Raw genomic sequence first — 72,089 nt, 5'->3', positions numbered from 1 at the left:
ATGTAGCAAGGTACAACCCCTCTATGCAATAAGGTGCCGCCTCTCACCTTGTACATGTTGGTTTGAACAAAACAACTCTATCCATCATATTACCCTTTTGGCCCTGTCATTGGGATGGGTCAGCCTGTTCCTTGTTATTTGTGTGGAATGTACAAGTATGTGAATGTTCTGATATCTAGTGTTCAGTACCTTTTAGGTACATATCTTCTTGCAGCATCAGCCCTTTCCTTGCCAGCTTCTGTGAGCAGGGCCTGCCTCTGGCTCACAGCTTAACTTTGCTTTATGTTAGCAAAGTCTTGACAATTACTTTAGTTCAGGCCTTAGGCCTCATACTGGGCCTCTGATAAGTGTTTATGTTTCAGGGCCTCATCTTACTACAACAACCATCTTCAAACCCTAGTTTTCCTTTGAAATAATTTAAACAAAAACTGTCTGAATATTCCAGATTGGAAACTTTGATTTCAACCAGGTTGGGAATATTAACATTATTAGTAAAATTTGAAGCCAGTCACTCTATTGCAACGATTTATATTTCTGTTTCAAATGGGCACTTGTTGAATGGCAAAACTGAGTAAGCAGCAAAGTTGATAGCCCACAGTACATTTATTAAGCATACTAGTGCCTTAGATGGAGAACAGAGAATTGAAGCCCTCCCATCAAAGCCTGTCTCTCTTATCCCAGCCAAGGACATAGAGGAGGTGAATGGTATTAGAACCTAGATCTCCTGCTCTAGTGCTGCATCCTCTATCCCACACTGCTGCTGGCTAAACAAAAATGCTGTAAATGGTGGCACCAAACATACACATAACAAGATGCAGCCCATCCCATACAGAGCTCACAGTCCTAGCAGACAAGGCAGAGAATGGGATGGAGGGGAAACAGAGGCACAGGGAGGGGAATTGACTGGGCCAAGGTCACACAGCAGGTCAGTGGCAGAGCCAAGAATAGAACCCAAGTCTCCTGGTGGTCACTGATCCGCACAGACATAAAGTGACAGATGTAAATGACACAGCAGAGAGGCAGCTGAGTGATGCTATTAGCCCATTGCTACACAGAGATGGAAGTGGGATCTTGTGTCATAAATCAATACGTAAGCAGGCAGCAGGCCATCTATGTGGTGTTGCAGTGGAATCACTACAGACGAGCTCTCATGCAGGATACTGAGTGAGTCTATGTCATATTTCCCTGGAAAGTGGATATCAGGCAGTGTTGTCATTTTAGCATTTTAGTTTCATGCCCAAGCTTAGAGCCTGCTGTTCGTAGCAAAAGAGGATACAGCTTGGAAAGAATGTTGCACTGCGATAGTACTTTGCTCCATCCTCCACACGGCATTTTATTCAGCCACATCCTGGGTCAGATCTTTAAATGGTGCAAACTGATGCACCTCCATTGACTTTAAGAGATCCATGCCAATTTGCACGTGTGTGATAACCACTAGTTAATAGCAGCGATGAACGCAGGGCATTGTTCACACTCACATCATGAGATATTGCTGCATGGAATCAGGGCCATTCCGTCTGTCACTGTAATCCCCACCACTATCTTTGTCATTCTCTCCACAGCCATCACAAAGTGAACTGAGAAAGAAAATGTCCAACCGAACTACCCTGACCGACTTCCTTCTCCTGGGATTCTTTGATGTTCGGGAGCTGCAGATTTTGCACTTTGTGATGTTTGTAGTGTTTTACCTGGCAGGCCTGATGGGGAATCTTCTCATCATCGCAGCCGTAGCCCTCAACCACCATCTTCACACCCCCATGTATTTCTTCCTGGTGAATCTGTCGATCCTAGACCTCAGCTCCATCTCTGTCACCATCCCCAAATCCATGGCCAATTCCCTCATGAATACCAGGTCTATTTCTTACCCTGGATGTGTCACTCAACTCTTTCTCTTTTTCCCCTTCACTGCAGCTGATCTTGCCTTACTCACCATTATGGCGTACGACCGACACATTGCCATCTGCCAACCACTGCACTACGAGAGAGTGATGAACAGTAGAGCTTGTGTCCAAATGGCAGCCAGTGCCTGCATTACTGGTACTCTGCCCTGCACACTGGGAACACCTTCAGGTTACCCTTCTGCCAGTCCAATGTCATCAACCAGTTCTTCTGTGAAATCCCCCAGCTGTTCAAGCTCGCCTGCTCTGACTCATACCTCAGTGAAGTTGGGCTTCTTGCCTTTAGTGTGTTTTTAAGTTTAAACTGCTTTGTTTTTATAATTGTGTCTTATGTTCAGATCTTCAAAACCATGCTGAGAATCCCCTCTGAGCAGGGCCGGCTAAAGCCTTCTCCACCTGCCTGCCTCATCTCACAGTGGTCTCTTTGTTTCTTTGCACTAGCTTCTTTGCCTACTTGAAACCCATCTCCAGCTCAGCATCAGGTCTCGATCTCATGATGGGTGTTCTCTATTCCCTGGTGCCTCCAGTGATGAATCCGATCATTTACAGCATGAGGATCAAGGAGACCAAAGCTGCATTAAAGAAACTGTTTGTATGGAGGTTATTCACCAAGAATTAAAATGTCCATCATTAGTACTTGATTGAGATTTCTTTCAGAGCTTCTTCTTGGATATATAAAAGCAGCAAAGAGTCCTGTGGCATCTCATAGACTAACAGATGTATTGGAGCATGAGCTTTCATGAGTGACATGACATGCATCCGACGAAGTGGGTATTCACCCACGAAAGCTCATGCTCCAATACGTCTGTTAGTCTGTAAGGTGCCACAGGACTCTTTGCTGCTTTTACAGATCCAGACTAACACGGCTACCCCTCTGATTCTTGTATATAATCAACTGATGACAAAACTGTCTCCTTGAGAACATAGGGTGCAATCTGTTTATGAATTCATAAAATCCGGAGTAACTCCACTGAAGTAAAATGAGGCCTGGTCTACACTACGAGTTTATATTGAATTTAGCAGCGTTAAACCGCATTAACCCTGCACCTGTCCACACAACGAAGCCCTTTATATAGATATAAAGGGCTCTTAATACCAGTATCTGTAATCCTCCCCGACGAGGGGAGTAGTGCTGAAATCGGTATTGCCATTTTGAAATAGAGTTAATGTGGCTGCAATTCAACGGTATTGGCCTCTGGGAACTATCCCACAGTGCACTATTGTGACCACTCTGGACAGCAATCTGAACTCAGATGCACTGGCCAGATAGACAGGAAAAGCCCCGTGAACTTTTGAATTTCATTTCCTATTTGCCCAGCGTGGAGCGCCGATTCTGGACCATGCAATCCCAGAATCAAAAAAGAGCTCCAGCATAGACCGTACGGGAGATACTGGATCTGATCTCTGTATGGGGAGATGAATCTGTTCTATCAGAACTCCGTTCCAATAGACGAAATGCCAAAGCATTTGAAAAAATCTCCAGGCTATGATAGAGAGAGGCCACAGCAGGGACTCAGCACAGTGCTGCGTGACAAGCATAACGGAAAGCCAAAGAATCAAATGGACGCTCATGGAGGGAGGGAGTGGGGATTGAGGACTCGAGCTATCCCACAGTTCCCAAAGTCTCCGAAAACCATTTGCATTCTTGGCTGAGCTCCCAATGCCTGAAGGGTCAAAAACATTGTCGGGGGTGGTTCAGGGTATATGTCATCAATCTCCCCCCTCCACCCCCATGAAAGAAAAGGGAAAAAAATGTTTCTCACCTTTTTTCAATGTCACCTTATGTCTACTGGATGCTGCTGGTAGACACGTTGCTGCAGCGCTGAACAGCAGCATTCCCTCCTCTCCCCTTCCTGATGGCAGACGGTGCAATAGGCCTGATAGCTGTTGTCATCATCCCGTGAGTGCTTCTGGCTGGCCTCGGTGAGGTCTGCCGGGGTGCCTGGGCAAAAATGGGAATGACTCCCGGTCATTCCCTTCTTTAAGCTTTGTCTCCTGGAGATTAAGTCCTGCCTGGAATATCATAGCAGATGGAGGCTGCCTTCCCCCTCCCCCTCCCCCGTTTTATCTCAATAAAGTCAGTGTTTCTTATTCATGCATTCTTTATTGCTTCATCACACAAATGTGGGGATAACTGCCACGGTAGCCCAAAAGGGTGGGGGAGGAGGGAAGCAACAGGTTGGGGTAGTTGCAGGGGCACCCCCTAGAATGGCATGCAGCTCATCATTTCTGTGGGATGTCTGGGGCTCTGACCCAGAATGGCTGTCCTCTCTGGTTCTTTAGTAGGCTTACCCAATATTCTAGGCAGGACTGACTCTACCTTTAGACAAAACATAAAGAAGGGAATGACCTGGGAAGTCATTCCCATTTTTATCCATGTGCCCCCAGCCAACCTCAATGAGGCCAGCCAGGAGCACCCATGACAGCAGCAGATGGTACAGAATGACTGGTAACCATCATTGCCAATTTCCGAAGCAGCAGATTGTACAATATGACTGGTAACTGTCTCTGCTAACTTGCAAAGGCAACTGAATGCTGCTGTGTAGCGCTGCAGTACTGCGTCTGTCAGCAGCATCCAGTAGACATACGGTGACAGTGAAAAAAGGCTAAACAGGCTCCATGGTTGCCATGCTATGGCGTCTGCCAGGGCAATCCAGGGAAAAAGGCGCAAAATGATTGTCTGCCGTTGCTTTCACGGAGGGAGGATTGACTGACGAAATTTACCCAGAATCACCCGTGACACTGTTTTTGCCCCATCATTCATTGGGATCTCAACCCAGAATTCCAATAGGCGGGGGAGACTGCGGGAACTATGGGATAGCTATGGGATAGCTACTCACAGTGCAATGCTCCGGAAATCGATGCTAGCGATGAAATCGATGAATCAGAATAATCCCTTAGCATAGACATACCCTGAATTAATTTCAAACTACACCGGGGATTTTGCCGCCACAAGCAGACAAAAAAAAATCGGGGATTGCGATCTGTGGCAATTCAGGGGGAGGTCCTTCGCTCCGAGCGGGAGTGAGGGACCCTCTGCTGAACTGCTGCCGAATAGCTGGGCGTGCCGCCCCTCTCCGGAGTGACCGCCCCAAGCACCTGCTTGCTAAGCTTTTGCCTGGAGCCAGCCCTGACACCAGTGTAAATAAGATCAGAATCTAAATACCTATGCATAAATGTATAGACACACCTGTCTATCTGTCTTATACTGCCAACATCATCTTGCTATCTGACCACATAGCTCAGAATATCAATAGCCATAGCTAAGTCACTAATAGACTTCATGAACTTTCTGGTGCTTCTCCTTTTTCGGGATAAAAATTGTGGTTGAGCTATGAGAAGTTTGGCTTATTTGTTTGCTTGATTGTCTCTTTTTCATGTTGTTTCATTTTATTGATTCAATGGTTGACCTGTTACTTTGTTCCAGGTGACTTTTGGGGGGTTAGGAATTTGCAGTGTCGGAAATGTTTGATTAAATGGGGGTATACATTTATTTTTTTTTCATTTATTTAAGTTGACAATGTCATAATATCTTTGAAAGGGTTTTCTGGGTGACTTAGAGTTTTCCTTTCCCCAGTGATGAAGAATTAAAAATAGTTTCTGTAGGTGTGTGAATAGCTGAGTTTTGGGCTGTATAAGTCAGGGCATTGCCAGCATATTGAAGGACATGATCATTCCCTTCTGTTTGACATTGGTGAGGCGTCATCTGGAGTACTGTGTCCAGTTTTGGGCCCCACACTACAAGAAGGATGGGGGGAAAATGGAAAGAGTCCAGCAGAGGGCACACAAAATGATTAGAGGGCTGGAGCACATGACTTATGAGGAGAGGCTGAGGGAACTGAGGTTGTTTAGTCTGCAGAAGAGAAGAGTGAGGGGGGGATTTGATAGCTGTTTTCAAGTACCTGGAGAGCGGATTCCAAAGAGGATGGATCTAAACTGTTCTCAGTGGTAGCAGATGATAGAACAAGGAGTAATGGGGAAGGTTTATGTTGTATATTATGTAGCTGTCGCGCAACTGTACCAGGAGGCACTCTAGACAGCTGCAGTCCAGAGGGCCCTGGGCTGGAACCCGGAGTAGAGTGCGGGACCGGGTTCCCCCCAAACTTCCCAACTCCTGATTAAACACAGGAGGGATTGACCTGGACTGTGGCTTCTACCAGAGAGGAAGGTCTCTGGGCTGTCTCCTGACCCACTGGGTAAATCTGTGAGGTGAGCAAATCTGCTAATAAGTGCAGGACCCACCAAGGTAGAGGAGAAACTTTTTCACAATTAGGAAAAACTTTTTCACTAGGAGGCTGATGAAGCACTGGAATGGGTTACCTAGGGAGGTAGTGGAATCTCCTTCCTTAGAGGTTTTTAAGGTCAGGCTTGACCAAGCTCTGTCTGGGATGATTTAGTTGGGAATTGGTCCTGCTTTGAGTAGGGGGTTAGCCTAGATGACCTCCTGAGGTCCCTTCCAACTGTAATATTCTATGATTCTATGACCATCTCACTTCAAGATGAGAACAAGAATCCGGTCTCACGTTGATAAAGGATGAAAGGTTGTTCTGTTTCATGGATATCTGACAGTCAATCCTAGCTGGACACATTTGAAAATGAGGTCCCTTTGAAAATTCCAACTGAGCACCTTGTAAATTGGGAACATACCCAGCCTCAGAATTTACAAATGAGCCCCCTCTTTATCTTGGCCAAAGAAAACTGCCAGAAACATCATCCCGGGGCGTGGCAGTGCTCAACATTGAGCCTCACGTTCACCTCTGAGTGCCTAAGAACCGTTCCCCCTCTAGGCCACTCATGGAAACATTCCCAGACACATCAAAGCTCCCTGAATACAACCTGATGGATTCATGGTGACTTGCCTGAAATGCACTGGAGAGTTTTGTCTAGTTTCCAGAGAACAAGTGTGCCCATCACACCTTCATCCACAATATTGGCAATAATATTCCCCCTTCTGGTCTGTTACCGTGAAAAGGTCCACGGGCATGAAGAAGGGAATCATCAGTCAGACATTATTTAAATCTGGATATCCAGACAACTTGTTTCCAAGATTTTTAAAAAAGTTGTCTGCAGAGCTCACTGGATCATTAATGTTTCATTGTAGTGAGTCTTGGAACACAGGAGAAGTTCCAGAACACTGGAAATAATAAGTTGGGTTGATAAAGAGATGGATGTTGATGTAATATATTTAGACAGTAGGAAGGCATTTGAGGTGGTACTGTGTGACATTTTGCAAGGATTGGTTCCTGGCCCAACACAACATTTTTATCAGCGACCTGGAGAAAGCATAAATTATAACTCATAAAGTTTGCAGGTAACACAAAAATTGGGGGATTGGTAAATAATGAAAGGGATGGGCAACTGATACAGAGTTACCTGGGTCAGTTACTAAATAGGACATGCAAACAATAAAAATATAAGCATATAAGAAAGGGAATGAACATAAGAGGGAATGAACAGAACAGGTAATCATCAAATGATCCATCCCATGTCGCTCATTCCCAGCTTCTGGCAAACAGAAGCTAGGGATACCATTCCTGCCCATGCTGGCTAATAGCCATTGATGGCACTATCATCCATGAATTTATCTGGTTCTTTTTTTAACCCTGTTATGGTCTTGGCCTTCACAACATCCTCTGGCAAGGAATTCCACAGGTTGACTATGTGTTGTGTGAAGAAATGCTTCCATTTGTTTGTTCTAAACCTGCTGCCTATTAATTTCATTTGGTGACCCCTAGTTCTTGTGTTATGATTAGTAGTAAACAACATTTTCTTATCTATTTTCTCCATACCAGTCATGATTTTATAGGTCTCGATCATATCTCCCCTTAGCCCTGTCTTTTACAAGCTGAAACGTCCCAGTATTATTAATCTCTCCTCATACGGAAGATGTTCCATACCCCTAATAATTTTTGTTGCCCTTTTTGGAACCTTTTCCAACTCCAATATATCTGTTTTTGAGATGGGACGACCATATCTGCACACAGTATTCAAGATGTGGGCATACCATTGATTTATAGAGAGGCAATATGATATTTTCTGTCCTATTATCTATCTCTTTCTTAATTATTCCCAGCATTCTGATTGCTTTTCTGACTGCCGCTGCACAGTGAGTGCATGTTTTCAGAAAACTATCCACAATGAGTCCAAGATCTCTTTCTTGAGTGGTAACAGCTAATTTAGACCACATCGTTTTATATTTATAATTGGGATTATATTTTCCAATGTGCATTACTTTACATTTATCAACATTACATTTCCTCTGCCATTTTGTTGTCCGGTCACCCAGTTTTGAGAGATCCTTTTGAGTCTGCCTGGGTCTTAACTATCTATAGTAATTTGTATCATCTGAAAATTTTGCCACATCACTGTTTATTCCTTTTTCCAGATCATTGATGAATATGTTGAATAGGACTGGTCCCACAACAGACCCCCGGGGGACACCACTATTTACCTCTCTCCATTCTGAAAACTGACCATTTATAGCTACCCTTTGTTTCCTATCTTTTAACCAGTTACCAATCCATGAAAGCACCTTCCCTCTTATCCCATGGCAGATTACTTTGCGTAAGAGCCTTTGGTGAGGGACCTTGTCAAAGGCTTTTTGAAAATATAAGTACACTATATCCACTGGATCCCCTTAGTCCACATGCTTGTTGACCCCCTCAAAAAATTCTGGTAGATTGGTGATGCATGATTTTCCTTGCTAAAACATGTTGACTCTTCCTCAACAAATTATGTTCATTTATATGTCTGATAATATTATTCTTTATTATAGTTTCAATCAATTTGCCCAGTACTGAAGTCAGGCTTACAGGCCTGTAATTCCTCAGATCACCTCTGGAGCCCTTTTAAAAAGTTGGCATCATATTAGCTCTCCTCCAATCATCTGGTACAGAAGCTGATTTAAATGATAGGTTACAGACTACAGTTAGTCGTTCTGCAATTTCATATTTGAGTTCCTTCAGAACTCTTTGGTGAATATCATCTGGTCCTGGTGACTTATTGCTGTTTAATGTATCAATTTGTTCCAAAACCTCCTTTAATGACACCTCAGTCTGGGACAGTTCCTCAGATACATAATCTGAAAAGAATGGCTCAGGTTTGGAAATCTCCCTCACATCCTCAGCCATGAAAACTGATGCTAAGAATTCATCTCGTTTCTCTGCAATGGCCTTATCATCCTTGAGTGCTACTTTAGCACCTCGATCGTCCAGTGTCCCACTGGTTGTTGAGCAGCTTCCTGCTTCTGATGTACTTTAAAAAATTGCTATTACTTTTTGAGTCTTTGGCTAACTGATCCGCAAATTCTTTTTTGGTCTTTCTAATTGGAATTTTACACTTCATTTGCCAGTGTTTCTGCTCCTTTCTATTTTCCTCATTAGGATTTAACTTTTTAAAGAATGCTTTTTTGCCTCTCACTGCTTCTTTTACTTTGTTGTTTAGCCACCATGGCTCTTTTTTGGTTCTTTTATTATGGTTTTTTTTTTAATTTGGGATATACATTTAAGTTGAGTCTTTATTATCGTGTCTTCTAAAAGTTTCCATGCAGCTTGCAGAGATTTCACATTTGGCACTGTACCCTTTAATTTCTGTTTAACTAACCTCATTTTTGTGTAGTTCCCCTTTCTGAAATTAAATGCTACAGAGTTGGTCCACTGTGGTGTTTTTCCTGCCACAGGGATGTTAAATTTAATTATATTATGGTCACTATTACCAAGTGGTCCAGCTATATTCATCTTATTGCACCAGATCCTGTGCCTCACTTAGGACTAAATCAAGAATTGTCTCTCCTGTGGTGGGTTCCAGGACCCATTTAAGGTGTCAAGAAACTTTATTTCTATATTCCTTCCTGAGGTGGTATATACCCAATCAATATAGGGATAAGTGAAATCCCCCATTATTATTATTGAGGGTTTTTTTATTTTAATAGCCTCTCTAATCTCTCTGAGCATTTCACAGTCAATATTGCCATCCTGGTCAGGTGTTCGGTAGTATATCCCCAATGCTATGTTTTTATTATTCAAGCATGGAATTACTATCCATAGAGATTCTATGGTACAGGTTGGTTCATTTAAGACTTTTACTTCATTTGATTCTAAGTTTTCTTTCACATATAATGCTACTCCCCCACCAGCACGACCTGTTCTGTCCTTCTGATATATTTTGTACTGAGGTATTACTCTATCCCATTGATTATCCTCATTCTACTGAGTTTCTGTGATGCCTATTATATCAATATCCAATATTATATAGGATATTATATCAATATTAATTTTGATATGGCTAAATGTAAATGTTTAAGAACATCTAGAAACAAAGAATTAGGCCATAATTACAGAATGGGGAACTCTATCCTTTGATTTGGGGGTTGTGGAGATACTCAGCTGAACATGAACTTCCAATACAATAGACGTGAATGCAATCCTTTGATGTGGAAATAAGGAACTCTCAATTAGGAGTAGAGATGTTGTTTTACCTGTATATTTGGCAGCGGTGCTACTGCTGCTGGAATACTCTTCTCCTCTCCACAGTTCAAGAAGCTGTACATAAACTGGTGAGGGTTCAGAGAAGAGACATGAGACTGATTAAAGGATTGGAAAAATGCCATCTATTGGTAGACTCAAGGAGCTCAATCTATTAAGTTTAACAAAGGTAAAGTTAAGGGGTGACGGTCAGAAAAGTTTCATTTTGTTTTGCTTTGTTTTGTTTTTCCTCCTAAAAACTCTCTTCAGCTAAAGAGAAAGAGGCTAGGGAATGCTGTTAGAATAAAAGTGTTACTTAATATTCTAAATTTCAAATGCTTTAAGGAGCTGAATTTCCATTTTCAAAAGTGCCCCAATAATTTCCTAGCGGCACCTAAATATCTTTAAAATTTTGGCCTTAGTAACTTGGGAGTCTAAGGACTTCTTTACGCCTTTAGCACTACCGCAGTATAGCTGCAGCCTAGACCATGTCTTTTTAGAGAACCTTCAGCGTTAGCATTTGCCATCTTGTTAATATTAAGACAATATCTGCAATAATTACTTTGAAGCCTATTTTCAAATGTTTTTTTTTATCCCAATCCTGAAAAGTGACCCATCTCGACAGATTTATCTGTCTTGAAGTTCTCAGACTATTTTTTAAAGCCCATGGACTGTGCAACTGTAGAGAGATTGTGTTGTGGAAGGTTCCTCTCTCATTTGTGATCCTCTTCCTCTCCATGCAGATAAAATTATGGGGACTACCCACCTTGCCCATTCACATCACATAACATCCCAGAACAAGCTACAGAAATTATTCATATGGAAATGTGACATTAGGATACTGTAGCAGGGTGCTTACCCTGCTCCTGCACTGAAGGGTTAAAAACAGCCCTGGGAGGGGGCTGTGGCTCGGCTGATTGGGAGAAGTGGCTGCAGCTGGGGCCATGCCCCAAACAGACTCAGCTGGCCCTATAAAGGCAGAGAAGTCAAGGGGAGACAGGAGTCTCTCTAGCTATAGAGGGAGATGGGCCTGGCTGCAGGAAGCTGGGCATAAGGTACCTGAGGGGAGCGGGGCTGGGGACAGGCAGAGGAGCTGGGGAGCTCTACCCTGGAAAGCCCCAGGCTGCGGCCTAGCATTGGGCTAACAGGTACTGGGGTTTGCAGAGGGCAGCCCAGGGGTAGGCCAAGGCAGCAGGTCCAAACCCAACCTTGCCAGTGATGAGGGGCTGATACTGCAGTCTGCCCCAGGGCGCAGGGCTAGACAATGACTGGCAGTAGCCATATACTGAGGCAAGGTGGGGATAGAGGGTGGGAGTTCCCCGGGGAGGGGAGTCCCTAAGACTGAGGGTTTACCAGGGGGCAGCACCCCATGTAACAGGGCACTGGGGTCCAGGGAGGGACAAGGGGGCCAGAGGACAGGTGGATCACCAGCCTGCAGAGTGCACTCCAGAGCTGAATAGAGCTAATTCCCAAAAGGAGGAGGTGCCGCGGGGTGAGTCCACTCGTCTACAGATACCATTAGTAACTGGATTAAGGGTTAAGAACTGTAGACCTAGCCCAGGACCCCAGCTCCAGAAGTCATGGAATTACAGCAGAATCTCAGTTTTTTTATTTTTTTAAAACAAAAGTAATTTTCTATTCTTTATGGACTGTAAAGCTAGAAAACAATCCATAACTAAGATGATAGCAAAAGTAACCAATACAACATCTGCCTGAGTCTGCAGAGAATCTGATACAGTGAAAATGTTAACTCCAGATGGGGAGTTAACTCTACCACATGGATCAATTCTGGGAGATACAACCCAGTTTTTTACAGATGTGTCACCACTTCTCCCCACTCTTTCTAGGAGTACCTCTGAAGTTGCCTGCCTCATGCTGGAGTAGGTGCTTTCTCTGGGTGGGCGTCTGGGTGGGCGTTTATTAAAATGGGCTGGAGGTTCTAAGCAATAAGAATAAGAATCTCAAATATAGAAACAAACATAAAACTAGGGATCATGGTACAGACACTCAGGTCACGTCAACTGGAATAGCTCCATAGCACTAGGCAAATTTACACCATCTGGGCATCTGGCCTCATTGACTCCAATGGTACTATGACAGATTTGCACAAAGTATGTGTGTGGGCAGGACTGAAATACAACAGATATGGATCTGGCCCCTTTGACTCCAATGGTGCGACAGCTGATTTACACCACATGGGGATCTGACCCTTCTTATTGGTTCAGTCTCTCTGACATACCTACAGTCAGTGTGAAATAAACAGTTTTAAGATGGCATACAGCACCACACCTGCAGTGTAATGTGCCTTTTATTTTTGTGTTCGTGTTCATAGAATTTCTGTAAGAAAGAAAGAAAAATAAAGACAGAAAGCCGGGCCTTCCATCCCTACAGAAGTTGAAATTCAGATACAGAAAAATCTCTGCAATATTGAATTCCTCCAGAGTTCTGTCCCCAGTGGAAACGAATTGCTCAGTAGCCATTAAAGGTTACACTCTGGCAATTAATCCCATGGGGCAAAGAGCTAAGAACATGCCAACTGGATAGAAACTTTTATCTTTCATTCAGTTCAGATTCACGGGCAAATAAAATGGATTTGAAATTGTTTTAGGGGACATATCCCCAGATGGTGTCAATCAGCAGTAGCTCTAGTGGAGTTAATGAGGCCTGATTCTCACTGCTGAAAACTGACATAGTTTCATCGCTTTTTTAGGGCCAGATCCCCAGCTAATGTAAAACAAAATACCTCCATTGAAATCAAAGGGTCACATCTCCACTTGGTGTAAAAAGCCCAAACTCCTCTGAACTCAATGGAACCGTGTCAATTTACATCATTTTAGGACATTACACTAAGCTTTTAGTGTTTGCCTCCAGGTATCTCTTAGTGACCAACATCAAACAGCCAGAGCAGCCTCAGCTGTGGGTTCCCGTGGTGGCTGCATTCCAAAAGCTGCTGACGAAATGCAGGAGAGAAAAAAGTTTCTACTTCCCCAGAGCTTTTTAATGTGGCATTAATGAAGGAACAGGCTATTCCAGGCCTGCTGGGGCTCTGGTGCCACTGGGCTCTGAGCTGTTGTAGTCACATGTCTGTACTACCAATTCTACTCTGCAATCCCCTTGGGAACCACATGGGACTCAGCCCTGCCTTGTTTTTAATTCAGGGTCCTTTCAGGGATGCTGCCATTATGTGAGATTCAGGCTGGGTGCTCTTCCCCTTCTGTGGTGTTTAGGGTCAGCTAGGGCAGCTTGTTAAGGTGATTTCTTCCTGAGATGAGATCAGATTCATCTATTTAGCTCCAGACAAGGTATATCCTGGGCTATCACTGTGTCTGAATTCTGCGCAGGCAAGGATCAATTTCAGAGATGGGAGGGATTTCCAATCCCCAATCCCATTTACTCCTTCACATTTCAGGCAAGCATGCCCAAAGAGGGGAGCACCCATCTGTTCCTGTCTGCTAGGAACAGCAGAGAGACCCAGCAACTCAGTGAATATCGTGAAGAGACTGGGAGAAAGCAGCTGGATAACATAGTGATGAGACATTATCGACAGATGCAAAGACAGACAGTAATAGAAGAATCCTGGCAGTGGACTGCCTAATGCTTCAGAGGCTGGGAAAAAGTCCACAAAGACCAACACTGTAAGTCTGCTATTTCAGTTAAATATGCTTGGGTGCTAATATACTGGAGCAATGTAATACTAGAACTATGAGTTACAATCCTAAACAGACTGCACTGTTGTGAGCCACAGGCCTAGAACTGGGGAGACTGAGGTCTCACCTGTGCCCTAGGTCCTAGCAAGACAGGGAACTGATCAGCTGGGGCACAACCAGGTGATCCTAGCAGGCGACCTGCGCCCCATGCTCCAGGGCAAATTTTCATTTTGATTTTGACCCTTTATTTTTCACTTTTCTTTAGAATGAATTAACTGAAATTTCCAAATGATTTTTTTTTTCAAAATGAAAAATGTGAAAACTGGACATTTTAACAAATTTTAACCTTCTAAGAGAAATCAAAATAGGATATTCATCAAAACCAACCAACCCTTTGCAGCAAACAGGGTTTCCATGAATCAGCATTTTCTGATGAACAAAACCATAGTGTGAGAAAAATTCCAACCTGAGTTCATAATCAGCCCACTGACTACAATTTCTTCCTCCACTCTTAGGCCCGAACTCTGAAACATGTCCCTCCCTCCCACCGGCAGACTTCTATGTCCATGTGAATGCCCTTCAACCGGGGGCTCTCAAACTTTTCTCTGATCACTGATCATATCAAGAGAGAGATGCCTGGTGGACACGTCCCCTCTCCATTGTGATCTCATCAACTTCTCTCCTCCCAGACACAAATATAGAGACCACCTCCTTTGCCCATTCAAGTTCACACAACAGCTCAATATTAACCTACTGCCTCATCTTCAGTTCAGATTCACAGGAAAAGGAAATGGATTTGAAACTGTTTAACAAGGCGAGATCCCCAGCAGGTCAATATCAGCCATAGCTCCATTGGTGTCAATGGGCAAGAACCACAGCTGGTGTAAATCAGCAATAGCTCCTGTGGCGTTAATGAGGCCAGATTCCCCAGCTGGTGAAAACTGACATAGCTGCCTGGGCATCTTAGGGCCAGATCCCAGCTAATGGAAATCAAACAAGCTCCATTGGAATTAAAGGGCCAAATCTTGACTTGGCATAAACAGCCCTAACTACTCAGAACTCAGTGGAACTGTATCAGTTTACACCAGTTTAGGACGTAGCTAGGAGCTTTTTGTGCTTCCCTCTGGCTGCTTCTTAGTGGCCAACATCAAACACCCAGGACAGCCTGAGCTGTGGGTTCCTGTGGTGGCTGCATCCCAAGAGCTGCTGATGCAAAGCAGGAGAAAAAATCTCTGCTCTTGCAGAGCTGATTATGTGGAGTTAATGAAGGAACAGGCTCCTCCAGGTCAGCTGGGGCTCTGTTGCCACTGGGCTCTGAGCTGTTGTAGGTCACATGTCTGTGCTATAAATATATAGTTTATTCTGTAATCTCCTTCAGACACCCTTTGGGCCTCAGCTCTGCATTGTTTTTAGCCCAGCATCCTTTCAGGGTGCTGCCACCACTTGAGATCCAGGGCATGTTGTGTTCCCTCTCTGGGGGGCTAGGTTCAGCTAGGGCAGCTTGTCATGGTGGTTTGCTCCTGAGGTGAGATCAGAGCTGGGCTCACAGCCCTGGAGACAGGAGTCAGCTATTTAGCCCCAGAACAAGCACATCCTGGGTTGTGACCATGTTTGAAGCCTGCAGAAGCCGGAATCAGTTTCACAGCTGGGTGGGGCTTCCTGCCCCCATCCTCTTTAGTCCTTCACCTCTCAGCCAAGCCAGTCCAAGGAGGGAAGCAGGGAGTGTCTATCTGTGGAGAGGATCCTTGTTTTCTAGGAACTATAGAGAGACCCAGCAACTCAGGAAATATGGTGGAGTGGCAGGGAAACAGCTGCTGGATAATACAGAGATGGGGTGTTATTGGCAGATACAGAGAATGGCAATAACTGAAGAATCCTGGTGGTGAAGTGTCTAATTCATCACAGGCTGGGAAACATTCCACAAAAACCAGGGCTGTAAGTTTATTTCAGTTAAACATGTTCAAGTGTTAATATGCTGGGCAAATTTCATAATAGATCTATGGGTTACAATTGGAACTCTTTAAGATTCTTAATATAATTTAATCAAACCTTTAGAGTTGCTCGGAGGTTGTTTGTTTTTTCGCAGCAGAAAACATTTGACTTTTCAAAGAAATTTTCATAGAAAATTGTTTGTGTGTGTGTGTTCATTGATAACCAGACAATGTCAGGTAAACTGCTGGAAACTGAAACATTTTCACCTAAATTAAGGGGGGAAAAAAGAGTTTTGCAATACATAGGTTGTGCTTCAGGAATAACAAAATTCCCTAGAATATTTCTTTAGTTGAAAACCCAGGTTTCCTTTGAAATAATTTAAATAGAAAAAGTCTGAATACCCCAGACTGGAAACTTAGATGTAAGCCAAGATGGGAACAGTGATATTGTCCAATAATAATAAAAGTTGCTCCCAGTCACTCTATTGCAACTGTGTTTATTTCCGTTTCAAAGAGATACTTGTTGATTCATAAAACTGAGTAAGTAGCAAAGTTGGTAGCCCACAGATGAGCCCAGAGATATTAAACATACTAGCGCCTTAGATGGAGAACAGAGAATTGAAGCCCCCCACCAAAGCCTGTCTCTCTTATCCCTGCCAATGACATAAAGCAGGTGAATGGGATTAGAACCAAAATATTCTGCTCTAGCGCCATATCCTCTGTCCCACGCTGCTGCCAGCTAAACACAAATGCTGTAAATGGGGTCACTGAACATACACCTAATAAGACAAATCCCATACCTCACAGAGCCGACAGTCCTAGCAGACAGGGCAGAGAAAGGGATAAAGGGGAAATAGAGGCACAGGGCGGGGAAGAGACTGGCCCAAGGTCACACAGCAGATCAGTGGAAGAAACAAGAATAGAATCCAAGTCTCCTGATGGCCATTGACCTGCATAGCCATAAACTGACAGAGGTAAACAATGCAGCAGAGAGGTAGCTGAGCAATGCTACTAGCCCATCAATACACAGAGATGGAAATGGCATTTTGTGTCACAAATCTATTCGCAAGCAGGCAGCAAGTTGTCTATGTGGTGTTGCAATGGAATCATTACATATGAGATCTCACGCAGGATACTGAGTTACTGTATGTCATATTTTCCTGGAAAGTGGATATCAGACAGTGTTGACATTTTAGCATTTTAGTTTCATGCCCAAGTCCAGAGCCTCCTGTTTGTAGCAATACGGGATCCAGCTTGGCTAGAATTGTTGCATTGGGATTCTACTTTACACCATCCTTCACACGGCATTTTATCAAGTCATATCCTGAGTTAGATCTTCAGATGGTGCAAACTGATGAAGCTCCATTGACTTTAAGAGAGCTGCACCAATTTACATTCATGTGATAACTCCTAGTTAATAGCAGTGATGAAAGCTGTGCATCATAAACACTCAAATCATGAGATATTGCTGCAGGGAAACGGGGCCACTCCCGCTGTCAGTGTAATCCCCATTGTCTTTGTCCTTCCCTCCACAGCCATCACACAATGAACTGAAAATGGAAATGTCCAATCGAACCACTGTGACCGAGTTCCTTCTCCTGGGATTCTCTGATGTTCGGGAGCTGCAGATTTTGCACTTTATGGTGTTTCTGCTGATTTACCTGGCAGCCCTGCTGGGGAATCTTCTCATCATCGCAGCCGTAGCCCTCGACCACCATCTTCACACCCCCATGTACTTCTTCCTGGCGAATCTGTCCATCCTAGACCTCGGCTCCATCTCCATTACCATCCCCAAATCCATGATCAATTCCCTCATGAACACCAGGTCGATTTCTTATCCTGGATGTGTCGCCCAAGTCTTTCTCTTCGTAGTCTTCATTGCAGCTGATCTTGCCTTACTCACCATCATGGCATATGATCGATACGTCGCCATCTGCCAACCACTGTACTATGAGAGAGTGATGAACAGGAGAGCTTGTGTCCAAATGGCAGCCAGTGCCTGGATTACTGGTATTGTCTACTCTGCGCTGCACACCGGGAGCACCTTCAGTTTACCCTTCTGCCAGACAAATGTCATCCACCAGTTCTTCTGTGAAATCCCCCAGCTACTCAAGATCACCTGCTCTGACTCGTACCTCAGTGAAGTTGCGCTTCTTGACTTTAGTTATTTTTTAGGTTTAAACTGCTTTGTTTTTATAATTGTGTCTTATGTTCAGATCTTCAAAACCGTGCTGAGAATCCCCTCTGAGCAGGGCCAGCGTAAAACCTTCTCCACCTGCCTTCCTCACCTCACTGTGGTCTCTTTGTTTCTTTGCACGGGCTTCTTTGAGTACATGAAACCCACCTCCAGCTCAGAATCAGGTCTGGATCTCATGATAGGTGTTCTCTATTCCCTGGTGCCTCCAGTGATGAATCCAATCATCTACAGCATGAGGAACAAGGAGATCAAAGCTGCATTAAAGAAACTGATTGTCTGGAGGTTACTCACCAAGAATTAAAATGTCCATCATTGCTCCTTGATTGAGATTTCATTCTGAGCTTCTTTATGGATATAACCAACTGATGACAAAATTGTCTCCTTGAGAACACAGGCTGCAATCTGTTTATGAATTCATAAAATCCAGACTAACTCATTTGAAGTTAAATGAGTTAGTTTAGAATTTCACCAGTGTAAATAAGACCAGAATCTAAATATCTATCCTTAAATGTACATACACACCTATCTCTCTTTGGGATTTATACTGCGAACATTGCCATGCTATTGGAGCATGTTGCACAGAATAGCAACAGCCATAGCTAAGTCACTAGTGAACATGAAATCTCTTTATCTTCTTCTTTTTGAGGGTAAAAATTGTGGGTGGAGTTTAAGAGGTTTGGCTTGTTTGTTTACTTGATTGTTTCTTTTCTGTGTTTCATTTTGTTGATTCATTGGTTGACTTTTTTTTGTTACCGATGACTTTTTGTGGTAGGAATTTGCAGGGTGGAATATGTTTGATTAAATGTGGGAATCAGATTATTTTATCATTTATTCAAGGTGTCAATGTCATAATCTCTTTAAAGGTTTTTTTGGAGAGACTGGAGGGTTTCTTTTCCCTAGGGATGAAGAATTGAAAAAAAGTTTCTGTAGGTTTGTGGCTAGATGAGTTCCTTTTTAAACAATTATTTTAATGTTATTAGAAAGATTGCCTTCTGCACACGTCCCCTCTCCTTCATCATCTCAGCAACTGCCTCTCCACCTAGACACAATTATAGAGATTATGTCCCTTGCCAGTTCAAGTTCACACAATAACCCCAACATAAGCAACTCTGCATATGGAAACATGGTATTAGGAAGCATTTAAGGCTGGATTAAAATTTAAGGACTATAAACCAGTGTCCAGGGCTTCAGCTCCAGGAGTCATGACATTACAAGAGAATCTCAGCTTCCATTTCCTAAACTATAGCCATTTTCTAATCCTCGTGGTTGAGAAGGAAAGCTTGGAAATGTTTCCCAAAACAAAAGCCAAGTGTAATCAATAGAGCAAAGACTGCCTGAGTCTTGCATGAGCCAATCACGCATGGGATGGAGTGGGCTGTCCTCAGTTAACCAATGCAACACCTGCCTCAATCTATAGGCAGCCTGAGACAATTGCTCTGAGAGGGGGAAAATGCATAGGGTATAATGATGCAGCTACATCTTCCTGAGTGTGCAAAGAACCTGAACCAGTCACAAAGTTAATTCCATAAGCACAGACAGCTGTTCTGGGACTATTCTCACCATCAGTGGATAGATGGGACAATTCTGAGAGATACAACCCAGTTTTTTACAGACATGACACCACTTTTCCCCACTTTTTCCTGGGGTACCTCTGAGGAGGCCTGTGTCCTGCTGGAGTACATCCTTCCTCTGGGTGGGTGTCCATGACTAGGCTTCTTCCTGCTCTCCGATTCCTCACTATCTCTGTTATGCTACCTAGCAATTTTCTATATATTCATCAGCCAATTTCCCAGCTGGGTGCCCATTTCACAGGTTTCTCTCTATGAACCGTGATATCAATATCATAGAATATTTTATGGTTATTTAAATGGGATGGAGGTTCTAAGCAATGAGAATCTCAAATCCTGGAACACATATTAAACTAGACATCATAAGAACGTAAGAATGGCCATATTGGGTCAGACCAAAGGTCCATCCAGCCCAGTATCCTGTCTTCTGACAGTGGCCAATGCCTGGTGCCTCAGAGGGAATGAACAGAACAGGAAATCATCAAGTGACCCATCCCGTCACCCATTCCCAGCTTCTGGCAAACAGAGGATAGGGACATAATCCCTGCCCATCCTGGTTAATAGCCATTGATGGACCTATCCTCCATGAATTTATCTAATTCTTTTTGAACCATATTATAGTCATGGGCTTTACAACGTCCTCTGGCAAAGAGTTCCATGGGTTGACTATGCTTTGTGTGAAGAAATACTTCCTTTTATTTGTTTTAAATCTGCTGCCTATTAAAATCATTGGGTGACCTTTAGTTCTTCTGGTATGAGAAGGAGTAAACTTCTTTATTTACTTTCTCCACACCAGTCATAATTTTATAGACATCTATCATATCCCTCTTAGTCGTCTCTTTTCCATGCTGAAAATTCCCAGTCTTATTAATCTCTTCCCATACAGAAAGCCATTCCATACCCCCAATCATTTTTGTTGCTCTTTTTTTAACATTTTCCAATTCCAATATATGTTTTTTTTAGATAGGGCAAATACACCTGCACATAGTATTCAAGATATGGGATCACCGTGGATTTATATAGAGGCAATATGATATTTTATGTCTTAGCAATGCCTTTCCTAATGATTCCCAACATTCTGTTTGCCTTTTTTGATAGCAACTGCATATTGAGTGTAGGTTTGCAGAGAACTATCCACATTGACTCCAAGATCTCTTTCTTGAGTGGTAACAGCCAATTTACACCCCATCATTTTAAATATATAGCTGGGATTATGTTTTCCAATGTGCATTACTTTGCATTTATCAACACTGAATTTCATCTGCCATTTTGTTGCCCAGTCATCCAGTTTTGTGAGATCCCTTTGTAACTCTTCACAGTCTGCTTTGGGCTGAGCTATCCTGAGTAGTTTTGTATCTTCTGCAAATTTTGCCACCTAACTGTTTACCCCTTTTTCTACATCATTTATGAATATGTTGAGCAGTACTGGTCCCAGTAGTGACCCCTGGGGGGACAGCACAATTTCTCTCTCTCCATTCTGAAAAATGACCATTTATTCCTACTCTTTGTTTCCTATCTTTTAGCCAGTTACTGATCCATGAGAGTACCTTCCCTCTAATCCCATGACAGCTTACTTTGTTTAAGAGCCTTTGGTGAGGGACCTTGTCAAAAGCTTTCTAAAAATCTAAATACACTTGTAACCCTTCTGCCCCTCTGAGTTGGCAGCAACAAGGGCCCGGTTCAGTATCCAGGGGGTTCCATTTCAATAACACAATACAAAACCGGATCGAGTCCCCACCCAGTGACCTGGGACAATTACATTACCCCCCCACCCCCGGGCGCCTCTAGGAGGCAATACTTCCCCTCTCACAAGCACGGAGTCCGAGAGTAGCAAAATACTTTTAATAAAGGAGGGAAACAATGCGGCCTTATGGTGGGGGAACACCACAAACAGGATTATAACACAAACCATGAGCAAAAGACACACCTCCAAGTACATTTGGCAACATCCTTTTCCCTTCAGGGTCTTAAGTCCAAATCACCCCAAAGTCCAACAACCACAAAAGTCTCTGCCCTGGTCAGTGCCACCCTAGAGTTCAAAAGTTCATCTGCAGAGTTTTACCCCCCCAGCCTGGGTGGAATTGGGGGGGGGGGCACACAGGGTATTAAAGGGCACCTTACGTGGGCCAAGGCCGACTGCCCCGCCTCTCTGTAGAGATCTGCTGCAGCCTTCACCACAAACAACTCTGCTCTGCTCCTCCAGCCATCCCCACAAACTGCTCCATTCTGCTCCACTCTCTGTTCCGTGGGCCGCTCCAACCACCCCACGAGCTCCTCCACTCCACCAGCCATCCCATCAACCACTCCAGCTGTCCCCACAAACTGCTCAGCTCCACTCTGCTGCACTCACCACTCCAACCATCCTGCAAACAGCTCAGCCAGCCGCTTAGCAATATATCTTCAGGCTCCTCCCCTAGTTAACACAGCACTCAGTGATCTCAGCTCAGTAATTTTAGCTCTTTTAGTGGCTTCAGTGCTTAGTGATTTCAGCTGGTGCACCATTCACCCAAAGTGAATTCGCTCAGCACCCTCTAGCTAGAGTCTTAATAGAATCAAAATTAGCTCTTCTATTCAACAGTGGAGAGAGAGAGAGAAAGTGGTGCAATTGGTATGTCAGGCCCTCAAAGGGGGCCCATACCATCAGGTACACACACCTGTCCCCAACCTCTCTCAATTCACATGGGAATTGGAACCCATGTCCCTTGTCTAGCAAGTGCTACTTAGTTGATGGTGAGACCCTCTGTCATAAAACAGGTTCATAGTCCCCCATTCACATAATCAGGGTAACAACACTTTATTCTTCCTACCCTAATTATCGAGAAATTGGGGATCCCACAGCTTTCAATGTGATCATTTTGGGCTGCCATGGACTCATGCTAGGTGGAGTGGCTGTGCCTATGCAAACAAGATCAGCCCCCTAAGTTCTTTTCCACACTCGCCATAATTCACCACCAGATGTCAGGGTAGAGCTCATTCTGACTCTGCTTACACACTATATCCACTGGATCCCCCTCGTCCACCTGCTTGTTCACCCTCTCAAAGATTTCTAGGAGATTAGTGATGAATCCGATCATCTACAGCATGAGGAACAAGGAGATCAAAGCTGCATTAAAGAAACTGTTTGTATCGAGGTTATTCACCATAAATTAAAATGTCCATCATTGTACCTTGATTGAGATTTCATTCTGAGATTCTTCTTGGATATATAAAAGCAGCAAAGAGTCCCATGGCACCTTATAGACTAGCAGATGTATTAGAGCATGAGCTTTCGTGGGTGACATGACATGCATCCGACAAAGTGGGTATTCACCCATGAAAGCTCATGCTCTAATACGTCTGTTAAGGTATGTCTACACTATGGGATTGTTCTGATTTTACATAAACCGGTTTTCTAAAACAGATTGTATAAAGTCGAGTGCACGCGGCCACACTAAGCACATTAATTCGGCGGTGTGCGTCCATGTACCGAGGCTAGCGTCAATTTCCAGAGCATTGCACAGGTTTTTGTATATTGCCATTCCTAATGTCTGATGGGATCTAATGGGATCTACAACCCATCCTGGACAATGATCCCACACTTTCACAGGCCTTGGGTGGCAGGCCAGTCCTCGCCCACAGACAACCTGAAAACCTGAAGCATATTCTCACCAGCAACTGCACACCGCACCATAGTAACTCTAGCTCAGGTACCAACCCATGCAACAAACCTCGATGCCAACTCTGCCCACATATTTAAACCAGCAACACCATCACAGGACCTAACCAGATCAGCCACACCATTCACCTGCACGTCCACCAATGTAATATATGCCATCATATGCCAGCAATGCCCCTCTGCTATGTACATCGGCCAAACTGGACAGTCTCTAAGGAAAAGGATAAATGGACACAAATCAGACATTAGGAATGGCAATATACAAAAACCTGTAGGAGAACACTTCAACCTCCCTGGCCACACAATAGCAGATTTTAAGGTGGCCATCCTACAGCAAAAAAACTTTAGGACCAGACTTCAAAGAGAAACTGCTGAGCTCCAGTTCATCTGCAAATTTAACACCATCAGCTCAGGACTAAACAAAGACTGTGAATGGCTTGCCAATTACAGAACCAGTTTCTCCTCCCTTGGTTTTCACACCTCAGCTGCTGGAACACCTCAGCTGTTTTCACACCTCAGCTGCTGGAACAGGGCCTCATCCTCCCTGATTGATCGTTATCTCTAGCTTGCTTCTTGCTTGCTTATATATACACACCTGCCCCTGAAATTTCCACTGCTTGCATCCGAAGAAGTGGGTATTCACCCACGAAAGCTCATGCTGCAAAACGTCTGTTAGTCTATATGGTGCCACAGGATTCTTTGCTGCTTCTACAGAACCAGACGAACACGGCTACCCCTCTGATACTTAGCCATATAGGGAGTAGCAAAATGAACATGGTAACTACTACTAACAAGAATGTTACTCTGCATGGGCATAAAGGAACATCTGCATGAATCTTGTTTCAGAAGCAGGTTATAGCTTCAGTTAGATGATTTGATTGATAGAAATCATCATGAAACAAATGACCAGTTAATAATGATTGTCACAGTTCAGGGCCAGCAGCACCTCTGACCTCTCTCAGCATCTCCCTGAGTGCAACCTGTTCTGGTGACAGGTCTCTTGCCTTCACCTCTCTGGGGTGGAATCCTACAGTTCTCCCACTATCAGACAAAGGTACAGCCCGTTGGGTACCAATTGTGTTTGCGCCTCAGGCCCAACTGGATTTGGCTACTGTACAAGGCTTCCCTTTGGGATCTGGGACTAGTGGTGAATCCAGTGACCACAAAACAGCCTTTTCAAAACAAGGTATCATTTAATCTCAACAGCAGGAATCAAAGCATAACAATTAAACAACAGAAGGCCTACATGTACCTGTCTCACTTAAAGTTTATTCAAACACCCATGCTTCTAGGACTGGGATTCAGTCTGCTTTCTCCTTCTTCCTCTGTTTGTCTCTGCCAAGCTCCAAGCCTCTGGTTTTCATCGACTGCAAAGTTGTTTGATTCAGTTTTCCCGCTTGAATCTCTCCCCCCACCCCCATATCAAGCTGGAGGTTCAGACTCAGTCACAGGTAAACATCAAAGGAATTGACACCTAAATTGTCCTGATAAGTATTGGTGAATGGTGCAATCTGAAAATTACACCTTTCTTCCTGCCTATCTGTGGTCCACTTGTGTGAGAGTTAACCTCTTTGTAACAATATAGCAACCAACATCAATACAAACAAACAAACAGATGAACGGAGAATATTGATAAAATAATATAGACAACTTCCACGTCCCTCACAATGATAATAATTTTATTTACTACTAAAAACTTTGGCAAATATCAACAATGGAAATTTTTACCTTTATATATAAAAGAAATGAAAAAAAACCCAACAAGCTTATGGGCAGGATGAAACAGGTGGACAAGAAAAGAAAAGAAAAGTTCAGTAACAATGGGTAAAGACAGGAAGAGGTCTGCATCTCCCTCACCCTTTTCCTTTGCAACCCCTCCCAGATACACCAGGTCTTTCACCAGCTAACACACACTAGATTTATGGGACCCACATCTATACGGCCACACCACACACTCTTCGTCAGATCCCTACCCCATTAATTCCACTTCTTTCCAGACCCCCTTTATTCTCTTCTCTCACTAGCACCTTTGCACCTTCTCCCAGGCTGCCAGGCTGAGATTTTCAAAGCTGCCTGACAGGGGTGGCTCTAGCCATTTCGCCGCCCCAAGCACGGCAGCACGCCGTGGGGGGCGCTCTGCCGGTCGCCAGTCCCGCGGCTCCGGTGGACCTCCCGCAGGCGTGCCTGCGGATGCTCCACTGAAGCCGCGTGGGACCAGTGGACCCTCTGCAGGCACACCTGCGAGAGGTCCACCGGAGCCGCCTGCCGCCCTCCCGGCGACCGGCAGAGCGCCCCCCGCAGCATGCCGCCCCAAGCACACGCTTGGCGTGCTGGGGCCTGGAGCCACTCCTGCTGCCTGATAGTTTGGGCACCTCATTCCCATTACACTTCAGTGGAAATGGTACCCAAAGCCATGAGCTGCCTTTCCTGAACCAGTTCTGCACAAATATCTCTCTCCTCCTTCATTTTAGTCTTCAGACTATCACCTTATTCTAGAATGCCTCCAATAATATTTCCAGTCCTGAAAGAAAGAAAGAAAGAAAGAAAGAAAGAAAGAAAGAAAGAAAGAAAGAAAGAAAGAAAGAAAGAAAGAAAGAAAGAAAGAAACTAGGATGCCTGTGCTACTAGCCAAGCAATGCTCATTGCCCAGTTGTGTGTGTTCTGTCCCACTCCATCCATCCATTGCCTGTTGTTATCTCCCCAGCATGTTGACTTGCCATGATCACCTGAGTCAATAGGCTCTTAGGGGCAAAACCATTTATTTACGTCCATTATAAGGCACCGTGCACCCCACCTAGCTCTCAATACACAGCTTAAAGAACAATGTGAGACAGTATCATTATTAGTTCTCTAATAAAATCAAGCAAGTCTCTCACCTGCCTTGAGAACAAAGGGCCATTTCTTCAGTAGCTCATCAGGCAGATATAAGTATGAACAAAATGACGTGTCTAGGGGTACGAGACCCTACGTGTGGTCTCACTGATCTCCACAAACAACTGCAGCCTCCCCAGAGCGTTGTCCACCTTGAACACCAGTGTGAATAGCAAGGATTCATGAAGTTTAACATAACCAGCTAATGTTTCAGCATTCAAGTGAGTAACTCTTCCTCTAGCAGTTAGTCGCAGAGTTCTCCTGCCCTCCTCAGCAATGATCACACATTGCCCAAAAGAATAAGGATTGCAGGATTAGGTCCTTAAGGGAATGTCTATATCATAGATGGGAGCTAGCTTGGTTTCAGCTAGGGCACTAAAACTAGCAGTAAAAGCAGCAAAGAATCCTGTGGCACCTTATAGACTAACAGACTATTTCGTGGGTATTTACCCACGAAAGCTCATGCTGCTAAACGTGTTAGTCTATAAGGTGCCACAGGATTCTTTGCTGCTTTTACAGATCGAGACTAACACGGCTACCCCTTTGATACTTAAAACTAGCAGTGTGGACATTGCAGAGATGCAGGGTGTGAGCTGTGTTTGAGAGCCAGATCTGCTGCCTGAGATGCAATGTCTACACTGCTAGTTTTCGCTCATCTGTGGCTAGGGCAAGTCTGTGTGCTCAGGCTGGGGGACTCACATCCACCTGCAGTGTAGACCTAGCCCTAAGGGTCTTCTTCAATCCACCGGGTTGTCCACTGAGTTTTGCTTGCAAAAGTGGCCTCCTCCTGAAGCCCTTACTAACACAGCTAGTAGATACTCATGCAAGTGCTCATAGCGAAGCCAGCATGGTCACTAGACTGAGTTATGGTTACTCATGTAAGGGTGGCAGGATCAGGCCCAAAGAGTGAAGAATCGGGCCCAGGTCAATTACACAGAATGAATTTGAAGCTGAATCCTGGTTATGAAGCCAGCAGGAGCTGTGTGTGCTCAGCACCTCTCAGGAATGAGTGAACAAAGCTTGTGCTGAGTCTATGCATAAACTACTCCCTGAATTAATGTAATCTGGAGCTCTGCACTGGGCCAATTTGTCACCCACAAAGGGCCACATTAAATAGTTTGAAAACTGTGTGATTCATGCAAGACTTTTGTATCTAAGTGGTCAAGTTCCCATAGGCTGTGAGTGCCAGCACTTGGGAGAACAGTGCGTTCCCAAGTACTTTTAAAATCTTTCAGTCCTGATTGTCTGCCTTTCAAACATAAGTTATTGGGATCAGTACAGGGGTAACCGGGTGAAATTATCCATCCTTTGCTATTCAAGAGGCCAAGCTAGCTGATTTAATGGGTCTTTCTGGCCATCAAATCTATTAATCTATTAAAAAAACAGGAACAATTAAAATCTTTGGCAATTATTTCCAAAAGTTGTTTCCGGATTTGGGCCTAAATTCCAGCATTGCTGACCACCCCCAGATCGTACTAAAGCCAACGGGAGCTGAATCTTCTCAGAAGTTCCAAAAATAATTCAAGCCCGATGGCCAAAATCATGCAGCCTGTCCACTAATTTGGGGTGCCTCCAGTTTTGGTGCCCAGTTTGTGAGAATGGAGACCTGGGTTTTCTGATTTGCTGAGCACTCTGAGCTTGCATGGATTTCTGTTGGGGTTGTAGGTGCGCAGCAATTTTGGAGAGAAAGACCAGATTGGTTGATGTTAAATTGAGGCACCCAAAGTTAGTGGCTATTTAACAAAATTTGGCTTGCAAAGACCCATCACCTTCAGGGTCCAACTTTTGGTAGAATCAGATCTTTAGCACAATGTCCTTGTGTTGTTACTTAGGATCCTAGTACTTTCTTCATCCTTACTTTTGTCATGTGAGTTGTACCATTGGAGCCAATCATAGAACCATAGGGTTAGAAGGGACCACAGCCCCTTCCAAGATGCAGGATTTGTTGTGTCTAAACCATCTAAGACAGATGGCTATCCAGCCTCCTTTTGAAAACCTTCAGTGAAGGAGCTTCCACAACTTCCGGAGGTGTCTGTTCTATTGTCCTATGAATAGTGATTTGCAAAATCCATAGATTAATAGATTTCAGATGCAGGAGGGACCACTGTGGTCATCTGAGGAGGCACATACCACCTCCTCAGCTGCCCCGGAACCTGCATAGGGCATATCAAAAGCATCTTCTAACAGACGCTTTGGCTTTTCCCTAGGAGGGTTGGGTCCCGGGATGGGAGGCACGGCATGGCTTCTGCCAGCCCAGGGCTCCTGGTGGGAGGTGGGTGCGCAGAGTTTCGGCCAGCCGGGGACTCCTCCGGATGAGGCGGGGAATGCTCAGGACTTCGGCCAACCTGGGGCTCCTCCAGCCAAGATGGGGGTTACTCAGGGCTTTGGCCAGCCTGGGGACCATGTGGCTGGGGGAGATGAGGTACTTGTGGCTCCGGCCAGGGAGGGCAGGTCCTTTTGTTTTGCCTTTGGCAGTGCCCTAGTCCATGACAGGGACTCTGTGCACTATGGCAACAATAATACTGTTGCCTCTTTCTGACCCGAGCAGCTAGTCATAATTCGGGACCTTGGGGGAGTTCCCAGCTGGAAGCAGAAGCCAATGGAGGATGGTGTTCGCTCAGATACAGTCTTGTTTATTTACAAGGGATGTACCAAGACCTGCTTCTCCAAACACACGAGGAGCTAGGAACAAAAGGAGCAGTTCCTCAGCTCATGGCCCCAAGCCTCTCTAGCCAACAGATCCACAAGCTCTCCTCAGATTTTGTCAGAGTTTCACTGTGTTCACAGGCTACTGCTTGGCTTTGTTGCCTCTGCATCTCTTTCTGTTCTTGTCTGGTCTCATTTTCTGTGTGTTCTCTCACAGACCTGGTCACAATACCCATAGAATCTTGAATGCCCACGTGGTGCTACTTTCTGTGCAGAGCTTGTTGGCCTCTTGTCTCTTACAACTACCTTAAATGAAGGGCCCATTGACACATCCGTTTGAATGAGGTTTTACTCAACCTGTAACAAGTTTTCACCCAGCTCATAGCAATATGGTAAGAGTAACCATACTTAGCAGGGTTACTGTATTGCTGGATGTATCTTTTTGATGGATGTAAAATGAAGCCCTCTCATTAATATGCTCAGTAATGGACTAAATACAAACATATAAAGGATTCTTTTTTAATGCTGGTCCCCCAAGGCATGTACTTAATTAAAAAAAATGCTTATAATGCACAACATTGTAATGATTCCCTTTAGAAGAGATTTTCACAAGATCACTCAGGGGAGGTTCCTGTCGCCTATAAAGAGAATAGGAAAAGGGTAACATCATTTTTGGTACTGCTTTTCCAGAATGACAGGTCCAGAATGACAACTAAACTCTGGACCACTTGGAAAAAGACTTGATGAACTGAAGACAGAGATGAATTGACACAATCCCATCAGCTGCTATCTGCTTCATGACCCAAATAAGGATGATAATCCTACATTCCTGGTGCAGGAGAAAGGTAACATTTATGCTATATGAAACTACAGTAATTTCCTTCTCCATTCAGGCTTCCACGGTGCTCTGTAAATGCATAGTGAGACAGAGGGCAAAATGTTCAAAAGTGCCTAAATCCCTTCATCAGGGGGTTACTAAGTGAATAAGGTGCTTTTGAAAATGGGACTTAGGAGCTTTAAAACATTTTAACCAGAATCCCTTACCACTCTATAGGTGACGGGATGGATCACATGATGATTGCCTTTCTGTTCATTTCCTCCGAAGCACCTGGCATTGGCCACCATCAGAAGACAGGATACTGGGCTAGGTTGACCTTTTGGTCTGACCCAGTATGGCCTTTCTTATTTTCTTAGCCACATATGCAAAAAAAAAAAAATCAATGGATAAGGCCAAGATTTTCAGACTTGACTCGTGTTTGCAAGCTTCTTTTTTTCAGTGCCCAATAGCAGACGTTTTAAAAGGGCTTGATTTTCAGAAAGTTCTGAGCGCCCACCTTCTGAAAATCACTAGTCACTTGCTACTTGGCATAAATTATTCAGTGAAGAACAGCAACATTTGCTGAAGAATTTTTGTGATCAAAGAGCATCCAACCAGCTCTGTTTGTAACTGTGGTAGTTGCTGTACATCACTGAGAAGTCTTTTTCCAGTTTTCTGCTCTGTGTGGCTCTTTCAGGGAGCAGTTTAGCTAAGAACTGTAGTGTGGTCCTGTGCACAGTCTTTAAAGAAGCATGGATGCCAGTGATAGAAAAAAAACCTGATGGACTATTATTTGTCAAATAAATATTTGCCAGGATTTTAAGGGGCCCAATTTGAGACACTTTAAAAGGGCCTGATTTCCAGAAACAGGTGAGAAAGTATTTTACATCTAAACAGTGAGACCTGGTCTATTGTAGCTTTGTATCTAAGCATGTGAGAGGCAGAAAGAAGCAGAAAAAGAGAGAAGCAGGGGTTAGCATAGCCTTGAGATAAAAGCAAGAGACAGAGCTACTTTTGGGCACAGGACCCAATGGAAAGGCAGACTTGGATTGCTGAATGAGGAAAGTGTCCTCTGCACATTCTTTGTAAATAAACAGGATTCCCTACAAACATCTCTGACTTCTATCACAGATCTCTGCTACTTGTGCCAGCCAAGGGACAATGGTATTTAAATTTATTTCCCCATGTTAACTGCTGAAAAGTCCCTGTCCCACTCGTGCTAAAGATTTCCCTCTGTTGGGGTGTGACCATATGCCCAGTGAAGACCCTTCACATTTTGTAAACTGTCCAGGGAAAGGACTTGGTTCATTGCTGTGTCTTGTACTTAATAAATAACAAAAGTGAGGCACAAAGAAGTTAAGAGACATACTCAAGGTCACCAGCAAGTTAGAGGCAAAAGCCAAAATTGAGACTTTTGATAGGAGAGGTCTATCCTGGCACACAGTCGTATGCTTTTACCTTGACATAGTGCTACCTATCATCAGTTATTATCCACTGTGTCCCGAATGCTCAGGGTTCACAGCAAAGTTTGGGCCTGGAGTTGGTCCACAATTTGCTGAATGACCAATTTTCCTCTCAGTTTGCTGATTCAACGAAATGTAAATGTTTCATGGGAACATACCAATTTTGGCACATTTTTTATGACAAATAAGTGAGGTATTTTATTTCTGTAACTTCAAAGCACGTAGATTCGACTATCATCTCAAGTTTAATAGACTAGAATAGAACCGAGTAGAAATGAAAAGTTAAAAGGAAGTGCTTTATCGTTATACCAACAAAGCACGTCAACATTTTCATAACATTCTTTAACTGTTTCTGAAATGTTTCAGAGTAGCAGCCGTGTTAGTCTGTATCCGCAAAAAAAAAAAACAGGAGTACTTGTGGCACCTTAAAGACTAACAAATTTATTTAAGCATGAACTTTCGTGAGCTACAGCTCATTTGTCAGAATTTTGCTGGAAATGTTGCTGTTTCATTATAATCTGGGATGAAAGGCAATTTCAGAATGTCAGGATTGCCCATGAAATGGACATTCTGAGTTTTGGCCAGGTCACATCATTGAAGAAGAGAAATAAATGAAGCACAGCTTCAAGATACTTCTTCTTATTCACAATGGGGGTGGAGGGCCAGTACTTTTGCTCTATCTTGCTAAACTCCATTGCTCTTCTAGACCTAAGCTAGAACCCAGGAGTCCTGATGCTAAGACCCCCTTCTCTAGCCCACTAGACCCCAGGCCTTTTTTGGAGCTAAGATACAACCCAGGAGGCCTGGCCTCCATTGCTCTAACCACTAGACCCAACTCCCCTCCTTCACTGCTGTAATCTCTAGACAGCACTACTTCCCACAAGGACACATAGCTTCAGGTTTTATGGATAGTTTTTTTCATTGTCTCGTAATTATCTGCTGACTCTCTTTCCTTCAGACCCTCCCTATGAAGGAGACAGGCAGTGGAAACCTCACCACCATCTCCCACATCCTCCTCCTGGGATTTGGGGACCTCAAGGAACTGTGGATCCTTCTCTTTACTGGCTTCCTAGCTGTCTATATCATATCCATGGCTGCCAACCTCATCCTGGTAGTGCTAGTGGTGCTGGATCCGCATCTCCAGACCCCTATGTATTTCTTCCTCTCCAGCCTCTCCTGCCTGGAGATGATCTTCACCTCCAACATCTCCCCTGTGATTCTTGCTGGTCTCCAGACAGGCAATGTGACAATATCTCTGGGTGGCTGCTTTGCACAGCTCTATCTGTTCGGCTCCCTGGCCACCGTGGAGTGCTTCCTGCTGGCAGCCATGTCTTATGACCGGTATTTGGCCGTGTGCCGCCCACCTCACTACCCTTCCCTCATGGACGGCAAGGTCTGCGGGCAGCTGATGGTTGGGTCCTGGGTGGGCGGGTTCCTATTCATGGGGATTGTGTCACTGTCACTTATAGCCTTAAGGTTCTGCGGGCCCTGCAAGATAGACCACTACTTCTGTGATTTCCAGCCCCTCCTGGAGCTCTCCTGCACCGACACCTCCATTGTCCAGACGGTGACGTTCTTCCTGTCCTTCATCCCAGCCTCCCCATTATTTCTTACTTCTTACATTTGCATCACCTGGGCTGTGCTGAGGATCCCCTCTGCCTCAGGGAGGCGCAAAGCCTTCTCCATCTGCTCCTCCCACCTCACTGTGGTTATGCTGTTCTACGGGACGTTGGTGGCTGTGTACATGTTCCCCAGGGGCAGCACGGAGCTGAACCCCAGAAAGGAGCTCTCCCTGCTCTACACAGTGCTCACCCCGCTCCTCAATCCTCTCGTCTACAGCCTGAGGAACCAGGAGGTGAGCAAGGCCTGCGGGAGAGTTGCCAGGATGGTCTCATCGGGGGGCTTATGCCTCCAGCCGGTCTCCAGCTTATGGCCCACCCAATAGCTGCTACTGCATGAGAGAGGCTAGGGGACACCACTATTGGGAATTCTATCAGCTGCATTATCCTCATTCCACTGCTCCCTGATCATCATCCTCTGGGCCATACTGACCCTGTAGGACTGTAATAGTCTCTGATGGTCTCTACTGCTCTCTCTTGGAGTCTTTTGGCCTGCTTGTCTCCCTCCACCCCTGCTGCTCTCTTTTGGCTACAGTTGGGTTCTACCAGCCCCTGCTGGTCCCACGGCTCATCCCTGGGTTCTACCAGCCATTGCTGGTCTGTGCTGGCCCCTGCTTTTCTCTATTGTCCACAGCTGTGATCTTCCAGCCTCTGCTGGGCTCAAACTGTTTCTACCAGCCTATGTTTGTAACACTGGTGCCCCTAAGTTCACTAGATCCATTGCTCCCTTCCAAAATCTGGTTGCCAACTGGAAGCAGTTGAATTTTTTCCACTTGGATGGGGAGAGGGTGAACAGAGGTGCATTCCCATTCATAGTGCATCCAAGCGGGAAGCTACTGTAATCCACTGCTAATGCATCCATTATGAGGTGCTTCATATCCCAAAAGGGGCATGTTTAGGTGTGCAGGAGGTATAGCTTGGACTCCCCCAGTCCTGCATATTCACAAGCAGTGGAAGGGAGGGCCCGTACAGGACAAGCTGATCTTCTGCTGTAGATGTAGAAATTGCTGCTGCCCCTGATTATTTCCCCAATGCCCTTAGAAGGATTTGTCCTTCACAAACACATGTCAAAATTCGAGCTGGTTGAAAAATTTCTGATGGCCATTTCACTGAAATCCGCAGGAGTGTCAATTCTGATAAACATATATAAAAAAATGTTTTGCAATTTGTTTTATTTTCTATTCTACTCTAAATTTGCCTCTGTGTTCCATTGACCTGCAACAAAGTTATTTCAAAAATTTCATTTGGCAGGAAATGTCAACATTTGATGGTTTGTTCCAGTGCGAAACAAAAGCAGATTTCAAAATCACCAGACTTCATGTCAAATGGAAATGCCAGGCCTAGGCGCTGACTTTTATTTTTCCCTCAGAGTGCTCTATCCCCACTCTACCCTGAGCCCTGCCCCCACTCCATCCCTTCCCCAAGACCCCTGCCCGCCCATCGCTCGCTGCTCTCCACCCTCCCCCAGCCCCCCCCCAAGCCACCAAACAGTTGTTTGGCAGCGGCATCGATCAGCCCTTTGCTGGCACCACCGATTAGTTGTGATTTATTTTTCCATCTGTACTCCAGCCCTGGAATACTCATGGAGTCGACACCTATGATTCCAGGTCCTGCACAAACTAGTCAGAATGCTTTAAATTGTCATCTGATTTTGGTTACCTTCTTTTTTGGGGTGCCAAAACTGTTGTACTGAAGCTGTGCATGTTCACCATCTTTCAAAACCGGGCCTGACATTTTCTAGTTAGGGGCCTAAATTTAAAACTCTAAATATGGGGCCTGATTTTCAGAGGGCCACTTCATTCAATGGGAGTGGTAGGTGCTCAGCACTTCTGAAAATCAGTATATACTTGGCCAATCAGAATTTAGTGCTAGGCACTCAAGTTAGATACTTCCTCACCAGGAGCCAAAATGTAGTCCTATGTGAAGCCCCACACTCTAAACATAGAATCAAGTTTGGGGCCTCCAGAGTTGAAGGTTCAAGCCCCAAATATATGAACTCAGGTGTTGATGCAATATGTCCTCCAGCAGACTCCCAGGCAGCTGCTACTTTGAAGAATTATCAGCCAGACTCAAAACTGAACAGGCATGTTAGTGCTCTGAGTCATAGATACAGTGTTAGGGCAAGCTACTTGTCTTCTCTTTCCTGGCCTGGCCTAGCCTTGCCCAACCTGTTATCTTTAATTTGCTGTTGAGATGTTGACTCCCACCTCTGACTGGCCCAGGATGTCCGCCTTCATCGCCTGCTTGTTACATCTTTAAACGAGACCCGTTGTGCTGTCTCTCGTGTTGCCACTCATGCTTAGGAGAAGCTCCTGGTAAACAGCCAGAAACTAACTCATTATCATCTTTCAAAATGCTCCTTGAAGCTCTCCTTTCCCGTGACGCCTATAAAAATTGTGACTATGGTTAGGCCACTGGTTTGCTGAGATCACTGCCTCTCATGCTGACCAATACTGCCTCATAGTTGCCTTGCATTCTCCCATCTGTCTGTATCCATCTATTCTCTCCTGTCTTATATTTAGATTGTAAACTCTCCGGGACAGGGATCATTCTTTTGTTTTGTGTTTGTACAGTGCCTAACACCAGGGAGTCCTGGTCCATGAATGGGGCTCCTAGTTGCTACTGTAATACAAATAAATAATAATAATACTTGATCAGGATTGTGTGACACAAAGAAAGAAGGACCTCTTGTGACTCTGAGTCAAGGGGGAATTCACACTTGGCGTGGTCAGATGGAATAGCGTGTAAGGCCAACCTGAGGGGATCATTTATGGTGAACTGGTGACATTATGGAAACTGATGTGAAAGCAAGAGTGAGACCAGCCTTTGGGAAACAGATGTGTTGGTGTAATAGTTGTGATTTAGTGTCCAGGAACCTCCAAAGCCTAGGACCCCCTCAAAGAGACTTAGGCGCCTAACTCCCATTGGTACTTTTTGGCACCAGTGGTGTCTACATTTTTGGGGGCCCAAACTGAGATGATTTAGAGGCCAGATTTTCAGAGGTGTTGACTGCCCACAACTCCAGTTCAAGCCAATCGGCGCTGCAGGTGCTCATCACCTTGAAATGATTTGTCCAAGGTCCCACCACTATCAGTGAAAGGCCCCACGCTGAGCTCTGTATCCATACACCCTCCGAATTTGGCAGGTTCAAGATCCTAACACAGCTCTGAACGTTACAGCGGATAACAAAGTCGTGTGCTACCTGGAAAAGGAAAGCTGCTCTGTTAGCTCCAGGCACATACTAGGGGAGCCAGGATTAGAACCCTGATTTTTCATCTCCAAAACACAGCAGGAGCCTGCCACCTGCATTAAAAGACACTGTTAGGAACGGTCACCGCTAGTAAGCACTTTGGCCTGTCTGAACATTCACCACTAGGTGGCAGTACCTTCTCTTACAACAGGGGTTGGCAACCTTTCAGAAGTGCTGTGCCGAGTCCTCATTTATTCACTCTGATTTAAGGTTTTGCGTGCCAGTAATACATTTTAATGTTTTTAGAAGTCTCTTTCTATAAGTCTATAATATATAACTCAGTGGTCCCCAACCTTTTTATGGCCAGTAGCACATTCATGTTTCCAGAAGTGTGGGGCGGGCGCCAACAATTTTTCAAGGCTTATTTTGTATTTGTACATTAAATAATACAAAAAACATATTTACTATTACATAATATATGAATCCATAAGATAAAAGGGTAATTTTACATGTAAAAGGTATTAATTAAATTATTTGGCAATTACTTTCACCTTACCTTATGAATTTGCTCTTTTTTATCTACCTGTAAGAAAAATTAAGGAGTTTTTACAAAATAAATATCATAAACAGTTTTCATCTTATTTATTTAAAAAAAGTAAAACATTGTTGAACTGCTGGTCCAAATATATTTATTATTCTTATTTTAATATAGAATGAAGCCTGCATCCCTGGAGGTTTCTGTCCCCGGCAGGTGCGGGGCCCCAGCTTCTCTCCCATGCTGGTCACTAGGCGGGTCCCGCACCTGCTGGGGACTGAGAACACTGGCGTCTGCAGCCTGCAGCCCCGGAGTTTGCTGTCCCCAGCAGGGGCAGGGCCGCGGCTTCGTGCTGGAGAGAAGCTGCGGCCCCACGCCTGCCGGGCACAGAGAACACCGGCGCCCACAGCCTGCAGCCCCGGAGAAGCCGGAGAGAAGCTGCGGCCCAACGCCTGCCAGAGACAGGGAACGCCGGCGCCTGCAGCCCCGGCGTTCCCTGTCCCTGGCAGGCGTGGAGCCACGGCTTCTCTCCCCTGCTGGGCACTAGGTGGGAACACATAAATGCCCTGGTGGCCGCCATGGCACCCGCGGACCGTGTTGGGGACCACTGATATAACGAAACTATTGTTCTATGTAAAGTAAATAAGGTTTTTAAAACGTTTAAGAAGCTTCATTTAAAATTAAATTAAAATGCAGAGTCCCCGGGACCGATGGCCAGGACCCGGGCGTGTGAGTGCCACTGAAAATCAGCTTGCGTGATGCCCTTGGCATGCATGGCATAGGTTGCCTACCCCTGTCTTACAACATACACACTGCTAGTGCACCTGAAACTGCCTCCTAGAATTCACGCTGGGCTGACTCAAAATCTCCCATCTAAACACCCTGGGATTGTAGGCTGTTTGAAATGTGGAATAAGTAAATAACTTTCCTTATGTACTTTCTCCACATCACTCATGATTTTATATACCTCTATCATATTCCCCCTTAGTCTCCTCTTTTGCAAGCTGAAAAGTCCTAGCCTCTTTAATCTCTCCTCATATGGGACCAGTTCCAAACCCCTAATCATTTTAGTTGCCCTTCTCTGAACCTTTTCTAGTCCCAGTATAACCTTTGGCTGGTCAGCATGTACTCTGGAAGGATTGCAAGTAAACAGAGCCATTTACAGGTGATTAATTCTGAAGCACCCTTAATGGCTTCCGCATAACATGTTTACATCAGTAATACAAGTTTATACATACAGACAGACATAGAAATAATACATACAAACAAATGGGATGAACACACTCAGTAGATCATAAGCTTTGTAATGATACCTTACAAGAGCCCTTTTGCATAAAGCATATTCCAGTTACATCATATTCACACTTATAAACATTTTTATAAAGCATATGGACTGCAACATCATACTCTCTCTGGCCCAGTCTGGTCAGGACTCCCCTCAGGATAAGAACGAAGAAGGTCTGGGGTCCCAGGAGACGGTGGGGGTGGCAGCCATGATGGTGAAGCTCACTACTTCCCCTCCTCTCATCTTTTGCTTAGCCTGCATTCACATCTGTCCATCCAAAGTTTCTTTTGGAGGACCCCAAAAGGTAGTGGTGGAGGGACCAGCACATCTTCTCCTTATTTGTCCAACAGTTAGGCCTAATTTCTGACACAACAATTTGGGTTAATAGTTTCCCAGTCCCACACTTCTCTTGTTTACTAGGCATGAGCTTAACACAGGCCTTGAATTATAGCAGGAGACCGAATTGTTTTGACTAATTCAGTCCTTCTCTCTCCCTTTGCACCCCAGTTCATGACCTCAGGAGGTCATCTAGTCCAACCCCCTGCTCAAAACAGGACCAATTCCAACTAAATCATCCCAGCCAGGGCTTTGTCAAGCCTGACCTCAAAAACCTCTAAGGAAGGAGATTCCACCACCTCCCTAGGTAACCCATTCCAGTGCTTCACCACTCTCTGAGTGAAAAAGTTTTTCCTAATATCCAACCTAAACCTCCCCCACTGCAACTTGAGACCATTACTCCTTGTTCTGTCATCAGGTACCACTGAGAACAGTCTAGATCCATCCTCTTTGGAACCCCCTTTCAGGTAGTTGAAAGCAACTATCAAATCCAGCCTCATCCTTCTCTACTGCAGACTAAACAATTCCAGTTCCCTCAGCCTCTCCTCGTAAGTCATAAGAAGTAACATAAGAAAATACCCAGACTCTTCCACTGGGAAACTGACCTTTGAGGCCCTGGCATCTGTTACTATGGGGAAAAGTGGTGACCCTGGTGTCCAAAGAAGGGGAACATTATTACTATTAGAGGTTCAAGAGCCAAGCAGTGCTAGGTGCTGTACAAAAGAAGATAGTTCCTCTTGTGTCTCTCATGGGATCTTTATTAATGGATGTCTAGAAGATTTGGACATCTGAGTCCTATTAAACCTGATAGAACATGTAAATCCCCTGGACAGATTTTCAAATCTCAGCCCAAGCTCTATGGAGGACTGTTGGGATTGCAGTTCGCGCATCTTGACCTCAGTTTCCCCATTTGTACGAATGGGGATAACAATCCTTCCTTCCTCTATTTGAACTGTAAATTCTTCAGGGCAGGGTTGTCTTTCACTGTGTCTGTGCAGTGCCTGCCATGATGGGGACCCTAATCTCAGTTGGGGTCTATGCAGGATTGGGTATAATAGGTCCCCAGTCTTTGTTGAGGATTTTAGGTGGTCCTATAATTAGGGCCCTACCAAATTCACAGCCATGAAAAACACATCATGGACCATGAAATCTGGTCTTTTGTGTGCTTTTACCCTATACTATATACATACAACCTTATGTATAGAATAGGGTAAATGCACACAAAAGACCAGATTTCATGGGGGAGACCAGCGTTTCTGAAATTGGGATTCCTGACCCAAAAGGGAATTGCAGGGGGAGTCACTAAGGGTCTCTGCATTCAGAGCTGGGAAGCCAGAGAGCAGCAGCTGTTGGCCAGGTGCCCAGCTGTGAAGGCAGTGCCCCGCCAGCAGCAACACAGAAGTAAGGATGGCAATACCATACCATGCTATCCTTACTTCTGCACTATTGCTGGCAGTGGCTCTGCCTTTAGAGCTGGGCTCCCAGCCAGCAGCCGCTGCTCTCCAACTGCCCAGCTCCGAAGGTAGTGCCGCCGCCAGCAGCAGTGCAGAAATAAGGGTCGTGTTAGAAGAAAAAGGGGCAGGTTGACCCAGAGGCAGATTTGAGTATGGGCTTCTTTATTGTGATACTTGTTCCCCTGGACCAAATTTTCCAGTAAGCACTGAATTAGTTACAGCACAGTCTTTTTGTTTAGGTTAGTATTGTGACAAAGTTCCTCCTCTGCCTTGGTGGGTCCTGCACTTATTGGCAAATTTGCTCACCTCAGAGATTCATGGCAACCCTCAGTTTGGCCACTTTTGTTAGTGGCTCAAACCTGCCATTCACTCAGCTAACCTCATCACTGGCCAGCTTGGGGAAACAGAAGGAGAACAATCCCCACAGTCTCTGCTGATCCACCTATGGGGTCAGGGGACAGGCCAGGGACCTTACCCTTTGGTGGGATCCACAGTCCAGGACAACTCCTCCTGTATCCAATAGGGAGCTGGGGGGATGGGGGAAACCCAGGCCCACCCTCTACTCCAGGTTCCAGCCCAGGGCCCTGTGAATCACAGCTGTCTACAGTGTTTCTTGTAACAGTTGTGTGACAGCTACAGTTCCCTGGGCTACTTCCCTATGGTTTCCTCCCAACACCTTTATCCTCACCACTGGGCCTTCTTCCTGATGCCAGATACCATTTGTACTCCTCAGTCCTCCAGCAACACACTCTCTCACTCTCAAGCCCCTTGCAAGCCCCTCACTGACTGAGCTGAGGTCCTTTTTAAACCAGATGCCCTGATTAGCCCGCCTGTCTTATTTGATTCTAGCAGCTTCTTAATTGACTCAAGATGTCCGAATTAGCCTGACTGCCTTAATTGGTTCCAGCAAGTTCCTGGTGCTCACCCACGTCCCAGTTCTCAAAAGGATCACTGTCCTGTAGTTATCTGGCCCGACTCTGTCACAGTATGTACACGCCTAACCATCCATTATAACACCCTCAAGACCTTTATTAAGTGATAGAAACACCCACGGATTAGTGAACCCACCTCTATCTATTACTCATAGCATTACACATTACTTTTACCTTGAAGATATATTTATTTTTAACAATTTATTGCCATAAATCTTCATTATTAGCAGTTCTCATGAGAGGGAGGAAGGGGCCCTAAGTTCTCAGGGGAGGGTGGGGGAAAGGGCCCTAAGCCAGGGCTGGTTTAAGTAGCTGGGAAAGGGAGAGAGGGGAAGATAACATTCCTTTTACCTTCATTTACGCAAAGAGCATTTCTCCTGAAGCTTCTGCAGTTGCAGCCTTATCAATCTTTATAAGCAACAGAGAAGGGAAGAATCTGGCAATTTATATTTTAGAATCAGGGAAGAATCTGGCAATTTATATTTTAGACAAAGAAATACTAAAGAATTTGCAACTTATGTATTAGACACAAAAATATTGCCTACATATGCCTTTGTCGCCTAATACCATGTCAGCACATTAGCAGCTTATTGTTATACTTAACCCTAAAATATCCCAATAGGTAGCAGTACCACAACCCTCCAACAATAACCTTGTGACACCCCCCCCCCCACAACTCCTTTTTGGGTCAGGATCCCTACAATCACAATGCTGTGAAATTTCAGATTTAAATAGCTGAAATCATGAAATACGCAATTTTTAAAATCCCGTGACCGTGAAATTGACCAAAATGAACCAGGGATTTGGTAGGGCCCTACCTATGATACAAATAATGGTTTCATTGGAGCTAGGATAGTTTACTCCAGCTGAGGATGTGGTCCTGGAACAAAATTTTCCATGGGTAGGATATTCATAGAATCATACAATAATAGAATCTCAGGGTTGGAAGGGACCTCAGGAGGTCATCTAGTCCAACCCCCTGCTCAAAGCAGGACCAAACCCAACTAAATCATCCCAGCCAGGGCTTTGTCAAGCCTGACCTTAAAAACCTCTAAGGAAGGAGATTCCACTATCTCCCTAGGTAAACCATTCCAGTTCTTCACCACCCTACTAGTGAAAAAGTTTTTCCTAATGTCCAACCTAAACCTCCCCCTCTGCAACTTGAGACCATTACTCCTTGTTCTGTCATCTTCTACCACTGAGAACAGTCTAGATCCATCCTCTTTGGAACCCCCTTTCAGGTAGTTGAAAGCAGCTATCAAATCCCCCCTCATTCTTCTCTTCTGCAGACTAAACAATCCCAGTTCCCTCAGCCTCTAAAGCCCTCTAAAGCAGACAGATGCCCCAATCTCATTAATATTACTGGGAGCTGGGTAGCCAAATCCCTAAATGACTTTGAAAATCTGAATCTGTAAACACAAGGGGGCAGAGCTAAGGTGGTGAGTGCAACATTGTCCTGAAATGAGTCCATTATTGTGCAGGCTTTGTGTTTTCTAATGCATAATTGTGTGATGGATTTTCCTAGGTTTTCAAGTAGGAAGATTTCAGAAGGAAAAACACAAAAAGAAACAGCTTCAGTCTCCAGAATTTTGAAACCTTGCTAGCAATTGGCAGAAGAGGAAGAGCAGAGGTTACATTTTAAGGGATTATTTTTCATTATTTGCTTTAAAATAGGTTGATGTTCATAGTTCTTTTTAAACCTATCTCAGCACACACAGTGCTCATGCTGATTATCTAATGCATCAACTTTCTCCTACTCAAGCATATTGCCTGATATATATCTCCATCTGTATTTTAACATAATAAACACTAATAACACAAATCTCCTCACAATGTTTGGTCTAATAATACTTATGTGAATGAAAATGAGCATTGCGCAGTCAGTACAAATAAATAAAAGAAAAAGAATCTGTGTTCTTTGTTAAACCTGGTTTAAACAATTGTGTTACCTGCAAGTTACTCAGGAGATACACCAGAGTTGCCCCATAGATACTAACAAAAACAGTACATTGTTATTCCATAGATAAACCTGAGTTAATCAACAGATACTACAGAAGTACTACATTGCTATTACTTCATAGATACTACAGTATTACAACAAAGTTACCACACAGATACGGTCAGCAGAATGTGACTTTTATTTTTGTAATTTGAATGGATAATATTGATATTTATTTTTAAGCATTTTTTCAATTTTTATTGATTTAAATTTTCACTATTGCAGAAAATTATGTGGGAGTCAAATAATTTTTTTAATGGCAGTAGACTGAGATTCAAAAATGTAAAGCTTTATAACTGTTAAAACACACATTGTCAACATCACATGTAAATATATACAAAGTAAATATCTTTAAATCAAACTCTAATAACTGCAAAAGCAGCATTTTTTTTTACTTTGCCAAACTGTAAATTTCACTTATTATCGATGTAAATATTCTTTTTGTTGGTTTCTGTGTGTACAGTGAAATTTACCTTTACCAGCATTTACAGATAAAAATCTAATCCTCCCATGCCTATGCATAGATAATAGAGATTTGCTACAAAGTTATTCCACAGACTATATAGGTTTATTAGATAAAATCTGCATAATTGCTAGATAATGTCTTCATAGATACTACATACTTACAATAGAGTAACTCAGTAGATATTACAGATTTACAACACTATTATCCAACAGATATTATAGGTATTACATAAAATGTGAAGAGTTACTCCATAGATAAAACAGAGTTGCTCCATGTGCTGTACAATTACAATATATATTTCCCCATAGATATTACAGAGATACAACTAAGTTGCTCCAAAGATGCTGTGATGTTACCACTATATTGCTCCTTATATAACAATGAATACTGCATGGATACTACAACATTACTACTCAGATACTAGAGTTGCTACAAACGTACTCCATATGCACTACAGAATTACTCCATAGATACTATAGTTATTAATTGTAATATACCACTTTTGAGATGGTGCGACCAGAACTGCACACCATGGATTTATATAGTGCCATTATGGTATATTCTGTTTTATTATATATCCCCTACCTAATGGTTACTAACATTTTGTTAGCTTTTTTGACTGCCTCTGTATATTGAGCGGATGTTTTCAGAGAACTATCTCTGGTGACTCCAAGATCGCTTTCTTGAATGGTAACAGCTAATTTAGACCCCATCATTTTGTATTTATTGCTGGGATTATGTTTTCCAATGTTCATTACTTTGCATTTATCAACGCTGAATTTCATCTGCCATTTTGTTGCCCAGTCATCCAGTTTTGTGGGATCCCTTTGTGAAGCTTCACAAACTGCTTTAGACTTAACTATTCTGACTAATTTTGTATTGTCTGCAAACTTTGCCACTTCACTATTTGTCCCTTTTTCCAGATCATTTATGAATATATTGAATAACACTGGTCCCAATAAAGACGCCTGGGGGACACCACTATTTCTGGCTCTTCATTTTGAAAACTGACTATTTATTCTTACTCTTTGTTTCCTATCTTTTTACCCAGTTACTGATCTGTGACACATTTTCATTACCAATCTGCCCAGGACCACAGTTGACCAGGCTGTGGCCACAGGCTCTTTTGGGGAGGAGATGACGAGGCACACACCAAGGGTCTAAATTTTAAAGCTTTATTGATAAAACAATAAAATAACAGGAGATTGTGCTGGTACCATTCCCATGTCACTCAGGGGAAGAAAGAAAGTGTTAATTCCCCCAGGTCCTAACCCACTTTCATACTCACACACACATCAGAAGAGGGGGGGAAGGTGGACGGGAGTACTGTCCTGGGCCTAGGCTGTCCAAGAATCTGTTGTGCTCTCCAAGTTGCTCCAGCTCTCAGGAGGGTTTTAAATCCTGGGCTGCTTTGGGGGTGTTTTCGTCCAGAGCCCTCTGTTCCTGGTGCTCTTTGTACCAGTCCAAACAGGCTTGCTATGGTCTTGTTCCCTTTCCCAAAATATCCTAGCTTCAGGGACGCCTGACTCGGTGCCCCCTTTTGTTATCTCGCCTGTGTTTTCAGACTGGCAGCCCTGGGCTTTGTTTTCCTCTCCTCTGGCTTTGCTGTCCTGCAGGTGCAGGTCAGTGTAGTCGGTTTCCCACAGCCTCTCAGGCAACTTTCAAGCCCCAGTCTTTCTCATTTGTCTGCCAAGTCTCAGCTGTGAGCAGAGTCCTTGGGTGGAGACCAGCATCTTATCTTCGGACTGAGCTTGCTAGCTGCAGGGTTAAGTTAACCCATTCTCTGCTCTCTTTCTCCTCTCCTTTTGGCCATTCTTACCTACAAAGGAAACTTCCACTCTCCACTCACACACCTTTGACCCTCCCCAAAATACTTTGCAATGCTTGCCACAGAGTCAGTCACATACAATATTGATATGCCTTCCCCAGAGGACTCCCTACTGGGAGGGGGGCCTTGGGGTGTGACACCTTCCTTCTTGTCCCATGATACCTTACTTTGCTTAAGAGCTCTTGGTGAGTGACTTCATCAAGGGCTTCCTGAAAATCTAAGTACACAATGTCCACTGGATCCCCCTTGCCAAATGCTTGTTGACCCCCTCAGTTTCTTCTTCTTCTTCTTCTATTTCCCTCTCCACAGCCCGTATCTGCCCAGCAGCCTCTTCATGGCACTGATGATCTCCTTGTTCCTGAGTGTGTAGATAATGGGGTTCAGCAGGGGGAAGACCACGGTGTGGAACACGGCCACCACTTTGTCCAGGGGGAAGCTGCGGAAGGGCCGGCAGTAGATGTAGGTGGCCGGGCTGAACATGATGATGATGATTATGATGTGGGTGATGCAGGTGGAGGCTGCTTTGCTCATCCCCTTTGAGGAGCCACCTGCCCACTGCCGGACCAGCAGGGCCCCATAGGAGATGAGCAAGAGGAGGAAGCACAGCAAAGTGACCAGGCCACTGTTGAAGAACATGAAGAACTCCAGCACATAGACATCGGTGCAGGCCAGCTTGATCACCTTGGTGATGTCACAAAAGAAACTGTCCAGCTCATTGGGGCCACAGAAGGGGAGCTGGACAATAGGGATGACCTGGATAAATGAGTGCATGAACCCCAGGGCCCAGGCAGCCCCTACCAGGGCCCAGCAGACCCCTCTGCTTACCACAGTGGTGTAGCACAGAGGCTGACAGATGGCCACATACCTATCAAAGGCCATGCCCATGAGCAGGTTGATTTCAGCCCCTCCTAGGAGGTGGAGAAAGAAGAGCTGGGCCAGGCATCCCCTGTAGGAGATAGCCTTGTGGTGGGACAAGAAGTGGCTTAGTACCTTCGGGGGGATGACAAAGCAGTAGCAGATGTCCAGGAAGGTCAGGTTAGCCAGGAAGAAATACATGGGGGAGCCCAGTTGGGGGTCACCCCAGATGCTGAGGATGATAAGGATGTTGGCTGGGAGGATGATGATGTAGAAAAGGAAGAAGAGGACAAAGAGGAAAAGTTGGACCTCCCGGGTCTGGGACAGCCCCAGCAGCAGGAACTCTGTCACCTCTGTGTGGTTCCCATGCTCCATCCCGTCAGCATCAGGTCTTGAAATAGAAAACAGGGTGAATGTTATCGTAAAATTTACAATGCTCATTATGGTAGTGGAGAGGTGCAACTTATACCATGGCCCCCATTGTACCAGCTGCTGCGAAGATCCCAACTAAGATCAGAGCCCCCATCATACCAAGTGCTTCACAGACACTCAGCGAGAGGAAATCGCTGACCAAGAAGTAAGATACAGGGCTATAACTAGGGCTGATTAGAATTTTTTCCATCAAAATGTTTAGCTGGTGATGAAGTGAACATTTTTGTGAGAAGTATCTGCTTCCCTTGTAATTAAAAAAACATTTTTTTTCCTTGGAAAAACTCAAACCTGTCACTTTGAAATTTTGGGGATTTTCAATGCAAAGTAAAAAATTCCCCTCCTCTCCCCAACAATTTTGACCCAAAAGGCTTTTTCTTTTCATTTTAATCTTTGGGGATTTTTTGGCAGGGGAATGATGGTGGCATGTGTGTGCATGCGTGTCACCAAAAGAATTTGGATGGGGTTTAGTGAGGAGGTGTTAGTCAGATAATCAAATCAAGAAAATGACAGAGCCATAGAAGCAGAGAGATAAGGGGGACAGGGCACATGGGGAAACAGGAGGGCTAGTATAGAAGAAGCATGTGGGAATTGTTACTGTGAGTGGTAATGTCTTGATAGTCCTTCCTTCCTTTTCTTATTCACTTATTCTTTTATCTCATCCTCATTTATGTATGTATTCCTCCAATTTCTTATGCATGCATTTGATTAGTTGTCCCTTCATTTACAAATTAATTGAAATTATTAATGTAATTTAATCAGCACATTGGGGGCACTGATTAACACATCCATTTCTTCATTTATTTATATGTTCATTAATTGTTTGTTATTCGTGTATTTGTTCAATACACCATTTATGTTTTTATTTATACACTGTATTCTTCCACTATTTGTTCATTCATTCATGTCTTCATTCTTTTCTTTATGTGTTATACATGCATTTATTATTTCCTTCCATTGTTTAGTCATTTATTTATACATTAATTTAATCATCTAGCCACTTTCTTATTTATTTATACATTCTATTCCTAATTTAAACTTTAATTTATTTAGACATTAATTTATTCATTAATTTAATCATTCATTCATTCTTTTATTCTTTCACTTAGTTATACATTTGATTAACATATTATATATACATTATATATATATTCCTTCATGTATTGGTATTCATTTATTTATTTCATGCATTAATGTATTCTTTTAAAAAATTACTTATATTTTCATTGACTAATCTATTTAATCATGTATCAAATCCCTTCGTTTATTTATTTATGCATTCCCACCTCGACTTATTTATTTACTCATTTATCAATCCAGTCATGGATTCCATCTTTCCTCTAATCCTTCATTTATATGAACATTCTGTTTTTCATTTATTTATTTACATAATCATATATTTATTCCTTTATGTATTTATCTGAACATTCACAGATTGCTTCATTGATTTATTTATACAAGTATTTATCACTTAATTATTAATTATCTTTACCCAATTACATATCCCTTCATGTTCATGTGTAGACATTTATTAATTCATTATAACACATATTTGCTCTTTTATTTACTAATTAATGTATGAATTTATTTACATTTTAATTATTTATTTCTACATTACTTCCTTCCTTCCTTCCTTCCTCCCTTACTCGTTTATTAATTCTTAGGTCCCGGTTTTGCAGACACCTTACAACCCCCTGTCAATCACTGGGATGACTCAGCAACATATAGTTCAGCACACACATTGCAGCACTGTGTGTGTGTGTGTGTGTGTTACTTATTTCCTACTCTATCCATTTAGTAATGAAGATAATCCTGTGTTTATCCTTCCTTTTACTCATTCATTCCCCAGTTATTCATTCTCCTGCATTGATAGTCTTAATAAATACGCACCATGGCCAGGCATGAACAGTGACATTAGAAATGCTCCTACATCTCCCCACTGTATTCCCTGAAAATCCCAAACTCTGATCTCTCCGGGAATGTCTGGGATAGCCAGGGGCTGCAGGTTGGGATTGATAGGGATTGGCAGAGCTGTGTGTGTGGAAAATCCAGGGCTGGGATAACAGGGATTGAGGGGCTCTGGCAAAGCTGGGGATGGGGGAAATCCAGGACTGGAAAGAAAGAAAGAAAGAAAGAAAGAAAGAAAGAAAGAAAGAAAGAAAGAAAGAAAGAAAGAAAGAAAGAAAGAACTCACCCTGCACTGTCTTAGCCCTCAGTCTGGTTCCATCTCTGTCCCCTCCTGCCCTGTGGCCCCCTCCCCTCTGGCTGCCCCTGGCTATATCCCCTCTGTCTGGGAGGGTGCTGGCATCGGGGGTGGGAGGACGGAGCTCTGGGGCCCTGGGGGGCACAGTTGCTGATCGGCACCACAGGGCTTGTTAGTGAATCAGGGCTGATCCTTGGGACCCCCAAGGGAGGAGAGATGGATAGGAGAGGGAGTCTTGACTTCCAGCATCTCTGCCCCATCCTGCTCTAACCACTAGACATCACTCCCCTTCCAGAGATGGGTACAGAAGCCAGGATTTCTGATGCACAATGCCTCTGCTCTAATCGCTAGATGACACTTAACTCCCATAGCCAGAGAAAGAACCGAGGAGGCCTGACTCCTAGCCCCATCTCCCGATCACTCAATGACTACTTTGTGGGGCTGTCACATTTCATCACCAGTATTCCTGTATTAAGAAGCACAACTCAGTGTAGTGTGCCAATGAAAATGATGACATACATATATATATATGTCATAGGGTCTCACCCCCACTTTGAGCTTTTGGGTTCAAAGATGGGGACCCGCATGTATTCTCCCCCCACCCTAACCCTTAGGGTAGGTTTCCTTTACGCTGCCACCACTCGATTGATTCGGTGAATCGAGACACCCCTCTGTTCCCCCCTCCTCCTTCCAGAGACTTTCCTGGGGAAGCACAGATCAAATCACAGAGGGAGAAAGATTCCTTTCACTTCCCTCTCCCTTCCCTGCTTTCTCTGCTTGGAGACAACCCTTGTCTCCACAGAGTGACGCCTAGCTTCCTTCCCCTGAATCCACAGGTAAGGAACTTAACCAAGTCCTGAACCTAAAAGAGTTTATTAAAAGAATAAAAAAGGAAAAAAAATACACAATCTCTATGAATCCAAGATAGACATTCTTAGGGTCTAATCTTATTAATCCCTGGAGAAATTTCTCCCTTTTCCTCAGTACAAACAATACAGACAAAATTACGAATAATCAATACAAACACACAGAATTGCAGACACAGGATTCTTAGATGAAATTACCCAGTACTTCTAATACTCACTAGCTTGAATAGAAGAAATTAGTTCAGAAAGATGAGCAGACTTGATTAAGCGTCTGGGCTGGTGTAGTTCCAGACGGCTAAGAACACAGAACAAAGAACACAGAGACCCAAGTTCCCGCTCTCTGGGATTTTCAAATTCTCTTCCCTGATTGGTCCTTTGGTCAGGTGTTTCACCAGATCTGTGTTAACCCTTTACAGGTAGAACTTAACCCTTAACTAACTACTTATGACAATATATGTATGTCATCATTTTATACATTAATATTAATATATTAATGATAATTAATATATTAATAATATATATTTTATATATTAATATTAATACCCCATTGCTTACTGTCTTACTGATCTCCTGTTTACTGATCATTCTTTTTTCGTGTTCTTCACTACTATTATTAATGTCATCACTCTTCATAATGGTTCTGCCTCTCATGACTTTTAATTATTCAGCTGGTTTATTAGCAGAACCATTTGTTTTACGTTATCTTAAAATTAACATAATCATTAAAGTTATCATTTATATCATTAATCACACTACACATGCAATTGTTCTCTTCTCAGGTGTTAATTTTTCTATTCATCTCCACACTTATTGTTCTATTAAGGATATACTGCATCTTCTTAAGATTAATAGACCAGTAAGTGTGGAGATTGCCTTGTGAACATGTCCCTTCTCCTTCATCATCTCAGCAACTGCCTCTCCATCCAGACACGATTATAGAGACCATATCCCTTGCCAGTTCAAGTTCACACAATAGCCCAGCATAAACTATAGCAACTACGTATATGGCAGCGTGATATCGAAAAGCATTTGGGGCTGGATTAAAGATTACACACTATAAACCAGTGTCTAGGGTCTCAGCTGCAGGAGTCATGGCATTACAGTAGAATCTCATCTTCCATTTTCTAAACTATAGCAATTTCCTTGTCTTTGTGGTTGAGAATGAAAACTTGAAAATATTACCAAGACTAAGACAAAAGCCAAGTGTAACCAGTAGAGAAAATCTGTCTGAGTCTTGCACGAGCCAATCACTTGTGGAGAGGAGGGAGCTGTTCTGTGTTAACCAATACAATACCTGCCTGAGTCTGCAGAGAGCCTGAACCAGTCACAAAGATAGCTCCATAAGGTTGAGGCACAGTATGCTGTTTCAAGACTTCTCTTGCCATCAGTAGACAGATGGGGCAATTCTGTGTGATACAACTCATTTTTTATAGATCTGTCTCTCCTAATGCAAATGGAGCAGTTCTTAGAGGGTGCTCCTGGGGAAACAGAAAGATACATCCTAGATGGGAAGCTGAACACTCTAATCAAGGTGGAAGGAAATTGGAACCAAATGAGTGGAGGTGGTGGAGAAAAATAAAGCTAGTAGCAGTTGGAGCGAATACCAGAAGGGGCAACCCAATACAACACACTACAACAGGGGCAACCCAATGCCCCACCTACACCCCAAGAAAAACCCAGACACTTTATTGTCCCACCACACCATTCTCCAGCAACCCACCTTGCCCCAGTGACCAGTCAGCTGGGCGATGTTTTAAATATAATGAGCTGGGGCATGTGAAGGCCATCTTCCCCAAGAACCCCAACAGATTGCAGTTCATTGCACCAAAATCACACTAAAGGTCCTCAGGACCAGATGCCTCCCAGATACCATCAGAGTGAAGGGAAACTGTGAGTGTGGGCGAGCAGAGGGACATTGGAACACAGGTGTCAGCTATCCACCAATCCTTAGTGGACCCCAAATTCATCAACCCAGGAGCCCAAGTGATGATTCAACCCTTTAAGTCAAACTATTTAAACTTGCCTACAGCCAAGTTCCTGTCCAGTACATTATCCCATTCCTATTCCCATACCCATGCTGCTGGGGGAAGACTTGGCCAGCCATGTGAAGCTAGCCAAGAGGGTAGGAATGGTCACCTGCAGCCACGCTAAGCAAGCTTCCACACCTATCCATGTTCCTGAGCCTTCTACAAGGGCCCCATCTGTGTTACCAGAGACCCAGACTCAGGTGGTGGAACTGGATCTCATTCCAATGACTGCAACAGCAACAGTGGATCCAGTCCCCCCCCAAACAGAACCAGCCCCAGAACCGGAACTGATGGAGCAACCAGCACCAGAACCATTGCCAACACTGAATCCAGCACTTGCAATCCCATCTGCAACTCCGGAAGCAGTAACTTTAAGCAACAGCAGGGCTAAAGGTGTGTGCCAGGCATTAACAGACATTTTTGCCAGGGTAGGATGGCCCTCCGACATCCTTAGACATTCGGAAACTAATTTCCTGGCAGGGATCACAAAAAGCCTTTGAGAAGCTCATGGGGTAAACCACATGGTTTCCACCCCTTACCATCATCAAACAAATGTCCTGGTGGAGAAGTTTAATGAAACTTTGGAGACCATGATATGTAAAGTCATATATGAGCACTCTAATGGTTGGGACCTAGTGTTACAGCAGTTGCTCTTTGCCTACAGGGCTCTACCACATCCTAGTCTGGGTTTTTCACCATTTGAGCTTGTGTATGTCCGTGAGGTTAAGGGGCCATTACAGCTGGTGAAGCAGCAATGGGAGTGGTTGACACCTTCTCCAGGAACTAACATTCTGGACTTTGTAAACAACCTACAAAACACCCTCCAAGACTCTTTAGCCTTGCTAAAGAAAACCTAAAAGATGCTCAAAAAGAACAAAAGTCCTGGTATGATAAACATGCCAGAGAGCGTTCCTTCAAAGTAGGGCACCAGGTCATGGTCTTGAAGGAGCTTGAGGCTCATAAGATGGAAGCATCATGAGAAGGGCCATTTATGGTCCAAGAGCACCTAGGAGCTGTTAACTATTTCATAGTGTCTCCCACCTCAAACCTAAAGCCTAATGTGTACCATGTTAATTCTCTAAATCCCTTTTATTCCAGAGAATTCAAGGTTTTTCAGTTTACAGCCTAGGGAGGAGATGATGCTGAGTAGCCTGAAGGTGTCTACTATGAAAGATAAGTGACGGTGGCATGAAAGAGGTGAACATCTCTATAACCCTAGGACATATGCAGAGTCAGCAAATCAAGGAGCTGTGCACTAGCTTCACACCGAGGTTCTCAGCCACCACTGGATGGACTGTACAGGCATACCACTCCATTGATACAGGCAATGCTGTCACAGTGTAATTCACCCCTCTGAGCAAGCATGGGCATCTCCGGTGGTTCTAGTTCCCAAATCAGATGGAGAAATATGCTTTTGCGTGGACTACCATAAGCTAAATGCTGTAACTCACCCAGACAACTATCCAATGTTACGCACAGATGAGCTATTGGAGAAACTGGGACATGCACAGTTCATCTCTACCTTAGACTTAACCAGGGGGTACTGGCAAGTACCACTAGATGAATCCACCAAGGAAAGGACAGTGTTTATCACCATAAGGGGCTGTATGAATGTAATGTGCCCCCTTTCGAGCTGAGAAATGCACCCACCACCTTCCAGAAACTTGTAGATAGTCTCCTTGTGGATTTGGGAGAATCTGCAGTCATCTACCTTGACAATGTGGCCATATTTTTGGATTCATGTGCAGAACACCTGGAGCATCTACGAAAAGTCTTTGAGTGCATAAGGGAGGCAGGAATAACTGTTAAGGCTAAAAAGTGTTCAAAAGTCATTTAACCAGCTTAAAATGACACTCGTGTCTGACCCTGTCTGGGGCTAAGGGCCCCAGACTTTGACAAACCTTTCCTTAATAACCACAGATGCATCCGAGTGTGTTGTGGGATCAGTTTTAATGCAGGAAATACCGGATCAAGAATTCCTACTTGTCGTGTTTCTCAGCAAAAAACAGTCTTAGAGGGAAAGCCACTGGTCAGTCACAGAAAAGGAATGTTACACCATTGTTTATGCTCTGGAGAAACTACGCCCATATGATTGGAGACAGTGTTTCCACCTGCAGACGCACCGTGCTGCACTAAAGTGGCTTCATACTGTCAAGGGAAAAAAAACAAAAAACTTCTTCAGTGGAGTTTAGCACTCCAAAATTTTGATTTTGAAATACAACACATTTCAGGAGCTTCTAACAAAGTGGCTGATGCACTCTCCCATGAGAGTTTCTTAGAATCAACTGGCTAACATTGTCCTTAAAATGTGGAAAATATTGTTACTTTTTATATAATCAGTAGTATGTCTAGAGGTGCATGTGTCTTATTAACTCTGTTTTCTTCTAGAGCGCCCGGAAGAAATCACAGTCAGTGTGGGACAGGCTGTCCAGCACCATCTGTGATTTGGGGGGCGTGTCATAAATATAGAGAGAAGGGTAGCATAAAATCCCTCCTTAGCAGCTGTACTAAATCACTTTACCTGTAAGGGGTTAATCAATTCAAATAAACTAGTTGGCACCTGACCAGAAGGACCAATGAGGAAAGAAGATAGTTTCAAATCTGGGGGGGGAAGGTTTTGTTTTTGTTCTCTCTTTGTTGTTCCCTCTCCGGACGGAGGAAGAGACCAAGCAAGAAACTGATTGTGTGTTTTAAATATTTTTATTTATCCTGTAAAGTTACCTTCCATCCTGATTTTGCAGGGGTGCTTCTTCTACTTTTATTTCTAAATAAAGTTTTACTTTTAAGAACCTGATTGATTTTCAGTGTCCTGAAGACAAAGGGTCTGGTCTGTGCTCACATTGCTAACCAATTGGTTGGCATATTATTCTCAAACCTCCCCGGGAAAAGGAGTGAAGGGGTTTGGGGGATATTTTGGGGGAATAGGGGATTCCAAGTGACCCTTCCTGAATTTTTGTGTAAATCACTTGGTGATGGCAGCAATACCGTCCAAGGACAAGGAAAGAAATGTGTGCCTTAGGGAAATTTTTAACCTAAGCTGGTTAAAAGCTTATATTCTACCAGCTTAGGTTAAAAACTTTCATGTGGGTCCCCACATCTGTACCCCAGAGTTCAGAGTGGGAGGGAACCCTGACAGAGGTTCTAAGTAACGAGTATCAGAAATACTGGAACAAGCATGAAATTAGGCATCATGGAACAGATACTGAGGTCACGTGAATTGGATAGCTCCATAGCACTATCGAATTTACACCATCTGGGGATCTGGCCTCATTGACTCTAACTGTACCATGACAGATCTACACAAGTTGGGGATTTGGATTTGACCTCTGTGATAAATGAAGGGCGGGGGAGCTCCCTTTTATGAACCCAGCCAACTAGTTAGCTGTAAAATCCCTCTTAGTAGCTGTTCTCTACGTGCTTTACCTGTAAAGGGTTAAAAGTCTCACTGTGATGCATAGGTAAAAGGAAGTGAGTTGGCACCTAGCCAAAAGAGCCAATGGGACGGCTAGAACTTTTTAAAATTGAAATAAGACTCCCCTTTTGTCTGTCTGTTGTTGTTCTCAGGGAGAAGGAGACATGGCTGCAACTATGCTGTAAGAAACTTGGGGCCAGGTATGAAAAATCATCGGTATCATACCTAGAAACCACTCATTTGAAACTCCCAGATATGTAAGTAGATCAGGAAATGTCTAGGAAGACGTGATCAGGTTTATCTCCTTTTATTTCTTTATGGCTTGTGGACTCTGCTGTGGTAACCCCAAATGCTTTTATTTTGCTTGTAACATTTAAGCTGGACCTCAAGAAAGTTATTCTTGATGCTTAAGCCTTTTTTTTTAAATCTAGCAATAGCCTGAGTTTCCAGATGTATTTTCTTTCCTTTTTGTTTTTAATAACATTTACCGTTTTTAAGAACAGGATTGGATTTTTATGTCCTAAAATGTTTGTGCATGTGTTGTTTAATTAGCTGGTGGCAACGGTTGATTTCCTTTGTTTTTTCTTTCTCAGCTCTTCCCCAGAGTGGGGATGGAAGGGCTTGAGGGTACCTCACAGGAAGGAATTCCCAAGTGCGCCCTCCTGGGTCCTCAAAGGGGTTTTGCACTTGGGTGGTGGTAGCATCCACACATCCAAGGTCAAAGAGAAGCTGTAACCTTGGGAGTTTAATACCAGTCTGGAGTGGCCAGTATTAATTTTTAGAATCCTTGTGGGCCCCACCTTCTGCACTCAAAGTGCCAAAGGGGAATCAGCCTTGACAACCCCATTGACTCCAATGGAGCTACAACTGATTTGCACCAGATGGGGATCTGACCCTTCATATGTGTTCAGTCTCTCTGACATATCTACAACTAGTATGAATTAAACAGCTGGAAGATATCATGTGGCATCGCACCTGCAGCCTCATGAGCCTTTTATTTTATTGTTGTCTGCAGGAAAAACACATATAACGGCTGAGAAAGAAAGAAAGAAAGAAAGAAAGAAAGAAAGTTGGTCCATTCATCCCAGTAGAAGTTGAAAATCAGATACAGAAAATCTTAGCAACACAGAATTCCTCTAACATTCTGTTCCCAGTGGGAATGAATGTCTTTGTAGACGTTAAAAGTTATACTCTTGCAATCAATCCCATTGGGCAAATTACTAAGTTTGGAACTTTTGTCTCATCTTCAGTTCAGATTCAGAGGCAAAGAATATGGATTAGTAACTGTGTAATGGACCAGATCCCGAGCTGGTGTAAATCAGACATAGCTCCATCAGAGTTAATGAGGCCAGTTGTCCAGCTGGTCAAAACTGACATAGCTCCAAGGCAGTCTTGGGGTCAGAGCCTCAGCTAATGTAAATCAGAGTAGCACCAATGAAATCAAAAGGGCAAATATCCACATGGAGTAAACAGCCCTAACTACTCGGAACTCAATGGAACTGTATCAATTTACACCAGTTTAGGAGGTTGCACTGAGATTTTAGTGTTTGCCTCTGGGTACCTCTTAGTGACCAACATCAAACAGCCAGGGCAGCCTGAGCTGTGGGTTCCTCTGGTGGCTGCATCCCAAGAGCTGCTGATGTAACACAGGGGAAAAACATCTCTGCTCTCTCAGAGTTGATTATGTGGCGTTAATGAAGAAACCAGCTCTGGTGGCACTGGATTCCATGTCTGTGCTACAAATATATAGTTCATTCTGCAGTTTCCTTTAAACACAGTTTGGGCCTCAGTCCTGCCTTGTTTTTAGCCACAGATCCATCCATAGTTGCTGCCATTGTGTGCAAGCAACGGCAGATGCTGTTTCCTAGGGTCAGCTAGGGCAGGTGTCAGGGTGATTTGCTCCAGAGCTGAGATCAGAGCTGGGCTCACAGCCCTGGAGACGGAATTCAGCTATTTAGCCCCAGGGCAGATACACACTGGGCTGTGACCCTGTCTTGAAGCCTGCGGAAGCCAGGATACATTTCAGAGCTGGGATTGGCTTTCTGCCTCAATCCTATTTAGTCCTTCACCTCTCCCCAAGCCTGCCTGAAGAAGGGAGCAGGGAGGGTCTATCTCTGGAGTGGATCCCTGCCTGCAAGGAACTGCAGAGAGACCCAGCAACTCAGGAAATATGATGAAGAGGCAGGGAAATGGATGTTGGATAATACAGAGATGGGGACATTATTGACAGATCTATAGATAGACAATGACTGAAGAATCCTGGCAGTGGACTGTCAAATGCACCACAGACGGGGAAACATTCCACAAAGACCAGCTTTGTAAGTTTGCTATTTCAGTTACATATTACTGGGTAATATTATGTTGCAGAAATTTAATTCTAAAACTACAAATTACAATTGAAACTCTTAAAATCATTTAATCAAACATTTAGAGCTCCTCTTTTTTTTCTGACAGGCTGCAGAGTAGCAGCTGTGTTAGTCTGTATCCGCAAAAAGAACAGGAGTACTTGTGGTACCTTAGAGACTAACTATGCTCAAATAAATTTGTTAGTCTCAAAGCTGCCACAAATACTCCTCGTTCTTTTTTTTCTGCAGCAGAAAAAAAATCATTTTTTGTAGAAATTGTGAAACCAAACATTCTTTGTTTGTGTTAACTGAGAGCCAAACAATTGCTGGTAAAAACTGTGTAAAACTGAAAATTTTTCACTGAAGTAATTGATTTTTTTTTCTTCCCAATACATATGTTATTTTTAAGGATAGGAGAGGCTTCCTATGAAAATGTCTTCAGTTCAAATCCCAGTTTTCTTTGGAAATAATTTAAACCAAAAATATCTGAATACCCCAGATTGGAAATTTAGAATTAAGCCAGGGTGGGAACATTAATACTGTCCAATAACACCACTCTTCTGAACCCATTCACTCTATTGCAATCCCATTTATGGCTGTTTCAAAGGGATACTTGCAGGATAGTAAAACTGAGTAAACAGCATAATCTGATACCCACAGGATATGCTTTATACATGCAGGGGCATTTAAACTGAAGCACAGAGAGCTGAAGCCCCCAGCCAAAGCTTGTCTCTACCCAAGGACACAGAGGAGGGCAGTGGGACTAGATCCCAGCTTTCCTGCTCTACCACCATATACTCTGTCTCACACTGATACCTGCTAGACAGAAATGCTCTTAACAGGTGGACAGAGCAAACACACAGTAAGACACGGTCTATGCCCCAGAGAGTTTATAATCGAAGAAGACAAGGTAGAGAAAGGGAGGGAGGGGAAACAGAGGCTCAGGGAGGGGAAGTGACTGGCCCAAGGTCACACAGCAGGTCAGTGGCAAAATCAAGAATAGAAACCAAAGCTCCTGACAGCCACAGCCAGTGGCTGACAGGAGCTTTGGTTTCTATTCTTGATTCTGCCACTGACCCGCACAGCACAGTCATAAATCAGAGGGAAATGACACAAGATAGAATTAGCTGAGCGATGCTATTAGTTGCTCATCACCCAGAGATGAAATGCAGCTGGGATTTGGGGCCATCAATCAGTTTTGGAAAGAGGCAGCAGGCCGTCCGTGTGGTGTTGCAGTGGAATCCTTACAAATGCGCTGTCATATTGGATGCTTTGTGTGCCCATGTCATATTTCCCTGGAAAGTGGAAATCAGGCAGCACTAGCTTTTTAGTATTTTAGCTTCATAACTAAGTTTGCAGCCTGCTGTCTGGAGCAATAGGGGAGTTATCTTAACTGGATCATTGGGGTTGGATGTGCTTTGCTCCATCTTTCATACTGTATTATATCAAGCCACATCCTGAGCCAGATCTTCAGATTGTGCAAACTGATGCAGTTCCATTGACTTTAAGGGACCTGTGCCAATTTACACTTTTATTGAGAGATATTAATGAGGGGAATCAGGGCCATTCCCTCTGTAGCTCTAATCCTGACCATTGTCTTTCTCCTTCCTTCTGCAGACATCACACAATGAACTGAGAAAGAAATTTTCCAGTTGAACCCCCTGACCGAGCTCCTTCTCCTGGGATTCTCTGATGTTCGGGAGATGCAGGTTTTGCACTTTATGGTGTTTCTAGTGATTTACCTGTCAGCCCTGATGGGGAATCTTCTCATCATCAGAGCCGTAGCCCTTGACCCCCATCTTCACACCCCCATGTACTTCTTTCTGGTGAATCTTTCCATCCTAGACCTTGGATCCATCTTCGTCACCATCCCCAAGTCCATGGCCAATTCCCTTATGAACACCAGGGTGATAAGTGCTGTTCATCGTTGACACTCACATCATGAGATATTGCAGCGTGGAATCAGTGGCATTCCTTCTCTCCCTGTAATCCCCACCACTATCTTAGTGCTTCTCTCCACAGCCATCATACAATGAACTGAGAAAGAAAATGTCCAACCGAACCACCCTGACCGAGTTCCTTCTCCTGGGATTCTCTGACATTCGGGAGATTCAGATTTTGCACTTTGTGGTATTTCTAGTGATTTACCTGGTAGGCCTGATGGGGAATCTTCTCATCATCACAGCCATAGCCCTTGATCACCATCTTCACACCCCCATGTACTTCTTCCTGATGAATCTGTCCATTATAGACCTCGGCTCCATCTCTGTCACCATCCCCAAATCCATGATCAATTCCCTCATGAACACCAGGTTGATTTCTTATCCTGGATGTGTCACCCAAGTCTTTCTTTTCGCATTCTTTATTGCAGCTGATCTTGCCTTACTCACCATCATGGCATACGACCGATATGTCGCCATCTGCCAACCACTGCACTATGAGAGAGTGATGAATGGGAGATCTTGTGTCCAAATGGCAGCCAGTGCCTGGATTACAGGTATTGTCTACTCTGCAATGCACACCGGGAACACCTTCAAGTTACCCTTCTGCCAGTCCAATGTCATCAACCAGTTCTTCTGTGAAATCCCCCAGCTACTCAAGATCACCTGCTCCGACTCGTACCTCAGTGAAGTTGCACTTATTGCCTTTAGTTTTTTTTTAGGTTTAAACTGTTTTGTTTTTATTATTGTGTCTTATGTTCACATCTTCAAAGCAGTGCTGAGAATCCTCTCTGAGCAGGGCCGGCGTAAAGCCTTCTCCACCTGCCTTCCTCACCTCACTGTGGTCTCTTTGTTACTTTGCACTAGCTTCTTTGAGTACATGAAACCCACCTCCAGCTCAGCATCAAATATGGATCTCATGATGGGTGTTCTATATTCCCTGGTGCCTCCAATAATGAATCCAATCATCTACAGCATGAGGAACAAAGAGATCAAAGCTGCATTAAAGAAACTGATTGTGTGGAGGTAATTCACCAACAAAAAAATGTCCGTCATTGATCTTTGACTGTGATTTCATTCTGGGCTTCTTTATAGTAATAATCAATTGATGACAAAGTTGTTCCCTTGAGAAAATAAGGTGCAATCTGTTTATGATGTCATAAAATCTGCACTAACTCCATGGAAGTTAAATTAGTAAATTTAGGATTACACCATGTAAATAATATCAGAATCTATATGTCTATCCATAAATCTACGTAGACGTGTATCTATTTGTCTTAGGGATTTATACTGCAACGATCACCATATTATCTGAGCGTGCTGCACAGAATATCTATAGCTATTGCTAAATCACTAGTGGACTTTGTGATCTCTCTTCTTCTTTTTTTGCGATAAAAATAGTGCTTGGGTATGAGAGGTTAGGCTTTTGTGTTTGATTGATCGTTTCTTTTTCATGTTGCTGATTCATTGGTTGACTTGTTTCTTTGTTCCAAGTGGTTTTTGGGGTAGGAATTTGCAGGGTGGAACATGTTGGATGAAATGGGATGAGTGTGATAAATGAGAGGGTGAGAGGTAACTCCCTTTTGTGGACACCCAACCAGCCAGTTAGCTGTAGAATCACTCTTGGTAGCTGTTCTCGAGTTGTTTTACCTGTAAAGGGTTAAAAAGTCTGACTAAATGCATAGGTAAAGTGAAGTGATTTGGGCACCTGACCAAAAGAGCCAATGGGAGGGGTTAGAACTTTTTAAAATTAGGAAAAAAATCTTTCCCTTTGTCTGTTTGTTCTTGTTCTCTGGAGACAGGAGACACATAGCAGCCCTGTTATAAGAAGCTTTAAGCCAGGTATGGAAAATCATCAGATCATACCTAGAACTACTTATTTGAATCTCATATATGTAAGTAAATCAGGGAATGTCTAGGAAGATGTGATTAGGATTATTTCTTTTATTTCTTATTGGCTTGTGGACTCCTCTGCTAACCCCAAATGCTTTTGTTTTACTTGTAACCTTTAAGCTGAACCTCAAGAGAGCTATCTTGATGCTTAATTGTTTTTTTAAAGATCTAGCAAAAAGCCTAAATTTCAGATGTATTTTTTTCTTTTTGTTTTTAATAAAATTAACCCTTTTTTAAGAACAGGTTTGGATTTTGTGTGTCCTAAAAGGTTTGTGCATATGTTGTTTAATAAGTTGGTGGCAATAGCTGATTTCCTTTGTTTTTGTTCTCAGCTCTTCCCCAGAGGGGGGGGTTAAAGGGCTTAATGGTACCCCACAGGAAGGAATTCCCAAGTGCTCCTTCCTGGTTTCTCAAAACATAAGTGTGTGTGCGGGGAGGGGGGCGGGGGTGTTGCACTTGGGTGGTGGCAGCATCTACCCATCCAAAGTCAGAGAAAAGTTTAATGCCAACCTGGAGTGGCCAGTATTAATTTTTAGAATCCTTGCAGGCCCCCACCTTCTGCACTTGAAGTTGGGAATCAGACTTGACAGGGGATATCAGTTCATTTTGTCACTTATTCAAGGTGTCAATGTCATAATCTCTTTGAAGGGGTTTCTGAGAGACATGAAGTTTTTCTTTCCCAAATGATAAAGAATTGAAAAAAAGTTTTTTTCAGGTGTTTGAATATCTGAGTTTCTCTTCAAATGATTATTTTAATGCTGATGGGATTTTATTGTCTTATTTATGATGTGGTAGGGCATATACAGCCTTATATAGTTATATGTAGTATTATTTTTGATTTTTTAAAAAAATAATTACCTGCTATGGTGGAAAGGTATTTTGGAAGACAAAGCTATTGCAATGTTTCAAAAAGACAAACTGAGTTTGAGTAATAAACCCAACTTTTTATCCCACCAAACTACTACAGTGATGGATCTAGAACTGCTCATATTTTCTTTTATGTTATGCTTTGTTCATATAATGATAAATAAAACATACTTGGTATGGTGAAGGCTGGCTAGTCACTCAACTTACTATGGGTCACAACTCCTGTGAGAAGACGTGCAGGTACCAAACATGGTTGGAGAACTCATTTGTTCGTGCACAAGTTGCTATATCCTGGGACCCAGTTGGAGGGTGGGAGAATCACACGATTCCACCCTAAGGGAGAGACAGGCACAAAGCTGCGACCTGAGGGTTTGCACTAAGAGACCAGACCAAGGAGAAGAGGTTCAGCTAATCTTATATTCATAACAAATGAGATACAGCCATTTGCTTCAAAGGTGGATTTGGCCAATGGTCTCTCATCCACACAAGGATCTAAATGTATCTAGATCACAGAAGTTGGCTGTTGTCATTATTATTATTAACCATGTTTGTGCATGGTTGTGTATACTACATATAGAATAGATAAAAGAAGAGCAGTTAGATAGATAGATAGATAATGAATAATCAATGCCAATGGGGCCAGATGCATTGCATCTGAGAGTACTAAAGGAGTTGGCGGATGTGATTTCAGAGCCATTGGTCATTATCTTTGAAAACTCATGGCAACTGGGGGAGGTCCTGGATGACTGGAAAAACGCTAATGTAGTGCCCATCTTTAAAAAAGGGAAGAAGGAGGATCTGGAGAAGTACAGGCCAGTCAGCCTCACCTCAGTCCCTGGAAAAGTCATCGAGCAGGTCCACAAGGAAACAATTCTGAAGCACTTGGAGGAAAGGAAAGTGATTAGGAACAGTCAATATGGATTCACCAAGGGCAAGTTATACCTGACTATCATAATTGCCTTCTGTGAGGAAATAACTGGCTCCGTAGATGAGGAGAAAGCAGTGGATGTGTTATTCCTTGACTTTAGCAAAGTTTTTGATACGTATTCTTGCCGCCAAGTTAAAGAAGTATGGGATGGATGAATGGACTATAAGGTGGATAGAAAGCTGGCTAGATTGTCGAGCTCAACTGATAGTGATCAATGGCTCCATGTCTAGCTGGTAGCCTGTTTCAAGCAGAGTGCCCCAAGGGTCGGTCCTGGGGCCAGTTTTGTTCAATATCTTCATTAATGATCTGGAGGATGGCGTGGACTGCACCATCAGCAAGTTTGCAGATGCCACTAACCTTGGAGGAGTGGTAGATATGCGATAGGATACAGAGGGACCTAGATTAGAGGATTGGGCCAAAATAAATCTGATGACGTTCAACAAAGGGAAGTGCAGAGTTCTGCGCTTAGGATGGAAGAATCCCATGCACTGCTACAGACTAGGGACCGAATGGCTAGGCAGCAGTTCTGCAAAAAAGGACCTAGGGGTTACAGTGTATGGGAAACTGAATATGAGTCGACAGTGTGTCCTTGTTGCCAAGAAGGCTAATGCCATTTTGGGCTGTATAAGTAGGGGCATTGCAAGCAGATCAAGGAGTGTGATCATTCCCTCTATTTGACATTGGTGAGACCTCATCTGGAGTACTGTGTCCAGTTTTGGGCCCCACACTATAAGAAGGTTGTGGAAAAATTGGAAAGAGTCCACAAGAGGACAACAAAAATGATTAGGGGCTGGAACACATGATTTATGAGGAGAGGCTGAGGGAACTGGGATTGTTTAGTCTGCAGAAGAGAAGAATGAGGGGAGATTTGATAGCTGCTTTCAACTACCTGAAAGGGGATTCCAAATAGGTTGGATCTAGACTGTTCTCAGTGGTAGCAGATGACAGAACAAGGAGTAATGGTCTCAAGTTGCATTGGGGGAGGTTTAGGTTGGATATTAGGAAAAACTTTTTCAGTAGGAGGGTGGTGAAGCACTGGAAGGGGTTACCTAAGGAGGTGGTGGAATCTCCTTCCTTAGAGGTTTTTAAGGTCAGGCTTGACAAAGCCCTGGCTGGAATAATTTAGTTGGGAATTGGTCCTCCTTTCAGAAGGGGGTTGGACTAGATTATCTTCTGAGGTCCCTTCCAAACCAGATAGTCAATGATTCTGTGATTCTATGCATCCTCAGCAGTACCCAGGGTAGTAAGTGGAGGCAAGGTATGAGGCCCTGAGATATAAACCTTGGTATCAGAGGCCCAGTATGAGGCCTAAGGCCTGAACTAAAGTAATGGTCAAGACTTTGCTAACATCAAGCAAAGTTAAGCTATGAGCCAGAGGCAGATCCTGTTCACAGAAGCTGGCAAGGAAAGGGCTGATGTTGCATAAACATATACGTACAATGTATTGGTTACTAGAGATATAAACGTATGGTACCAGAACACTCTGATACTTGCACATTCCACACTGATAACAGGGAACAGGCTGACCCATCCTAAAGTCAGGGTCAAAAGGATAATATGATGGATAGAGTTCTTTTGTTCGAAGCAACATGTACAAAGTGAGAGACAGCACCTTATTGCATAGAGGGGTTGTACCTTGCTACAAAGAAGGGTTGCACCTCAATACGTCAGGAGTGATGTGTAACTTGTTTGTACCTGTGTATAAGAATGCATCCCTGGGGCGGTATCTTTGTCTGGCCTAGGGGGCAGTGGGAAGTGCCGCCACTGACTGAGCCGGTCCATTGTCAGGGAGCACATATGTGCTAGTTAGCAGAACCTTGGATATCTAACCTGGGGAACTAGAGACTGTGTTTCTCTTCAACAATAAACCTGGACCGGGTGCCTTCGTACCTCATCGGAATCTTTGGTTATTGGGGGTTCTCTCGGGGTCTGCTGTGCCAGCGATCTGCAGAGCTGGGGCAGCACACAGAGGGAACACACACATGCAGCAGACTGATATCAACACTGAACAGAGCAGAGCACCACACCGGTGGCCATCTGATGACACCCAGAAGTCACCTACTAGAGGATAGGCCCAACAAGCAAAACAACAGAACACCACTGGCCATCACATACAACCCCCAGCTAACACCTCTCCAGCGCATCATCATCGATCTACAACCTATCTTGGAAAACGATCCCCCACTCTCATGGGCCTTGGGAGGCAGGCCAGTCCTCCCTTACAGACAGCCCCCCCACCTGAAGCAAATACTCTCCAGCAACTACACACCACGCCACAGAAACACTAACCCAGGAACCAATCCTGTAACAAACCCCGTTGCTTTCGTTGTCCCCATATCTACTCTAGGACCATCATAGGACCCAACCACACCATCAGGGGCTCATTCACCTGCATATCTACTAACGTGATCTATGCCATCATATGCCAGCAATGCCCATCTGCCATGTACATTGGCCAAAGTGGACAGTCTCTGCGTAAAAGGATAAATGGACACAAATCAGACATCAGGAATGGTAACATACAAAAGCCAGTAGGAGAACACTTCAATCTTCCTGGACACTCAATAACAGATTTAAAAATAGCCATTCTTCAACAAAATAACTTCAAAAACAGATTTCAAGGAGAGACTGTTGAGCTACAATTCTTTTGCAAACTTAACACCATCGATTTGGGCTTGAATAGGGGCTGGGAGTGGCTGGCTCACGTACAAAAGCAATTTTCCCTCTCTTGGTATTGACACCTCCTCATCAGTTATTGGGAGCGGAAAACATCCACCCTGACTAAATTGGCCTTCAACATTGTTTCTCCACTTGTAAGGTAACTCCCTTCTCTTCTTGTGCCAATATATATTCATGCCTGTATCTGTAATTTTCACTCCATGCATCTGAAGAAGTGGATTTTTTACCCACGAAAGCTTATGCTCAAATAAATCTGTTAGTCTTTAAGGTGCCACTGGACTCCTCATTGTTTTTGTGAAATATAAATAAAGACAATAATTAACCCTGCAGTCTTTAAGTGGCATGAATTTAGCACTAGACAATTGACCCATGACCAAAATTCCTTCCATGTTTTGACATAATTAATACTCAGGAAATGATCATTGCTTGTATTAGTTATTATTAACTAGGACTGGCACCATATTCAGATATAAAATAGAATGAGCTAATTTCTTTTCTCAGTTATAGCAGTCTAAACTCTTGAATTACTCCATAGATATTCCACAGATCCTCTATTGATATTACACATTCATGATATAGTTACTCCATAGAAGGTACGGTGTAAACCCATACACTCCATAGAGTGGCTGAATTTAACCACAGGCTCCTTTCACAGCTACTGTAGACTTAGTCATGCAAGTTACTACATAGACACTACAGATTTACTAATTATTCAACAGATTGTACAGGGATTTCAATATATACAACAGACATATTTCATAGATACTACAGATTTACTATAAAGTTATTTAACAGAGTCAAATTGCTCAATAGATACTACAGCATAACTACAGAGTTTCTCCAGTGTATCTAAAAGCAAAATGGAGCCCTGCACATAGAAAATTATTCACAGTTTGATACTAGTTTATTCTGGCTTCCATTTACTTCCCACCCCAATGGCTGTATCTGATCATCAGTCTCTTCATGGCACTGATGATCTCCTTGTTCCTGAGTGTGTAGATCATGGGGTTCAGTAGTGGGAAGACCACGGTGTGGAACAGGGACACCACCTTGTCCAGGGGGAAGCTGCGGAAGGGGCGGGCATAGATGTAGAGGGCTGGGACGAACATGATGAAGACCACGATGATGTGAGTGACACAGGTGGAGGCTGCTTTGTTCTTCCCGCATAGGGACTGAATCTTGAGCTTGACCAGCAGGACGGTGTAGGAGATGAGGAGGAGGACAAAGCACACCAACGTGAACAGGCCGCTGTTGGAGAACATCAGCATCTCCACCACGTAGGTATCAGTGCAGGCCAGCTTGATCACCTGAGGCACATCGCAGAAGAAGTTGTCCAGCTTGTTGGGGCCGCAGAAGGGCAACCTGATGGTCAAAGCCACCTGGAATATAGAGTGCATGAAGCCCCCCACCCAGGCAGCCCCCACCAGGGCACAGCAGACCCCCCTGCTCACAATGCTGGCATAGTGCAAAGGTTTACAGATGGCCACATAACGATCATAGGCCATAATAATCAGCAGGAACATCTCAGCTGCTCCCAGGAAGTGGATGAAGAAGAGCTGGGCCATGCAGCACCCGTAGGAGATGGTCTTGTGGTGGGAGAAGAAGTCAGCCAGCATCTTTGGGGGAGTAACAGAGCAGTAGCAAATGTCCAGGAAGGCCAGGTTGGCCAGCAGGAAGTACATGGGGGAGCCCAGGCAGGGGTCACTGCGGATGGTGAGGATGATGAGGACATTGCCTGGGAGGATGACTATGTAGAAGAGCAGGAAGAGGAAGAAGAGGAAGAGCTGGACCCTGTAGGCCTCGGATAGCCCCAGCAGCATGAATTCCGTCACCCATGTGAGGTTTCCATGCTCCATGCCATCAGTGTGGATCCCTGTAGCACACACAGGATGGAGAGAGAGGAGGAGATTATAGTGGCCACCGTGAATGAGCACTTCCACATACAATAGCACAGTGCACCGAGCCGAGGCACAGAGGAGCCTCATTATGAGGATGGGAGGAGAATGGAGCCTCCACTGAGGTAACTTACACACTGAGGGCTAGACTCTGCATGCAGGTGCATGGCTGCAGGTTCTGCTGATTTCCTCATATGCAGATCTGCAATATAGACGGCCGCACTTAGCTGAATGGAGTGCTGACAATTCACACCAGCGGTGAATCTGACTCATTGACACCAAAGGTGCTACTGTCAGTTGATGGCAGTTGGGGATCTGGCATTGAGCATATAAATAGACTTATGGAGTTGGTGGTAGAACATCTATACTCATGGTAGCATTCAGATTTTCACTTAAAACATGGAGTTTTGCACTGTGTGAAGAATATAGTGTAATCTCCCCAAATTCACAGCATGTAATTGATGAATAAAGACTGAATTTCAGATTCTCTCATTTTCTAGTCCAGATTGTAAATCAAGTGATTACAAATTGGCCCCTTCTAAACTTTGAAATGTAGAAGGTGTGTGGATTTGGGGAGAGGCACCCCCCAGCAAATTTTTTATTGATTTTTGATATTAGCAAAATAATTCACCTTTGGTGATTTCATCATAGGCAACTTTTGAAGTTTCATAATCTGTCACTTTTAAGACTGGTTGAAAATTAGCCATCAAATCTCTCTCTCTCTCTTTTTTTCTAGAGAGAATTTGGTTTCTGATTTATTTATTTTTTTAATGTGGGAAGGGTTTTCTTTCCAATTTTTTTTTAATTAAGTTAGAAAACTGGAAATCAAAAATATTTCAAGCTTCTGATATTTTTGTCAGTGGTTCTTTTTAGCAGTTTTTGGCCATTTTCTGGTTTGTTAGTGGCTGATTGTGTTTGATTTTTTTTTAAGGTTTAATTGGCGAAAAAGAAAAAAATATATTTTGTTTCTTGACAAAAACCTCAAGCTTTCACCCCCCACCGCCAAAAAACAAAACAAACAAAAAACAAAGAATCTAACAAAAAGAACAGGAAAAAGTCTGACCAGCTCTAGTCATTTAAAATATATATTCACAATTATATAGACTAACATTCTGTGCTAAAAGAAAGTTCTTTATGTTTTAAAGCCAAGCATTTAAAATTTCAGGATAGCAATAGCTCTTTTTTTCCCCCCACAGTGTCACACTTGGAGCTCATGTTCAGCTAATTATCCACTATGACCTCCCCCCCAATTTTTTTTCTAAGTCATTGCTTCCCAGGATAAAGGCCCCCATCCTGTGAGTATGGTGTACATTCTTTGTTCCTAGATATGTGCATTTACATTTAGCTGTATTAAATGTGTATTGTTTGCTTTTGCCCAGTTTACCAAGCAACCCAGGGCCAAAACATAGGGCCAAAAACTGATCCCTGTGGGACTCATAGGAGTAGTTTGACTTCCATTGGGACCATGCTGGGGGTGGGAGATTCCATGTATGCCCAAGGCTTGCAGTTGGGGGGGGGGCAATGCTCCCCACTCATTCTCCAAACTACACTCATGGTGTAGAATCACACCCGCTCAATAATGATTCCCTATTTGCATACAGTTTGGGTATAGCTACACTGCAATTGGGATATCCGATTGCAATGTAGACATACCTTTTGAGACCTAGATAGTCTTAAAATATTTTAATTTGTCATGTTGATTTTCATCTTCTAATTTCTTAATAAAAATATGGTATGGTTCCTTCTGTCCTGTCCTCTCTGCATTAGAAAGGCAAGGTGGGTGAGCTGGTAACTTTTATTCTGTTGCTCAAAGAGACAAGCTTTCAAGCTACACAGATATCCTCTTCAGGGCCTTGGACTAATACAACTATAACAATACTGCAAACAATTCTTAGGCATGGATATTATGATACAGTGTAATTACGTGATCACAAACTATATTTTCCTGCTTTATTCAGTGCACAGGATGGAGAGGAGTATAAATCCATCTGCTCAGAGCTCTTGTTCCCTGTATTTAAAATCAATGAAATTCCTCTTTTCTCTCAGCTGTTCAGCCAGGCTCCAGTGGTATCTGGTGATTGTCTAGGACACAGAAGAAAAACCCAGATGTAGATGTGCTCAGAAAATGGGATTTCCATCCCGTGGAAAATTCCAAAATGTCGACAATAGCTTCCATCATGAATTGGGATGAAAAGTGAAAAGGAAAAGCTCAGAAAGGTTTCAATTCAGAAAGGTCAAAACAAAACATTTCAACATTTCCCATCACAATACAACGTTGAAATGTTGAAGCAATAGTGCAGATTTGTTTAAGTATTTGTGCCTGTGTTTAAGAGAGTATCATTGGAAATCAAGAGATTTCATTTGGAATCAATTGCTGGCTGAAAATGTGGATTCAAAATGAAACATGCCATTTCAAATATCATTCGGTACATTTGTTGTTTCAATTTTCATGACAGAAAATCAAAAATGGAATAGAAATCAGCAATGTTAACAATTTCTAGAAAGAAAGAAAGAAAGAAAGAAAGAAAGGAGAGGGAAGGAAAATGAAAAGAAGATTTAAGGAGGAAAGAAAGCACCTAACTGCAGACGGAAGGAAAGAAGGAAGGAGAATACATAAGCTTGGGTTTCCTCCCTGTAAAGCAACTTCTGTCTCCGTTGCTCAGACAGGTTGGCCAAGCGGGACAGAGAGCAACTTACCTGGAGGTCCCTGGATGGGATCCCAGCTGCGCCAGCAGTAGCTGGAAATTGCCACTGTATGATGAGGCTATGGTATGTCTCCATCCAATACCCAGCTGCTCCCATGACACTGAAAGCACCACCTCAGTTGTCAGTCTCAGCTGAGAAGTGAATGCGCTCCCTTTCCTGCCTTGGCAGGCAGGGCCAGGCTGATGTTAATGTGAATGCAGCTATGCCATGAAACTAGGACATCTGCCTCCTGGCACTCAGTTCACCCCAACACATGGCACCTAGCCCAGCCAGTACTCTGGCCCTGTCACCCACCTTCAGAGGAGCAGGGAGGTTGTCTCAGCAAGGGCCCATCTCTGCTCAGCCGCCTCCCAGTGAAGTGCTCGGAATGGTGTCCATGTGATTGTGGGGAGCCAGGGGAAGAGATGCCTAGCTCAGAGCCAAGGGCCTTTGTTATAGGTAGTGCAGATCCAGTCCTTAAGGGGTGCGGCAGCAGCTGGGGGAGGTGCCAGACAGTTGCTTGGCAGGAGAGAAGTGGCAGTGATGGACAGGCTGAGAGGGTTACTGTAGGACAATCTCTCTCACAACAGGTGCAATGCCAGTCAAAGTGCTTCAGTGCATGAATCCAGAGATCCAAAGACCTCTAAAAAAGGGGGAAGAGGTGAGTCTGACTGTGACAGTGTGCTCCTTAAGGCTTTATGCAAGGTGCTTATAAATGTATGTATGATATAACTGAAATAGGGTTTTGCTTCATATGCCATGTAACATATCTATGTAAAGGTTATGATCTACTGGTTATATTCATCCTAGTTGTATGCAGGCACCATTTGTATGTACAAAGTTATGAACATTGGCTGTATAATTTCTTGATTTCTAAGTAGCCTTAGTTAGAACATTTGGTCATTTCTTGGGAAAGGAATGTGCAAGTTAAGTGCTCAGTCAGAAAGCACTTAATAGACAAAAGAGCTTGGAAGACTCCAATCCACATAAGAAGTCTGCCTGAGGATTTCAAGGTAGCATGTGAGTAATGGCTGCTACCTGCAAGTCCTGAGTCATGCATGGGCATGTGACCCCCTGTCATAGGTTTATTCCCCACTTGGAACTTTAGCATCCACAAGATGGGGACCTGCATGGACTCCTCTAAACTAAAATCCTAGTTTAGATCTGGTTCTCGCTGCCACTAGTCAGTTTTTAAGTGTCTGACACTCCCTGTTACCCCAAAAACTTTCCCTGGGGAACACAGATTCAAACTTGAATCTCAACACAAAGGGAAACAAACCATTTCCCTCCTCCCCTCTCCTAGTACTTAGGAGAGATACCTTGATTCAAACTCCTTCAATCAAACAAAGAGGGATTCACTTTTCCGCCCTCCCCTCCCCTGAAAATCCAAACAAGGGAAGAAATTGATCAAGTTCTAAAAAAGAAAAGATTTTATTAAAGAAAGAAAAAAGTACACTATCTCTGTATTACCAGGATGCAAAAATACAGCATCTGACTTATAAACCTGGAGAGACTTCCCCCTCCCTCCTCCTCAGAATAATCAAAGTAACAGCAAACAGGAAATAAAGATATTCCTTCAGCAAACACCCAATTGCAAATGTAGAAATAAAATGATAAGACTAATTTGCCTTTCTAATACTCACTATACTGGATAGTAGGAAATACTCCAGGAGAACTTGGAGACATGTCTGGCCTCTCTTAGATCCAAAGAGAGCACAAACACTCAAACAAAGAACACAGACAAAGCCTTCCCTCCACAGAGATTTGAAATGATCCTGTCCCTTGATTGGTCCTCTGGTCAGGTGTTCATCAGGTTACTGAGCTTGTTAACCCTTTACAGGTAAAAGAGACCTTAACCCTGATCTGTTTATTTATGACAGGCTGCTACCTGCAAGTCCTGAGTCATGCATGGGCATGTGACTTGTGACTTGCCCATGTGATTCTGAATTTCCATTTTGTGACTGGATTCTACAAAGGGGCAGGGAGGGGTGTCTATCCAGAAGAGAAAGTCTATTCAAATACTTAGGAAACCCCTCCATTTTGTCGTCAGCTGGCTAAAGAGAGAGTCTCTCTGCCCCTCCCCATACTAAAAGAAACTGGAATGAAGGACAGAGACTGCAAGGGGTGTGAGGGATTGCTGGACTCAAGCTAAAAGGAGATTAGTCTGTAAAAGGGAGCATTCTGGAACTGATGAGATTATCTGTATTCAGTTTGATGAGACATAGATTTGCACATTTTATTGTATTTTGCTTGTTGACTTTGTTCT

At 43.7% G+C, this 72,089-nt stretch overlaps 4 protein-coding genes, 1 long non-coding RNA gene and 1 pseudogene across 5 annotated transcripts; 4 read left to right on the top strand and 2 right to left on the bottom strand.

Annotated features, from left to right (window-relative positions):
• The first annotated feature begins 1,700 nt into the window (after positions 1–1,700).
• LOC123347324 lies at positions 1,701–2,517 on the top strand (annotated as a pseudogene).
• An 11,459-nt stretch (positions 2,518–13,976) lies between these two features.
• LOC123348819 (olfactory receptor 14A16-like) lies at positions 13,977–18,436 on the top strand. The gene is made up of 2 exons (XM_044986463.1): positions 13,977–13,995; positions 17,474–18,436. Exon 2 carries the CDS (start codon positions 17,495–17,497, stop codon positions 18,434–18,436), a length of 942 nt encoding a protein of 313 aa, XP_044842398.1. The 5' UTR covers positions 13,977–13,995; positions 17,474–17,494.
• Positions 18,437–29,133: 10,697 nt separating this feature from the next.
• On the top strand, positions 29,134–42,118 carry LOC123347215. Its single transcript, XR_006573083.1, has 3 exons — positions 29,134–29,267; positions 29,566–29,720; positions 42,032–42,118. It is a non-coding gene; the product is annotated as an uncharacterized LOC123347215 (long non-coding RNA).
• A 2,972-nt stretch (positions 42,119–45,090) lies between these two features.
• On the bottom strand, positions 45,091–46,029 carry LOC123347210 (olfactory receptor 4N2-like). Its single transcript, XM_044984597.1, has one exon. The coding sequence runs from the start codon at positions 46,027–46,029 to the stop codon at positions 45,091–45,093; it is 939 nt and encodes a 312-aa protein (XP_044840532.1).
• A 10,746-nt stretch (positions 46,030–56,775) lies between these two features.
• On the top strand, positions 56,776–59,906 carry LOC123347214 (olfactory receptor 14C36-like). Its single transcript, XM_044984599.1, has 2 exons — positions 56,776–56,909; positions 58,554–59,906. Exon 2 carries the CDS (start codon positions 58,986–58,988, stop codon positions 59,904–59,906), a length of 921 nt encoding a protein of 306 aa, XP_044840534.1. The 5' UTR covers positions 56,776–56,909; positions 58,554–58,985.
• A 6,257-nt stretch (positions 59,907–66,163) lies between these two features.
• LOC123347211 (olfactory receptor 4N5-like) lies at positions 66,164–67,099 on the bottom strand. Its single transcript, XM_044984598.1, has one exon. The coding sequence runs from the start codon at positions 67,097–67,099 to the stop codon at positions 66,164–66,166; it is 936 nt and encodes a 311-aa protein (XP_044840533.1).
• Positions 67,100–72,089: the final 4,990 nt, after the last annotated feature.

This window comes from Mauremys mutica, chromosome 13 (genome assembly GCF_020497125.1).
Source record: "Mauremys mutica isolate MM-2020 ecotype Southern chromosome 13, ASM2049712v1, whole genome shotgun sequence".
In the NCBI taxonomy this organism is placed as follows: domain Eukaryota; kingdom Metazoa; phylum Chordata; order Testudines; family Geoemydidae; genus Mauremys; species Mauremys mutica.
Note: the sequence above shows the minus strand (reverse complement) of the source record. Positions and strands in the feature narration are given on the sequence as shown.

Bases quoted from the DNA above. Each gene is read 5' to 3' on its own strand.
- LOC123348819 (XM_044986463.1), top strand. From the start codon at position 17,495: ATGGAAATGTCCAATCGAACCACTGTGACCGAGTTCCTTCTCCTGGGA.
- LOC123347210 (XM_044984597.1), bottom strand. From the start codon at position 46,029: ATGGAGCATGGGAACCACACAGAGGTGACAGAGTTCCTGCTGCTGGGG.
- LOC123347214 (XM_044984599.1), top strand. From the start codon at position 58,986: ATGTCCAACCGAACCACCCTGACCGAGTTCCTTCTCCTGGGATTCTCT.
- LOC123347211 (XM_044984598.1), bottom strand. From the start codon at position 67,099: ATGGAGCATGGAAACCTCACATGGGTGACGGAATTCATGCTGCTGGGG.